Below are 71,010 nucleotides of genomic sequence, written 5' to 3' on the forward strand. Positions count from 1 at the left end.
GACTAAATTCCCAGCATCAGGACAAGATACCTTTCCCTGTTGGGATGGGATCCATCACATGGAGATTTCAACAAATTCCCCATATAGACAGAAACCCTGAGAACTTCATCCTAGGTCAACATCCATCCCAACATCAGTCCCTATCCAAACCAAGATCAGGAGGATGTACTCACATCCACATCATTTGCTCATTCAAAAATACTTCCTAAAGTTTCCTGATGGTACAGATACTGTCTCTGATGAACAGGATGAACATGTTTCCTGACTTCACGGAAAGAAAAATCCACCAGAGAAGTCAGGCAGTAAACAAATAAAGAGCTAAGTAGACAAATAATAAAGTGTAAAAAGTGCCACAAAATAACCATTCAGAAGACCATGTGGGAGAGTCATGGGGTGACCTGTCATTTGATGAGATGGTCCACATCAGCTCCTCTGCACATTGACATTTGGGCTGGGGAGGAGAAGCCATCCCTGTGGAAAGAAAACAGAGAATGCAAAGGTCCTGGGCATGTTTTAGGCCCTGACAGGAGGCAGAAGCCAGAGGAGAGACAGAGGGGAGGGTATGGCCAGAAGGGACTTAGGTTTTGCTTTCAGTGGGATGTGGAAACTTGGAGGGTTTAAGCCAGAGACTGACATGATCATATTTGCATTTTCCCCTGGTCACTCAGCTGGGCTGGGGACTGGGGGGGTGGGGGGTATTAAGAACAGAAGCTGAGAAGCGCTTCAGGAGTCTGGTGTCTGTTCCAAGTCCAGGATCTCAGGTTTATGCCCTCCCAGCACCAACTGGTGCTTAACTGAGTCCTTCCCAGCAAAGCCTTGGGGAACTTGGGAGCTTTGGGGGTCCTACACACTCTCTCCTCAGCCAGGTCACTCTGGCCCTGCCTGGACCATCCATCTTCTTCCTCTGCTCTCCTTTCCACAGGATTGCCTAGAAGGGCTCCTCCCCAAGATGGGTGACTTCCCAGTCCAGGCCTCAGCAGAAGAACCAGCCCTGGGGAAGCCAGGGGCTCCCACAAAGACAGTGGGAGGTCAATTCACATGGTGGTGAGAAGCCCCAGTCTGAGGAGAGAGCCTGGGTACCTGGAGCCCCAATTCTGAAAGAAGAGCCACAGCTCCCACTCACTCCCAACCGTGGGAACCCCCTGTCCCTTCCAGATCCCATCATCCTCCTCTGCAGAGGGCCTACCTCCTAAAAGAATCTAATGCCACTGTGCCCTCCGCCAGCACAGTGCTGGCACACGGGAGGAGAGAGGAAGGACTGCAGCAGGGCCCACACTGGGTGGGGACAGAGCTGGCCACCTGACTCCACCCCCAGGCTCAGTACACCCCACCCACCCTGCTCAGGTGTCCAGCAAGATTCTGGTTGGCAGTGATCTTTGTATTTGGAGAAGGAAAGAAGGGGCTGGGCCCTCCTGGGGCTTCCCTCTCCCTCTCTGCTTCAGTCTCTGCCTTCTCACCCACCTTCTCTCCCAATCTCTGTCTCTCCCTCCTTCCCTGCCTCTCTCTCTCCCTGAGTCATTTGCAGAGCGGAGATGGCCTAGCCCATCTGGGAGCGAGAGCGCTGCCCGGTGACGGAGGCGCAGGTAATAGCCGAGTGGAGGAGAGAGACGTGGAAATTTATGACATTGAAAATGACTGAGAGAGAGAGTGTGTGTGTGAGTGTGGGAGAAGGAGAGGGCAGGAGGGGCGGGAAAGGGAGAGGGAGGGAGCACACACAGCTTTCTCATAGCACTGGAGGCCCTACCCACTCCTAGGGAGCCCAACCTTGTAGAGGAGAGAGGACTTGGGGGAGGGGAAGGGGGCTGCCAAAGACAAAGGCAGACAGACAGACAGATGGTAGCAGAGACAAGGCAAATGAGTGGAGGAGAAGGAAAGGAGCAGGTGAGATCAGTCAACTGAGCAAGCAGGAGCCAAGGCCTGAACCACTGCTGGGGAGGTGTCCAGAGCTTCTGGCTGGCTCTGCTGCCTGCTTGTCCCTGCCTACTCCTCCTTCAGGAGCTCTGGGTGACCCCATGCATATGGTAGCATGGAGCCTGGAATCTGAACTGGAGATTTTCTAAGGGACAAAGCCCAAAACAGGCCAGACATGCTTCAGTTACACAACCAAGTGGGGACTGAATCCAGGACTCCTTCCAGGTGTTGGGGTGCGGGGAGGCAGACCTAGATGGACTAGATCTTGTAACCATCCCCCAAGAGCTCTTCCCTTTGAACCACAGGAGACAGAGGAATAGGCTGAAAGACCTCTTCACATCCTTTTGTTAGAGAACCTATTCCTTAAGATGCTGAGCTCATAATTTTCTGTGCCTCAGTCACCAACAGATGCCCCCAGGATGCTGTTGCTGGAGATAGGAATAATTAAACATCCATCAGAGAAGTGAACCCCCACCCCAGTGGTGGCCACCCCAGACCCAGCCTATTATACTCTCGCCCTTCTTGTCCCCTTTCTGCTAACTCTTGGTTCTTATACTGCTGAGTCCCCTCCTAGTCACATACCTTCACCCAGGACTCCATTCTTGCTCATACGCCCTCCCTCTCTGAACCTCAGTTTTCTCATCTCTAAAGTGGGAACAAAAACACCATCTATACCTATCATCCAGGAGCTACTGAAGCAATGCCAGGACTTGGGAATAGACCTAGAGCTTGAGATTCTTCTCCTCGGGTCATCTGAACCCTGAAGGAACCTTCAGTAGTTAGATAGTGGGTGAAAGTGGAGGAGACAGGGCTCCCGGTATCCCCAGATATACACACACACTTCCTGAGGAAACAGGTATTATCAGATACTCAAAAGGTAGAACCCTCCATGCCTCCAGCAGGCTGAGGACCCAGACAGGTGGGGTTTTACCCCAGGCATGCAGCTGAGGAGGTCTAAGCCAGGCTTGAGCCATGCACCAGGCCCCTTGTCCCACCGGATGTGACAGGACAGGCACCTTATGGCTCTTAGAGACCTGGCCCCAACCCTCAGGAGCCTGGAGCTTGACTTAACAAGTATCCAAGTTTCCCCAACTAAAAAGGCCACTTCCTCACTCCACAGCTCTGCCCCCTTCTTTCTACCAGCCTTCCAAGGGGGCCCCATCCACACCTGCATCCTGCTGTCCTACTCTGGTTCTTCCTTCCTTCCTTCCTTCCTTCCTTCCTTCCTTCCTTCCTTCCTTCCTTTGTACTGGGAGCTGAATCCAGGGGTACTTTACCATCGAGTAAATCTCCAATTTACTCAATTTTATTCAAAGTTTACAATTTTTTGAGACAGGGTCTGGCTAAGTGACCGAGGTTGGCCTGGAACTTGCAATTCTCCTACCTCCACCTCCTGAGTAACTGGGGTTACAGGCCTGTGTCACCACCCAATTTGTCCCACTGGAAGGCTTCCTTAGATTAGTCTCTCCAAGTCCAGCACATCTGAAGAATTGGATACTGTGACGATTGAAAGCACCATATTTAGGGCCAGATAAACCCAAAATCACAGCTCTGTGTCTTGGGTGGGTGACTTTGGGCTCTTCATGGAGTGTCTCTGAACCTTATTTCCTCATCCTCATCTGGAAAATAGGGCTATGAATGCCTGTCTCCAGGATTTGGGTGAAGATATGTGGAGTCAGGTATGGAGAGTGACTGGTACAGAAGAGGTACTTGACACATGCCAAGTGGCATCAGGCCCCTCTGGTGTCACACTGAACTGTCTTAGCTTTCAGCTGCACCTAGAGGGATGAAGTTGAGAGCTGAGGGCAAGGAGAGGAAGGAAAGCAACAGCTGTTTCAGGAGGATCCCATGCACTTAAAAGAGACGAAGCCAGAGCTACAGTAGGAGAGACTCAAGTTAGCCCTAAGAGGGACTTCCCATTCTGAGACCCTGGAAAAAGTCACATTTCAACACCACCCCACACCTCAGGTTCAGTCTGTTCTCATCCTAGAGGCAGCTCAGAAGTAGCAGCAGTTACCCTGTCTGGGGAGCAGTGGGGGAGGTGAAGAGTTCACTAGGCTCAGGGGCTGTGGGCCGCAGGCCTCCCACCCAGCCCTGGTGCTCTGGCCTGGCCCATTGTGGCTGCATAAAAGGTGACGGATGGTTAATAGGGGAGATAACGGGATTCATAAGGGAAATTTATCGGTCACTCAGGTGGTATAAATATGTTTATAGCGGACCAAGGGGAAATGAAGAAGCCCCAATAAATCACTGTGAAGCCACCAGCTACTAATAGACGAGCGGTCACGGGAACCCCAGCATTGGTGCTTGCAGACACCCCCTCTGGCTGCCCGCTAATGGCATGGCGGGGCTGCAGACTCATCAGGCTGGACGCCAGACCCACACCATAGCAGGAACAGGACTCCAGGGGCCATCCCTGCTGGACCTGGGCTGCCCTGCTTGCTTGTGACCGCCCTACCCCCAGCCCTGCTGTGGATCTGGACTCAGTCTAGATTGGAAGGGCTGAGAGAACTGAGCAGGGGACACATAGGCCCAAGCTAGGAAGCTCCAGCTAGGAAGCTCTGTGGTGCAGAGTGACTTAGAGGCTCTGGAGTCAGAGCTGGCTTCAAAACTTGATGCTGCCACTTTCCAATATCGGCATCTTTTTGGAATTTCCTCATCTGCAAAGTGACTTAGCAACCTCCAAAAGCTGTAGTTTGAAATAGAGTCAGCTGGGCCAGTGGGACATATTTGCCATTTCAGCAACTCAGGAGGCTGAGGCAGGAGGATTGCAACTTCAAGACCAGCCTCCACAACTTAGTGACACTGTGTCTCAAAACAAAAATGTAAAACAGCTGGGCATATAGCTCAGTGGTAAAGTGCCCAAAAACAGAAAAGTAGAGTGATAATCCACTATCACAGTGCTTGGGGACTTGTAAGCTTCAGTAAATGACAGCCATTCTTATTCTTACCTTAGGTAGGGCCTCTCCCTTTAAGGAAAGTCCTATGCAGGCATGTGCACTTTCATGGAAAATGGGCAGCATCCTGTCTACTTGATAGATGAGGAAACTGAGGCTCAGAAATTAAGAGGCTTGCCTGAGGTTACACACTAGAAGGCTCCATTTGAATTCCATCCCAGATTCTTCTCCCATCCCCTTCTAGGACCTCTGCTCCTTCCTTGAAGTTTCTGGGGGCTCCCTATCCCCTTTCTCTGTAGAGGCCTAGGAAGGGAGCCTGAAGCATTTGGGGCAAGGCCATGGGGGCTCTAGCAGTGACTACTAGTGCTGATGATACTGGTCTCAGCACTCCAGATACCTACCTCCCTTGCCCCTGCTACTTCCCTTGCCTTGCTGCATACCAAAGGCTGGTCAGTTCCTAGGTCCTCACCCCAGCACTGTGCTTGCCTGAAACCTTCCTTCCATCTGATCTGTATGGGAGGTCAACTCTGGACCTACCCACCCTGCCATCTTGTTCACAGCCAAAGACTGTCTAGGCCGAAGTCCTCTCTAGCCCAGTTCAGTTCTTCCTTCCTTCCTTCCTTCGTTCCAGACTCTCTTCAAAGGAGTATTTAGCAAGATGGAGAAGGCCCCACATCCTGATGATGCCCACTGCCTGGTGGAGGAGTCAGGTCTGGATTGTAGAATAGAATCGCAGTGTGTGCTGCCACTAAGGCAGGCGCAGAATCTAGGGAGACCCAGAATCAAAGAATGAGTGGCTTGGGTGGCTGTGGAACAGCAGCGGGGATAGTGGCAGACAGAACTTCTTAAGCCCATTACAGGGTTGGTTTTGCCATTTCTCTCTCAATGTTGAGGACCATAAATACGCTCCCACATCTGGCTCCATCTTCACCTTGTCCCTGTTCCTCACACCTCCTTCCTTTCTTCCTGGTCATTCCTCACTTCCACACTGGACAAAAGGGCAGCCTCCTCTCCAGTTTGCTCCCAGGATGACCCGGCACCTCTGCAAACTACTGCCCTCTGGCCTTCCGGCCCAATTCCCTCCAGAGCCCCAGATCTGGCCCCAAACCCCCGGTCTAGGGGCTTCCCTTCCCAGAGCCGGGGTCCTTACTCAGACACCTAACGAGAGGGCCAGGACTTGGAGGTCCTGAGGACCTCACCTCTCACCCCTACTCTAGGGACAGAAGCCAGCAGCTGCCTGTGCCCTCCTCCCGTTGCCCGTCAGTCCCTCCTTCCTGGCCCACTTTCTGTCTCCCTGCTCCGCGGCCTCTGGCTCCCTATCCCTCCGTCCCTCTCCGCGTCGCACTCTCCCTCCCGGTCTCGGGCTCGGTTCCTCCGACTCTCTCCCTCCCGAAGCGCGCTCCCCAGCCGGGCGGGGGAAATCGCTCCGTAAATAGGCGGATGGCCCCGGGCGCTCCGGGCGCAGACACTCGTTTTTAGAGCCGGTAATTGACTCCTTTCAGTTGATAATTCATGGCTTGCATATGCGCTTTAATGCCGGCGCCCGGGGAGGCGCGGCGGGCGGGGCTGCCCGTGCACACAGCGAGCGGCGGCGTGGCGGGAGCGAGCCGGGCTCTGGCCGCGGCCGGTCGGGGCCCGCGGACCAAAGGGCGCCGCGGCCCGGGGTCCTGCACGGCGCGCGCGGGAGAATGCGGGGGCCAGAGAAAGGCCGCACTGTCTCTGGGTGGACGGGCGCAGCCTTCTAACTGAATGGGAGAGGAGACGCGCGGGCACTGTCGCCCCGCAGCCAAGGGGGAAACTGAGGCCTGGAAAGGCAGTTGTTCTCACCCAACATCACAGCGCAGAAACAAGATCGGACCCCAAGGGACCCCCACCCAAAGGGTCCCAGGGAGGGGCCGCAGGCTCGGCCTTTGTAGAACCGGGAATTTTCCTGTTTCTGAGCTAAATTCTTCCGCAGAAGTGACCCACCCTGTTGCTCTCTCACAAGTTCCCACACCAGGGGCCGACTCTCCCCAGTGAATTCCGAGCACAGTCCCCAGCAACTGGGGAGGCGAAGCCCAAGTCTCTTCCAACTGCACCTTCACTTTTGGTGGGTCTGCCTCCTCCCGAATCTGTGGCACGTGTGATCTTTAGTCCCATCTTACAGAAGAAACTTGGAGGATCTGGGAGACCTGCTCAAGGTCGCAGAGGGCAGAGCCAGACCTGGACCTCCCTGTGCCCAAGTCCTCTCTGATGAAAGAAAAAGGAGTGGGAAGGGAAGGAGATGATGCCCTGTTCCAGGGGTTCCCATATGCACCCACACACGGACCTTAGATGCCCCCAGAGCAAGGAACTGTGAAAGTGCATGGCTTGCACCTTCACACAGAGGAGGGAGTGACTTCAGATAAAGATGGTGTTGGTTTGTAGTGAGTCAGGAGCTAGAGGTTAGGTGTCAGGACTGGAGGTGGTGGGGAGGAGGGAGGTTGTAGATCCCAGACTTCAGCTGAAGAGCTACTAGAGAAAACCCAACCTAAACAGAAGTCTGACCCAGGACAGGACTTCCCATTTACTCAGCCCCCTGAACTGGTATCTGCCACCCTCCTTCCCTAGATTAATTTCAGTCAGAAAGAGAACTCCATTCCCCTGCCCCACTTTTTTTTTTTTTTTTTTTTTTTTTTTTAAACCAGGGATTGAACCCAGGGCCACTTACCACTGAGTCACATCCCCAGCCCTTTAAAAATAATAATAATAATAAAAAAGTATATATATCTCACTAAGTAGCTTCGGGCCTCCCTAAATTGCTGAGGCTGTCCTCAAACTTGCCATCCTCCTGCCTCAGCCTCGGGAGTCGCTGGTGTTACGGGCCTGCGCCATTAGACAGGCCACCCCTACATCTTAAATCGGCATATATTTAACCAAAACCAAAGGACCTGGCTTATTCTTGCACCTCCTTCTCTGTCCCTCCACTGACTAGTTTCCCCCATCTATGCAACGGAGTTGGAGAATCTGAATGGGAGGCCAAAATGACTGATCTGAGAGCAGAAAGTCTGGCTGTCTGGGCTGTGTGTAGCTCAATGCTGCCCCCTGGTGGCATACTATTGCAGCCTGAAGTGGGACGCAGGGAAAGCAGGCTGGGGTAGAGAAACCCTCAATCTCCAACCTTCTCCAAGCCCTTTCGACCTCCAGCTGGTGGGACAGGGAGAAGAAAACACAAGCCCTGCTAACCGTCTCTGAGGGGAAAACATGAGACCCTTTCTCCAGCAGAGATCTCAGACTCGGTGGTAGAGCTGGAGAGGTGGAGTGATAGCCCTGTCCTATCTGCACCCCAAATGATTGGGAGTCAGGGATGTCTCTCTGGTGTGAGTTCTGGGGTCTTCTTTTTAAATCTTCAAAGACTTTTTTTCCCCTTTTTTTGCCCCAGGGATTGAACCCAGGGCTACTTAACCACTGAGCCACATGCCCAGTCCTTTTTTATATTTTATTTAGAGAAAGGGTCTCTCTCAGTTTCTTGGGTCTTGCTACATTGTCGAGGCTGACTTTGTACTCACAATCCTCCTGCCTCAGCCTCCCAAATCGCTGGGATTGCAGGCGTGCACCACTGTGCCTAGTTAATTAAGGTCTTTTTCTACCTGAAATCCCACCATTTGTGTTCAGAGGAGTTAAGATGGATGGATGGAAGTTAAGGTGGAAGGAAGGAAGGAAGATGGATGGATTTCATTCCTTTGCACTGACGTAATATCTCCAGAAGGCCTCTGCTATCAAACACTTGGAGGAGTAAGCCCATTCATTTTTCTAGTTGGCCAGAAGTAGGGTTGCAAAGAGGAATGGGACAGGGGAAGAGGAAGTTCTGATAGGATAGGAAGTTATAAGAGTGCAGAAAAAAGCAAGGGCATGGGCAAGTTGAGGGAATCAAGAAAGGCTTCCTGGAGGAAGTGGCATTTGTTACAAACTTGAAGGACAGAGAAGACATTAAGGATGTTCAGTTAGAGGGAACAGGATTATCAGAGGTGCAGAGGCAGAAGGGGGAATGTGTACTTGTGATGGCAAGAAGGCTCCAGCTAGGTGTGGTCACACATGCCTGTAATCCCAGAGACATGGGAGGCTGTGGCAGGAGGATTGCAAGTTCAAGGCCAGCCTCAGTAACTTTGTGAGACCCAATCTCAAAACTAAAAGGTCTGGGGATGCAACTCAGTGGTAAAGCACCCCTGGGTTCAGTCCCCAGTACAAAAAAAATGTGTGGTTGTGGCTCAGTGGTAGAGCACTTGCCTGGAATGTGTGAAGCACTGGGTTCAATCCCCAACACCACGTAAAATAAATAAATAAGTATATTGTGTCCATCTACAACTAAAAAAATTTTTTTCAAAGGCTCTAGTTTAAGGCAATGGAGGGAGACATTGCTGTACTGGAGACATGGAAAAGGAGGCTTAGAGGGCTATGAGGATTCTGGGAGGTGCTGAATGTCAGGCCAAGTGGGAAAAACTCTGGACTGGAAGCCAGAGGTCTGGGTGCTAACCCATGGTGCTCCGAGTGGGTCCCACTCCCGTGGCTTTGCTCTCAGGAATCTTTTCCAGGCACCACTGGGAGCCACGACAAGGTATCCATCAGGGTAGTGCCCAGGAATGGAAACTCATAGAATGGTCGGACTGGCAGCTACCATAGGCCTTATCAAATCTAATCCTCTCAATTTGCAGATGAGAAAACTGAGGCCAAGAGGGGAAATGACTTTCCAGCAATGCACAGCAAGCCAGTGGCAGAGCCGGGACTTGGGACACAGGTCTCCATTCTCTCAGCTTTGGGTTCTTTCCCCTCTGCTACAGTCTAAGGTGGCATCTGGGGGAATGAACTGGAGGAGAGTCACTGGGGGCAGAAGGCCACCAGGCCAGGGATCATGAGGCCAGACAGCAGAAAATGTTTATTGCGCTCCTTACCCTGCTCCCTATCTTGGACTAATCCGAGGAGTTCATGCACTGTGCACCCACACAGGGGTACCACCGAGAAAATCCACCTGATAGAGTTGCATGAGGAGGAGGCATGAGGCCCATATGGTATCCAGGAGAGGAAACAGGTATCAGAGCAGATAAGGTGAGGATCGAGGAAAAGAAGTGGCCTTGGGTCCCCTCTGATTCTCGACCACAGTCTCCACCCTCTTCATGAACTAGAGTCACTGCTCCTCTTCTCACAGCCACCAGACTGTGCACAGCCACCAGAAGTCCCCTGATCTATCACAGCCTGTGGGAAAGAGGATGAAGGAGCTCAGGCCCCTTGCCCCAGCCCTCTTCACCTCCCCTGCTGTGCTGGACCCTTGTACCAGGAGCTGGCCTAGGCAATACCTTAATGCAAACAGCTCATCCCTAATCTATACTCAGGTAAAGATGTCCTGGGTCTTGGAGTTCTAGGCTTCCTCAGCTGTCAGTGAAACCTGAAAAGGCTGGACTAATGTTGTCTATAGCTCTCCAGGGTTAAGGTATAAAACTTTCTCCCTGTTCAGAATGCTGACTATAATGATAAAATGCAAGACTGAGCACCTCCCACAATGTTTATGGCTTGAGAAAGAAGAATATGCAAATCCCTGATCCCAAATCTGGTTACATTTTCACAGGAAAAGTATTGCCTTGACCCCAAGCACAGGCCCAAGAACATAGGGGCTGAACCTGAGTCCCTGCAATGAAATTCAAACATACTTGTAGGAATTCAAACATATTTTCATTGTTTTATGGTGATAATAGCATATAAGCCCTTAATTGCCTTTACCTCAGGAACCAGATCACCCAGTTTCAAGTCCTAGCTACTCCACTTCAACTGGGTGTGTGACTTTGGTACAGTCCCCTAATGAAGGCACACAGAGTGCCTCTATTTCCTCATTTCCTCATTTGTAAAACCTCTCAGGACAGTTATGGAATGTTATTATATATAATATTATATAAAATATTATATATATATATATGTATGTATAGAAAGAGAGAGAGAGGGAAAAAGAAAAAATCCCTTTTGAGCAGTTCCTAGGACAGAATAAGAACCCAAGACCATTAGATAGTGTTATTACTTGGACTAAATCAATTTCCAGAATAAATAAGTCACTTAATGTCTGACTCAGGCACTTGCATATTTTTCAGTCTTTCTCTCTCACCAAAGTCAGGGTTGTTATTTTAGATCCTACAGTTAAATATGCCCGTGGTAATATTCCCTTTTATGAACCATCTCTGAATTAGTATTAGAGGCGTTTCTTGAGCATTTCCTGTATACAAGGCCTTATGCTAATTGATTCATTCTCTTTTTATTTTACTTATTTATTTTTATTTTTATTTTTTTGGTACCAAGGATTGAACCCTAGAGCACTTAACTACTGAGCCACATCCCCAGCCCTTTTTATTTATTCTTATTCTTTATTTTGAGACAGGGTCTCACTAGGTTGCTCACAGCCTTGCTAAATTGCTGAGGCTGGCTTCAAACCTGTGATCCTCCTGTCTTAGCCTTCTGAGCCACTGGGATTACAGGCATATGCCATCATACCCAACTCTCCCTCTCTCTTTATAGAATTAATCTTAAGCACAGTCTTGCAAGGTAGATGTTTTGATTCCCATTTTCCTGGTTAAAAAAAAAAAGATCCAGGAAGGAACACTGTAAGCTCCTAACCAGGAGCTTGTGCTCCACCCTGCCTTTGGGATCCACTTTCTTTCCAAATGCCAAGAAGACATTGGTTTTGCAGTTTTCTCCCATGACATGGATAGGGCTGACACAGAGTTCAAATGGTGTGTCTTCAAGGACAGAATGAAACTGCAGTGGAAAGACAAAGGGTAAAAACTGGGACACCAGAAATGACCAGTCCCACCCCTACCCAACCCTGTAGATCCCAGATGAGACTGAGGTGTGAATCAGTCTTGGTTTATGCCCCTGGGGAGGGACAAGAAGAAGGAAATTGATCTCAGGGAAATTTTTATCAGTATGATTTCCACTGCATCCATAGTAGAAGGCCAGTTCTTTCTCACCCATTAGCATCATGGTGGTGATAGGCACCACTCCAATGGGGAAGTTCAGGATGCTGTACAGGCTCAGGTAGCAGGCACTTTCTGCAGCAAGATGCAGGTATGACCAGGAAGTCAGCACAGGGAAGACTCAGGCCGCCCCCTGAAGATCATCATCAGAACTGCAGGCCTCCAGGCTTAGAACTGTGTGTGGTGCCAGGCAGAAGTGGTGTGACCATGGCCATGCACACACGGCATGGAAAGAGGGATTGACATTGTGCAAGATGTACTCGATGCCAGGCACTGCGCTGGTCTCTTTCCATTGCTGCTTCCTTGACTCCTCTCCACCCCTGTGAGGTGGGGATTACTATTCCCTGTGTGCAAACGAGGAAACAGATGCCAGCAGGTTAGGTGGCTTTTTCAAGGCTACACAGCTAGTGATGGCTAGCCCCCGTGTCCTCCTGTGCACAGAACTTCCAGATGGGAGTGGGTGCAACTCAGAGTTGAAAAGACAGACCCTTTGCAGCAGCTCCCAGTGTGCGGGGAGAGCTAGGTACGGTCAGCCACTGTGGGAGGACCCAGGAGGACATTTTCTTAAGGTCAGGAGACAAGTCCAGGTTGGGGCTGGAACTGAGTTTCATCCAACATTGAGCAGCCCCTCTGAGACCAGCACCTGTGCACCTGACCCAGGAAAGCCCCAAACACTCCTGTTCTCAGCCAGCATTTCAGGGGAGCCACACAGGAAACACCTTTTGAAGCGGGGGCAGCAGAGAGCATATAGGAATAAGTGAATATGCTAAGTGAAAGAAGTCAGACACAAAGCCTCATACTTTTTTATTCCATTTATATGAAATTATACAAAATTATGTATGGTAACAGAAAGCAGATCAGTGGTTAATAGGCTTAGGCATAGAGTGAACTACAAAGGAATATGAGGCATATGTGGGATGATGGAAATATATATTTTACAAATTCTAAAAATATATTCTATATTTTTATCATGGTGGTAGTTATACAGACATATATGTTTGTCAAAATTCTTCATATTACTTAAAATAATTAGCCATTACATGCCCGTAATCTCAGCTACTGGGGAGGCTGAGGCAGGAGGATCACAAATTTAAGTCCAGCCTCAGTGACTTAGTGAGACCCTGTCTCAAAATAAAAATAAAAATAGGCTGGGGAGGGTATAACTCAGTGGTGGTGGAGAATCCCTAGGTTTAGTAACCAGTTTCTCTCTCTCTCTCTCTCTTTCTCTCTCTGTCTCTCTCTCTCTCTCTCTCAATCTCTCTCTCTCTCTCTTTCTCTCTCTGTCTCTCTCTCTCTCTCTCTCTCTCTCTCACACACACACACACACACACACACACACACACACACTAAGTGAATGAATCTGGGCACAGTGGCACACACCTGTAGTTCTAGTGACTCCGGAGGCTGAAGTAGGAGGATTGCAAATTCAAGGTCAGCCTAAGTAATTTAGTTAGAGCCTATCTCAAAAATTTTAAAAAGGGGCTGAGGGTGCAGCTCAGTGGCCTTTATATTCAATCCCCAATACCACACCAAGGCCACAGAGACTGTGCAAAGACTCAGGAATCTGAACTCCCCCAATCTCAATCCCATTACCAGCAGTCTCTCATCTGATGTCAGGGCAGGACAGCTTATACAGAAGGTAGGGTTCGGAGTGGGCACCAGCAGCACGTCCAGCTCCAGAGACCTCCTCTTGGCCATCAACTCTTGCTGATATTACTCCAGGGACATTAAGGGCAATGGGGGATAGCCTCGACGCTATTTGCCAGATGAGGTTAGATGCCGTCCTGGTTAAGCACCATCAAGAATTCTCAGGCTATGAGCTACAGATGCCTGGGGAGAAGGGGCATCTCAGCCTGCAAGATGACTTAGGAATAATGTGTCATCCTGGCTTCAGGGAGATGGACTAGATTAACTTCTTAGCCTCCCCTGAAGGCCAGGCCAGAACTCTGCCCCATCTTGTCACTCAGGGCAGCACCCAGGTCTCTGTTGCCCCACCTTCACCTCCAGCAGCCCTTACGGCTCTTCCCAGGCACATTATCACCTGCACTGCTGTGTGCTCTCCCACAGTTTCCTGGTTATCCTGGAGAATGAGGAAGACTCTGAGAAGTTAAAGATCAGCATGGAAGGATCTCTCTCTTTTTTTTTTTTTTTTTTTTTTTGGCAGTGCTGGGGATCGAACCCAGGGCCTTGCAAGCACTCTACCGACTGAGCTATCTCCCCAGTCCTGGAAGGATCTCTTTTTATATGAATAGGGAAATTATTACTGAGTGAAAACCTAAATAAACCCTCTACCTCTAATTCACTTTTTTTTTCTTTTTGTAGTGCTGGGGATTGAACCCAGGACCTTGTGCTTGTGAGGCAAGCACTCTACCTACTGAGCTATATCCCAGTCCCCTGTTTGCTCTTAATTAAATTAAATTCACTGATTTTGGACGTCACATGGCCAGGCAACACATTGTCAGTCTCCACTAGCTTTGTTGTAGACAGCACCTTTGACATGTGGGTTATGATGATAGTGGTAGCCTCAGTTATTTTTCAGGGTTGCGAAGGCTACTTTTGATGAAAATACTGACTCTTCATTTTGGCCTGCAGATTTCCAACGGGTGACTGGAACGAGATAAAAAGTCTTGGCATCTCTGCCTTCAGATTGTGTCTATCTCCTTTGCTATCTTAACCTTTCGGTCAGATTCTGCTCAGCTTAGCATGTTGACATGTTGGTCATCTGAGAAATGTTTTGTCCAGAACTATAATACAGGGTTAACTTGGCCTAGACTTGCCTAGTCTCTCTCTCCCCTACTTCAAGGTTAAAAACACTTACCAGCCACTACAATCAGAAACGTTGGACATAGAAGGGAGCAAAAAGAGGTGGCACATAAGTTCCTGAAAGGTCTCTACCTACTCCCAGGAAGAACATGGATATTCCCTCCCTTTAGGAGACTATCTCCCTACCCATCCTGTATCTGTAACCCTGCAATTCCCTGGCATTGAAAAGTTGATTTGCAAGCAAAATTCCTGTTTCTCTACTCTTTGGCTATTGAATAAGCTCTTTCTTCTCTTGTTACTCTGTCTCTTGAGTCACTGGCCTTATCAAGAAGGAAAATCAAACCTTTCTTCTTCTTTTTTTTTAAATTTTGGTACTGAGAAGTAAACTCAGTGTTTAACCACTGAATCACATCTCTAGCCACCACCCACCTCCCCTTTTTTTTTTTTTTTAATTATGAGACAAAGTCTCTCTAAGTTACCTAGGGCATCACTAAGCTGCTGAAGCTGTCCTGGAAATTGTGATCCTTCTGCCGCAGTCTCCTAAATTGCTGGGATTACCATGTGTGCCACCAACGCCCAGCTAACTTTTCATATAACATGACACCTAAATGCAAGGTCTGGCTTTATTGCAGGCTGCAAATCAGCTACAGTGGGCTGCAATGGACTGGGAATAACCCTGGGTCTTGCCCTCCACTGCCTAGGGTTTCCAAGATTATATTCCCTCTGTTTAACCTGCCCCCCTAACAGCAGCCATAGGGACTCAAGCTCCCCCAAAAGCCACAGTTCCTTTCCCAAGTCTGGGAGGCACCTAGTTAGCCCTTAGGCCACTCTAGCCCAATTCCAACGAGCACCTCAAGCCCAACCTCAGAGACCAAGTCAAACAGAACAGCCAAGCCCAAGCCAGAATCCTCTCCCAGACTCACCTCTCACCTAAGTCTAACCCCATCCCAATTCCAATCTTCCTCCCAGGCCTGAATCCAAACTTATCTTTACTCCCAACCTCAACCCCAACTCAAACCAACTCAACCCCAGTCAAAACCTAGCCTCCACATTTACCTCTTTCCACCTAACCCCAATTCTACTCTTCACTAGATCCAAACTCCCAGCCCTAAACTAGCCCCAATCCCAGCACCAGTCAAAGTCTAAACTTGGAGCTGGGGTTGTAATTCAGTGGGTAGAGCTCTTTCGTAGCATTGTCAGGCCCTAGGTTCAATCCCCAGTACCACAAGGGGAAAAAAAAGTCTAAATTATAGTGTGTCAAGCATGATTCCAAAACCATAATTAAGCCAGGTACAGTGGTACACACCTGTGGTCCCTGCTACTCAGGAAGTTCAAGCGGAAGGATTGCTTGAGCCCAGGAATTCAAGGCGAGCTTGGAAAACATAATAAGAATCCTGTGCAAAAAAAAAAGACTGCAAAGTCTAAATAGCCTTTCTCCCAGTGGACATCAATTCTAACCACCTTTCTCTCTCTTAATTCCCACCACCCCATGGACAATCTTTGTGGGCAGGAGCTGGACCCTAGGAGACTCACTACTTCAGAAATCTCTTCAAAATTCTGGCTGCCTCAGGATCCTAGAGGTGGAAGAGAAAAGCCAATCTGGCTGAGACGGGGTTCAGTTAGGGCGGCTCTGTTCAGCACTTGGACAAGAGTCCTCTGCTCCCCACAAGCCCCGCCCCTTCACTGAGCCTAGGGTACCCCTAAGATCTCACAGGCTCCACCCCTCCCTCTCTCTGAAATGCCCGGGCTCAAGCTCAGTTCCTCTCTGAAGCTCCCTCCCCCTGAAAGTTGCTCTCTCTTTTGGCCTCCGTCTCCCTACCTCCTTTATTTCGTCTTTGCCTCCTTGAACCTCTCTCTGAGCCACCTCCAGTCTCTGGGACTCCTCCTCGCTGACCCTGACCCGTTCCCTTTCTGAGCCCCTTCTCTTCTCTATACCCCTCCTCTCTGAGCACCTTAGCTGTCTGAATGAATCCCCCTCCTCTCTTTCAGGGCCCACACGCACAAGAACTTCAGAATCCAGGCCACAAAGCACTTGAGTGTTTTTGGTGGGTGTAACTGGTTGATCGCCCCTTTCATGCCGGGGTCCACAGTGTCCCCCTCTCTGGGGAACCACAGTCACATAACCACCATCAGCCATTGGCTTGCCCACACACCCACCTAACTCCCCTTCATAGATAAGTCATGGAGTGGGGTCAGACGGGGCCTGGGTGGTGATTTGCTGCATAGGATCACACTGTTAGCCAGAGGCATACCAGCCCAGTGCCCCACTTCTCCTCTTTAGGCTCAAATTTTCTCTGGTTCCCTCCCCACCCTGTTCCACCATGCCCCAGGCCTGGGTCCCGGAGACCTACAGCTTCCGCAGAAAGATGCCCTCCCCCATTAGCAGACAGACCCCCCCCAAGTACAGGTGTTTGATGACACATTCCAAGGTGATGACCTGGAGACACAGATGCTAGTCAGGACCTAGAGCTTCACCCACTCTGTCCTGTTTTCTCTCTGCCTTCCCCAGAACTAAAGAGGAGATGCCACATCACCTGTTCATCTCTGTCCACCTCAGTTCCTCACAGCAGGGCACAGGAGGCCCATGTGGCCAGCCCCTCTCTCCTTCCACACCTACTTCCTTACCCCAGCACGACAGAGGAGATAGTAGTAGGGGATCCCCCTTTGTGCATGCTTCACTGTGATCCAGCCAGTGCGCCAGGTGCTTTACATGTGGGAGCCCATTTAATCTTCAGGGCCACACCAGGTGGCAGAAAACTGAGGCTCAGGGAGATTAAGAGGCTAGTCCAAGATCACAGAGTAGGTGTGTGATTGACCCGCAATTCTCAAAGGGGAGAAGGGCCAGGACAAGCCATGGCAGGGTGGGGCAAAGGAGGCGGGGTGGGATTGGGATAGACATCCTTATAGCCATCCGAAGGAGGCCACAGAGACCAAGGCTAAAGGAATTAAAAGAGTAAGTCCCTAAAGTCTCCAGCACTGAGCAGAGAAAGACTTGCTGTCCTTGCTGGGGCTCAACTTGTCCTACCTCCATCTCCAGGAAACTGACTGGTACACAGCGATCTTAGCAGCCCAACTCAGATCCTTCTTTCCCCTTTCTCTCCAGAGGTGACCTACTCTGGCATCTCCTTACTGGTCTACCCCCAGCCTCTTTGGTGGGTTAGGTGAGCCTACTTGGTGTCCTACATCCTTGGGCAGCCTGCTGCTGAGCTTCTTGGCTCTGACCACATTAGGAGATAGCTGGATGTAGCCATCAGATCCCTAGTAGCCAATGTGAAGGGATTGGTTACTGGAGAACCCCTGGGGGCATAAAAGGCTGGGTAGGGCTTAAAGGAGAGACTGAGCTGGGGACAAGGTGCCCTCACTCTCCAGGAGCTTGTTTTGTAGCACAGGTCCTTGATCTAAAGTCATCCTCACCTAGCAGGGACTCCACAGGGACTCCCCAAGAATGCTTGGGAGCCTCCCTGTACTCTCTGGGTGCCAGGTGCTCTGAGGAAGAATAAGAAATGGATGGGGAGATGCTGGGGGAGGGAGTGAGTAGGTAGGTAGATGGTGGATAGATTCACAAGCAGGAGGGTGGATAGATGGATAAGACAGCAGATGGGTGGGTGGGCAGAGGGTTGAATGTGTAAGTGGGCGGGTGGATGGATGAATGATTAGAGTTGAGTGGGTGGGCAGGTGAGTAAACAGATGACTAGACATCTCTTATGCTAAGGAACAGTCAGGAGAGGATGAGGATGGAGAGACTAATAGGGACAGATAATGATCATAGTTTGGTAACGCTAGGACAGGTGTAGGGAATCATAAACAGATACTGGCTGAGGCCAGCCTCAGCAATTTAGCAAAGCTCTAAGCAACTTAGTGAGACTCCATCTTAAAAAATAAAAAGGGCTGGGGATGTAGCTCAGAGGTATATCCCTCAAATGCTACCTCCTCCAGGAACTCAGTGCTTCGCTTGCCCTGCCTCTGAAAGTCTGAATTCTACCTAGTCTTTTTTTCCCCTCCTTGCAGTGCTAGAGATAGAATCAGGGCCTTGCGCATACTAGGCAAGTGCTCTACCGCTGAGCTACATCCCCATGCTTCGAATAAGTCTCTGTTGAAGAAAATTTCAGCCTCATCTTGTGAGTTTCCACAAGCTTTGATCCTCTCTTTGATCCCTGATCACTTTCTAATTAATTCATTTGGGTGTCTAAAAGCACAGCAGAGCGTAGGGCTAAGGTCTTGTGCTGTGTCCACTACAGGGGTGCAGTGTGGGTACTCAGAGTGAATTTGAAATATGGTAGATGCATGCAAAGCTTGGAAAGATTGATGGGAATTTGGATGAACAGATGGGTGAATAGATGAGTAGAAGGCTGGAAAATGAATGGATGGATGAATGGATGGATAGATCAAAGGAAGAATGTATGTAAGTTTTTCAAGGATTGGAATATTTGCTCATTTTTTTCCCCTGATGTGTTCCAGGTAGCTAGTAGTGTCTGACACAGAATAAGTACTCAATAAAACTTTGTTAAATAAATTAAATAGTGGATTAATGGTGAAATTGATGGACAGAGACTGAAATGATGACTGTATGGATGGTTGAATGGATAATGAATAGATAGGTAGATAAATGGATGGATTAATGAAAGAGTAAGGGAAAGTGTAGGTGGATGGATAGCTGTATAAATGAATTGATTAATGAGCTGATATATTAATGAGCGAGCACCTGTACAATAAACTGATATATTAATGTACTGCCACCTATACAAAACATGGTCTGTTTAGCTATGGCTAAGGCAGGAGTTATTTGAAGTCCTTCTGTCTTCACCCACTTTCCCTCCTGCAGAGGTAAGTGGATGGAAATTGATGGACAGAACAGGCCCCTCTAGTCCCCCACCACCTACTTCCTCTAGGCTAGGTCGAGCCTAACCCCCCCATCAATGAGTACTTGAGGCAGAATCCTGTGGTCCGGAGACCCCCAAAAAACTCTCTGGATATGGAAACTGCCACCTGCATCATACCATGCCCAGGATGGAAGCCCTTTCTGCCAGCAGAAATCCCTCATTCCCCCAGGAGCCCCGAGATGTCTTCTTTAAATTCAGGTGATTCAGGATCTCGTCATACATAGGGTTGCTGCAGTCGAAGCTGAGGGAAGCAGGAGAAAAGGGCTGGAGGTGAATGCTTTCCTGGGGTTGACCCCATGCCTCCTCATCTGAAGGACAGCCACCCTCAGGAGTCAACCCCAGGGCTTCTTTGACTCCAAGAACAACTTCCTGGGACGGAGACTTCTGGTCTCCCTTCCAGCGAGGGTGAGGGACTGCTGGTACTGCAGGAAAGAAGGTCAGACAGCAATTCTGACTCCCAAAATAAGGACCAACAAGCCACAAGCTCTGCTGTCCAGTTCCTTTCAAAAACCCAGGTACACTAAAGGCTGTGGAGGAGAGGGAATAGGGGTTGAGAAGAACAATTAGAAGAAACGCTGAAATAGGAATAGAGACACAGCTTTACAAAAATAGAGAACCTTAAGGGCCCTCACAGACCAGGGCACCCTGCCACACGTTATAAGTTGGGGAAACTGAAGTATACCCCCAGACCAGGACCCATCATGTTTCTGCCAAACCTATTCTTAAAACTCCCAATTGTTGACCTGCATGTTATCAAAGCAACAAATCTTCAGAACGATCCCGGACCACCCTCCTCACATCCGAGCTCTAATAATATTCAATAGTGAACACACAATCCCATATAAGATATGTTATAACACTTAAATTTGTGCCATGCGCCGTTCCAAGTATTTGACATATAGTAACTCATGTGACTCCTTGCAACAGCTCTAGGAAGTAGGTCATATTATCTTCTGGCTTTACTGCAAAAGAAAACATTGAGATACACAGAACTATTTGCCCCCAAACACACAGCTAGTCAGCGGTAGAGCCCGGATTCCAACCCAGCCAGTCCAGCTCCAGCCCACGTGCGCTGACCAAGGTGGTTCTGCTTCCTTTTCATCTCCCACTCACTCCCAGCCTCCTGCCTGCCCATTCCCTTCCATATCTCTTAGCTCAATGGCCTCCCCACTGGCCTTCCTACCTCTATTCTGTATCCCTCCAACTCAACCTCTTCCCCTTCTGCTTGGTCCTGGGGATTAAAACAGGGATGTTCTACCCCTGAGCTACACCTCCAGTCCTTGTTTTTGTTTTTCAGTCCTTTTTAGTTTTGCTAATTTGCCCAGGCTGACCTCAAACTTGCAATCCTTCTGCCTCAACCTCCCCAGTCTCTGGGATGAGAAGCAAGGTGCTCAACCCCTTCACTACCGCCTGGGCAATCCTTTTAAGATCTTATAAAATCCAAATCTAACAATAGGACCCAGTTGCCCCCAGCATAATATTGCATCACCATCTCATCAGTAGGGCTTACAAAGCTTTGACATTTTGTAAATTTTGAACATGTGTTCATATGTAGGTACACACATATCCCCATTGACGGATTTAGAGTACTTACCATGTGACTAGGAACTATGCCAAGCCCTTGACCTGCAGTGCCACATGATATTCTCACAAAAAAACCTTGACAAAGTACTCTTCTTATAATTTCTATTCCCCAGTGAAGGCAACTGAGACATGGAGATGTTAAGTCTCTGACCCAAGATCAAAAAGACAAGAAAGTCTGCCAGGCATGGTGGCACATGCCTGTAATCCCAGTGACATGGAGGCTGAAGCAAGAGGATCACAAGATTGACACCAACCTCAGCAATTTAGTCATACCCTCAGCAATGTAATGAGACCCTGTTTCAAAATTCTTTAAAAAATTAAAGGACTGAGGATGTAGCCTAGTGGTAAAGTGGATGGAGTTCAATAACCAGTACCTCAAAAAAAATTTTTAGTAAATTAATGTATTATTAATATTTCCAAAGGGTTGTTAAATGTTTAACATCATAAAAGTTATCAACCCTCAGAATGACCAGGTTCTATCTGAGGTGACCTTAGTCTCTTGGCCAGCAGCCTCTACCTATGAGCAGATTGCCTCATTAGTCCAGAGGTCCCTACTAGGAATACTAACTTCTAAGTGTTCTCAGAAATATGGCCTTGTCTCAGACTTTTCCCTCCTTTGTACTGCCTTTCTTTTTCTTTTCTTTTCTTTCTTTCTTTTTTTTTTTTTTTTTTTTTTTTGGAGGGGGGGCTACTATGGATTGAACCCAGGCATGCTTAACCACTGAGTCACATCCCCAGCCCTTTTTATTTTGAGACAGAGTCTCCCTAAATTGCTAGGGCCTCTCCAAATTGCTGAGGCTGGCTTTGAACTTGTGATCCTCCTGCCTCAGCCTCCTGAGCCACTGGGATTACAGATGTGAGCCACCAGGCCTAGCTCTTCCTTTTTTTAGAAAACTCCTACACAGGGTTTGATGTGGTGGCACACACTGTAATCCCAGAAACCCAGGAGGCTGAGGCAGGAGGATCACAAGTTCAATGCCAGCCTCAACAACTTAGCCAGGCCTTAAGCAACTTAGCAAGACCCTGTCTCAAAATAAAAATAAAAAGTGCTGGGATGTGACTCTATGATTGAAATCCTTTATTTAATCCCTAGTACCAAAAACAAAACAAAACAAAACTGAGAAAAAGAAAGAAAGAAAGAGAAAAGGAAGGAAGGAAGGAAGGAAGGAAGGAAGGAAGGAAGGAAGGAAGGAAGGAAGGAAGGAAGGAAGGAAAGAAAGAAAGAAGAAAGGAGGGAGAGAGGGAGGGAGGAAGGGAGGAAGAGAGGAAGGAAGGAGGGAAGGAAGGAAGGAGGGAAGGAAGGAAGGAAGGAAGGAAGGAAGGGAGGAAGGGAGGGAGGAAGGGAGGAAGGGAGGAAGGGAGGAAGGGAGGAAGGGAGGAAGGGAGGAAGGGAGGAAGGGAGGAAGGGAGGAAGGGAGGAAGGGAGGAAGGGAGGAAGGGAGGAAGGGAGGAAGGGAGGAAGGGAGGAAGGGAGGAAGGGAGGAAGGGAGGAAGGAAGGAAGGAAGGAAGGAAGGAAGGAAGGAAGGAAGGAAACTCCTACCCAAAACCAAGTGTGGTGGCACATATGGTTTGTACGACTCTTTTTCCACCATACCACACCCAGACTGGGAACTTCTTTAAGACAAGTCTGGGTCAGACATCAGATTCACCTTTTTGTAGGTCTCACTGTGTTGCCCAGGTTAGTCTCAAATTCCTGACCTCATGCAATCCTCCTGCCTCAGCCTCCCGAGTAACTGGGTATACAGGTGCACACCAGTGTAACTAGTTCAGACTCCTTTTTACAATGAACCTGTCCCAGAGTCCTGCCCAAGAAAAGATTCAGAGAAGCCTCCTGTGAAGTTTTACTAAATTGAACTAAGTTAGATTTGTTTGACTGAAACCTGTGAGGGTTTGACCAATGTCTTAGCCTTTCACCTCCGCTGGCACATAAAGATGGATACCTGAGGTCTTGAGGATGACCAGACTGGGAAGGTACCCAGGGTAGACCTGTATACCTTTCTTGGGGTGAGAATAAGGTGCTAAGAGACAAGAAGCCTATAGTCATGAGGCCAGGAACACCACGGCGCCCTCAACCCAAACTAACCAGACACCCAGACATAGACACCCCCACTGGGTATCTAGCCTGAGAAATGTTCACCCCAAATGTCTGCATGTACACCAACCAGATGCCCAGATACACAGAGAGCCTGCTGTCTCCAGGTGCCAGCCACACAGCCACACAGGCACATATCCAGCCACACATTCAGATCCACACCAGCCACAGATGTCAAAATGCACAAACTCCTCCAGCATCTGTGTACATCTCCACACACACCCAGACAGGCACTCACAGGAAACACCAACAGGGGGCACAGGCAAGCAGGCCTCCATTCACAGTAAAGGAACCTAAGCCCACCACTGCCCACAGATGGGGCCTCCACACACACACACAAGAATCCTCTCCATCATGCTGATTCACCGCAGCAACCCCATCAGGCCAGGCTGCCTCCTCATCAACCAGGGAGGGGCAGCTGCTCTCTGGGGGCGGATTGATTTATCCAACTAATTAGCCCCAATTAATATTAATACACATTCTCAGCAACTGCAGCAGCTCGAGCAGAGAAGCTGCCCGTTGGGGCCATCAATCACCATCCAGGGGACGGCAGAGGATGCTCAGGAACTCCAGAGCACTGGGGCTGCACCTCGGGCACTACCCCCACCTCCACCCCAGGACTCCCAGAGGAAGTCTGCTGCCATTGACCAAAGCTGGGGACCCCCAAATATTATGAGCCCTCCTCTCCTCCAGTAGCTGGAGAGCCCAAAACCCAGAGAGGGAGGAGCTGTCACATCCTCCAGGTCACACAGCAAATCTTAGGTTCAATCTGTTTGTCTCCCTGTTCCTCCTTCCTACACTTCTCTCAACCACCCCAGCGGGGAGTTTGCTGATACACCCATGGCTCAGCTAATCCAGCCCAGCCAGTCACATGACTATCTCAGTGCCTTGGAAGACTTACCTGGTGCTCAGCAAACATTTTCAGAGCTGAGTGGCGCAGGGGTGGAGGGGGAATGTACACACTAGGTTCCTGTCTCAGTGAGGTTTGGGTGTGCTCAGAGGCTGAAAGAGAGGTCTGGCCTCCTGCCTCCAGTAGCTTCCTCTGACTTTGTTTATTTTTTTAATTTCAACAACTACCCCAGGTGAGCATGTTACTGAGCCATGTACTGAGAACAGAGAAAACACACTATTCCTGACCTCCAGGAACTACAAGGACACGGATAGAGGAGGAGATGACAAGGACAAAAAGCAACAGGGGAGACCAGGCTCCCTAACTTCTAAAGTGGACTTCTGTCCTGAGAAGGGATCCACCTATTGGGATTGAGGGCCAAGGTTCCTGGGCTAGGAGCCTCAGGGACTGATGGCTACGCATCTGCTACCTGAGAGGGTGGCCAGGGTGGCCCTCTACTGCAGGGCCACCACCTCCAAGCTTCTAGACCCTGGGAATCTTGTTCCTGGCTGGGGTATGCTAACAGCACAGCAGTTCCCTACAGGGCTAGCAGGAGGATCATCTCCAGGGAACAAGACAGCCAAGCTACCTCAAGCATCATGGGGCCTGTGTGGACAAATCTGCAGCTTCCTCAAAAACACCTACTGCTTGTTTATTAGTTACACTGTCAGAGCTCCCACCTACACCTAGGGCATTACCTGTCCATTGGAACTCCCTTCCAGTGGGGAGATGGAGTCCACGGGTGGGTGGGGAGGAGAGGTGACGGAAAAGCAGAAAAGACATGAGAGATTGGAAGCTGGGCCCACTCCTGGGTGTGGGAGAATCCAACCTCCTCCCAGTCAGTTCTTTTTTCCTGGGGAAGTTCTGGACTTCCTGGGGGCAAAGACCCCCCATTCCTTTGGGCCACACAGAGAAAGAGACTTTTGCCAAGATGAGCCTGAATAGGGTCCCAAGCCTGCAGCTGGGTAGTGACAAGGCTCTGATCTCACCTCCTTCACATCTTGCTCTCAGACACCCCTCCATTACCCTAGTCTGATCTTTCAGGGTTTCAGATTTGATTGCTCCTCTGCTTTCCTGTTTTTCTCAGGATCATTGCCAATCCCCTGTGTTCCACATGAGCAACATGGAAGCAGGCTGAACAGGCTCTGTTTGCCCAGAGTGGACATTCTGAGGAGGTATTTGGGGCTCAGGCCTAGAGGAAAGGAAGGAATACCTGAGGGAGCAGTCAGAGATCTTGGGGACCATCCCGCATTCATCCAGGTGAGAGGACGCAAAGGAGTGAGGCAGCTGTGATCCTGGAATCCCAGCCTCCCTTGCCTGCTGGATCTCCCTTCCAGTGGGGAGACAGAGCCTGTGGTAGGTGGGGAGCAGAAGTGGAAGAGGAAAGACACGGGAGACTGGGAGCAGGAGAGCAGGGGAATTTGGAGACCCTCTCATCCTCAGAAGTACCAGGGCAGTGTCTGTCTCAAAGACTGGCATGGCCAATCCCAAGTGAGTCTTGCCAGTCACTGTGACCAGGGGAATGGCAACTCTACCTTGAAGACTGGGAAGTCAGGAGGAGCAGCAGATTTGGTGAGAAGGAACTGAGTTTGTGTTTGTTAATGCTGAGTCTGAGGCCCTAAGAGTCATGTAGGAACAGTTGACAGGTGACTCATTGATCACAGCCCCAGGTGTAACCCTGAGTCATCTGCCCTCCAACACTGACTCCATCTCTGAGGCACCTGTGGAGCCCTCCTCTGTCCTTTGGCCACTCTTCTCCCCCACCCTGCTCCACCCTCACTGAACACTGGCTGCCCCAATATCCTCAGCTCCTTGGGCTGTGTGGCACACCCCAGGGCACCCTGGGTCTTGCTACCTCACATATTCTTGGGTGGCACCACCTAGTACATTACCCCATTTGGTTTCTCCATCATGCTTATCTTATTCAGTTGTATGCTTATTTCCTTCTTCCCACCTAAACAGTAAGTTCCACAGGAGCAAGGACCTTAGCAGTCTTTTGCAAAGTGCCTGGCACAAGATAGGTGCTTGATGACAATTCTTCAGTGAGGGAATAATGGCCTTATCTTTCCCTCCTCAGCGAATCTCTGCTAGTTCCTTCCCAGCAGCATTGGGCATGCTAATTTTTTTATGTTAGGGGGAAATAAAGGATTCTCTCAGACCTACATCCAAAACATCTACTGCCCCTCCTTTCCTCCCTGTCCCAGCGGAGTTCTCGAGTTCTCCACACTTGCTGCCTTTGTCCATCCCCTTCTACTCCCTCCTCCATCCAATCCAGTTAGGTTTCAGCAAAGATCACCCAGAGAACTCCTCTGAGCTGCAGCAGCAGCATTTGAAACCATTGGCTCCACCCTTCTTGAAATACACTTTTCTTTTGTCTCATGTGACAATGTGGTTCTCAATGTCACCTCCTCCAGGAAGCATTAGGACACACATTCCAGGTCAGATAAGGTCCCTCTTGGTGTTGCTCTTATAACACCTCGGGCATCTGCTTTATTGCATTTTTAACAAGTATTTTTGTGTGATTATGCAATTGATGTCTGCCTGCTGGTAGAATAAAAGCTCCATTCAGGAAGGGACTATTTCTGATTGGTAACTCTGATGCCCTGTGGGAAGAATCCAATACCGTCACTGGATGGATGAGGGAGGGAGGGGTTTGTGGGATGGGGAAGTGGGTGGATGAGGATCTTCGGACCAGGAGAAAGCTCTAGGCTAGATATAGACTGGAAATTATTTGTCCCTACAGACAATAATCCAAATCCTGGAAGTAAATAAAATAAATGCAAAAATAAGTCAAGGGTCAGGGACTGACTAGAAAATTCCCTATTGAGAATGAGAAAAGGAAATAGTTTGGAGTAGCCAAAATGGGTTCACTAATAACAAGCCTTCACTGGGTATCCACTGGGTACCAGGCACAGTGCTGGGTGCTGCCAAACTCCACACAGCCTGGACCCCAAGTGACCTCACTTCCCTAAGGTGCCCAGGGTCACTACTCCAAACCTATGTGTGGGAAATTTGGGAAGGTCTAGTCAAATCAGCCAGCTAGAGAAATACGAAATGAACACAAATCTGGTTGGGATGCTCACAACTGTTTATTTATTTTTGGTACCAGGGATTGAACCCTGGGGTACTCAACCACTGAGTCACATCCCCAGCCCTATTTTGTATTTTATTTAAAGACAGGGTCTCACCGAGTTGCTTAGCACCTCACTTTTGCTGAGGCTGACTTTGAACTCATGATCCTCCTGCCTCAGCCTCCAGAGCTGGTGGGATTCCCATGGCACCCGGCTGGGAAACTCACAACTTGATTATGTCTGCCTCTAAAGCATACAGCATCAGCAAACACAATATGTGGATGTTGCTTCTGTCTTCAAAGAGTTTGTGTCACCTAGCACAGAGACAGGTACCCAGAGCATGCTTAATGCCTGTTCTTGTGACTGTACAAATGAGGAAAGTACACAAAATTTGGAGTGGATCATGCAGTTTTCAAGTCTTCTCTGTACCCCTTGGTGATTGGCTTTGGACAAATCAGCAACCCTCTCTGAACTTCAGTTTTCCCATGTACAAAATGGAAGTACCCAATTTTCACAAATGAGGCAGTGGGTTATCAACTCCAGTCTAACAGTTGGATTCTATTATTAAGACACAGCCCCTGCTTGGTGGGGAGAGGGCACTGGTGATTGAATCCAGGGGCTCTACCATTCAGCTACATCCCCAATCCTTTATTTATTTTGAGAGACTCTTGCTAAACAGTCCAGGCTGACCTCAAATTTGCAGTCCTCCTGCCTCAGCCTCTTGAGTAGCCAGGATTACAGGCATGTGCCACTGTGCCCTGCTTACAAGGCAGCACTCTCAACACAACCTGGTGGAGCTGTGAGGGACAATCACCTGACCCTGAATGAGTAGGCAGTGAAGAGCAGAGAACATTCCAGGCAAGTAAGCAAGGGGCATGGAGTTGAGAGATACACATGGTGCCCACGGTGCCCACAGTTGCCCTCAGGCTGAGTGGCCAGGATGCAGCACTTGGGAAACCAAGGAGCTGAGGTCATTACTATGCCAGAGGCAGATCAGGTCAAGTGTGACCTTGTGGGTCACAGCAAGGGGTCTACACTTGGCACAAGTGATACTAAATCAGATTTGAGTTTAGGAAGGTCCCCTACTGCCATGTGAAGGACAGAGACAACCAGCCTGGAGGCGAGGTCTGTCAGGCAGTGGACACATGAGAACGGGAAAGGCAGCAGCCTCGCACCAAGGTCGTGAGCCCAGCAGATGGTGGTCAGGAAGGAAAGGAAGGAGCCACTTGCACTTACTCCTCTGACCATGCGCTCACTGTGCCTCAGCATCATGGGACACCAGAAAGGGCCCATGTAGGCGCTGACAGAGGATTACCCAGGTTTTAATTCCAACCCCCCATTCCTAGCTAGAAAAATGGTACCCTGGGCTAGGTTCATAATCCTTTTTTCGAAATGGTGGCAAAAATGCTCTTAAAACAGTTAATAGGAGAATTAAATGACATGACTCTAAGTGACCAGAGGTGGGTGACTCATAGTAGCTACTCGGTAAATATTGTTCAGATGCCTGTCCTCCTTTTCACCTGATAAAATGTCACCTTATTACTCCATGTATTAAATATTCATGGATCTTTGTTAGCATACCTGCCTTCCTTCCTTCAAGAAATATCCTCCAGAATGTAAGCTCCAAGAGGTCAGGAGCCAGGTCTGTCTCATCCATCACTGCAGTCCCATCACCAATACAGTACTGGCCCCTGAGTAGATGCTCACTTAATTTCACAGAATCAATTGAGCACCTTCTCAGCACTCTTTATGCCAAGAATGTAGTCATGAACAAGAAAAAGTACTGTTGTTTTAGTGGAGGAGACGAAAGCCCATAAATGATTTCAGAGTGACAATGCACTAAAAAAACATACAAAGGGTGACATACTGGAAGACAGGGCATGTCATTTTACAAGCTGGCGATCAGGGAAGATGACTTTGAATATTCCAGACAGAGGGAACAGCTAACACAAAAGCTCTGAGGCAGGGACCAGCTTCAGATGGTCAAGAAACCTAAGGTGCTTGTGTGGTCAGAGCACAGGTGATAAGAGAAAGACACCCCCAAGACTGGAGAGGTGGACAAGAGCACCTCTTGCAAAGCCACATGCTCTGTAAGACACAGGAGAGACTAGATTTTATTCTAGGCTGGATGGGAAGTCACTGGAAGGACTTTAGCAGGGAGACTTCATCTGATTTACACTTCTAAAGAATCACTTGGGGCTACCGGTAACTACCGCATGAATACACTGGGAGACAGGTGAGGATGGAAGCAGGGAGTCCTGGGGGCTAAGAAGTTAATTGCAGCGCTCAGGTGAGAGGCAGGTGGCTTGCACAAGAGCACAGTGGTAGAAAAGTAGCATGGGATACTCATGTGCTCAGTGACCATGTCCCTTTTCCCCTGGCAGCACGGAGGCCCTGCTCTTGTCTATCCTTCCTCCCAGCCGGATCACCAGGGGAGCAGATGGGCTTGTCATGTTCAGCTGCCCCAGAAGCCCGAAGAGCCTCTCAAGTATGGCAGCCAGGCTTGGTTCAGGTGGGTCTCCAGCTCCGTTCAGCAGAAGGCTGGGTGTGGCTATGCTGAGGCTCTAGGGGCTAAATCAACGAGCCCGGTGAAAGAAGGATAAAGGAGCAGCGCAGTGCGGCCACTCTGCAGCCCTGTGTCTGAAAGCACAATGACATCAGCAACAGAAAGGGAAATGGGCAGGAAGAGGAAGCTGGGGCAGATGGCAGATGGTTCTATGGAATGACAGACAAAGCTGCAGCAGCGGCAAAGAAATCAGGGCAAAGTTGGCTGGGTTGTTGAGTCAGCTCCAAGGTGTGGGGCCACATGTCTGCCCAAGATTGGCCCCTCCCAGGCAGGCGCAGCATTGGTGGGCAGTGCAGGTGCCACCAGGCCTGCAACTTGGCAGGTTTCCAGACAGACAGAAAAATCAGGAGGGAGAAGGAAGTCTTGGGAAGGCAAGAGAAATTACCTAATGCTCCAAAAAGAGTGTGAAACAGGTTGGCAGTGGGGAAGGGAGGGGACTGTCCTTCCCTGAGGGCTCAGGTCCCAAAACTTCAGTCAGAGGAGAGTCAGACTATGGTCTAAGTCAGGGAATTCTACTGGGGAGGGGGCGTGTCAAAGACTAGTCACCCCCACTCTCATACTCCACCTGTAGTGCAGTCCAGTAAGAGGTCAGCTGGCAGACAGGACAGGGCTGAGACTCTGAGCTGGACAGCTCACCTCTGCCCCACTGTCACTTCTCAGACAGCCTCTCTATCCCAGGTAGCTTCTGGGGCCTCAGGACCCTTTCCCCAGATTAGGGATCATGGAGCAGCATCCTCATTCTTTCCAGGCCTTGCCACTCCAAACTACTCTCCTACTGAACCTACATGACCCTCTGCGTGCCCCCATCCCCTTGAGAAAGAATTCAAGTTCCTGACCTGGCCACCCATGTTCACCTTGATCTGGCCTCAATCCAAGCCTTGGCCAGCCCTGCAAGTGTTCTCTACCAGACTGCCTTATCTCCAGGTTGCTCACCCTACCAGTGGACTCCTCTGCCCAACAGCCCCTGTCAGGGCTCTCTGCTTCCATTCAATTCCCTGAAGCCCAATTCAGGTGCTTCTTCTGTGCTAGTCACAGAGGACAAAGAAGTAGCAGTGGGGTCACTGCTGTCAAGGAGAGCCCATGTGCTCAGGAAGGCAGACCTACTACAGAAGCCACCCACTCCAACAGAGCAGACCAGGAAGAAACAGCTCATACCCTCCAGTGCCCAGAAGAAAGACAGAAGGCCTCCTGGAGAAAGAGGGACCTCAAAGGACTGAGTGGTGGAAGAACAGAAAGGGCATGTCACAGAGAGGAAAGTAGGAAGGAAGACTAAGGGCTGTGTCCAACAAAGCTTGAGAGCAAGAGAGGAAGAGTCTGGGTGAAAGGCCTAGGACATGAGCCTGTTCTGTGGGTAATGGATGCCAGGGGAGGTTTTGGAGCAGGAGAGTGACAAGGTTCCAGAAGGTCAAGTCAACCCTGCTCTTAATGGGCTCCAATGCCCAGCACCCTAACAATGATGCCCAAAAAGTGCACAAAAGAGAAGTTACTTTTGCCTGTTGACAGGCCTTGGGCCATGTCACACTTGCTAGCTGCCACATGGGGTGTGGAATCACGGTGGAGAGGAGACCAGAGGGGAGAGAGGTCTGCACTTCTGCAGGGGGCCAGGGGAGGAGACATTGGAAGCCTCTGCCCTGTGCTGAACACTTCCTCACAGGGTGACAGTGTGCCCTGACTAGATTGGGCCACAGAGCACATGGGTCTCAGGTCCTCTGGAGCTGGGCAGGCAGGCAGCCTCAGGACGGTCGCTTTTCAGGCGTCATCAGCCGCTCCACCTCCCGCATGAACCGCAGACACATCTCTTCCTGCCAGGGCAGAGCCACGCACTGCACAGCCACAGGCAGCCCCACGCTATTCTTCATGGCCTGCAGGGAACACAGGCATCAGGATGGACAGTGAGGCAGGATCACTCCCCAGGCCAAGAAGCCTGTGCCCCACTGGAGAGGAGAGGCAGGAAGCCAGGCCTGCTCAGCCATGGGGCTTGCTTAAAAATGGCTCTGAGGCTTCCCACTTCAGCAGGAGAGCTGGGGCAGGGCAGTGAACTGAGGGCAGGGGAAGGCCTCACCTTCTTCAGCACCTTGTCCCAGATATCCCCAAAGTAGCCCTTGTAATGTTCCATCTGGGCTTCATCCTCAGCAGTCACCGTGGTGACAGGCACCACCCCAGCAGGAAAGTCCAGGCAGTTGTAGAGCACAGTATAGCTGACGGCCCCTGGAACACATCACAGTGGCTGCAACAGGCCCCGGGACTGGCAGAGCCAACTGTTCTTTCTGGGCCATGGTGAAATAGCACCTGGCTTCCACAGTCAGGGAAAGGCCCTCTCCCAGGACAGAGGTTTGGGTGACAAAGCCCAAGAGCCCTGCAAGATCCACAGATGCTTGTCCTGTGCCTTTGTCCAGGTAGTTTCCCTGCTTGGAACATCATTCCTGTTTTTTTGCTTAGCTATATCCCACCTAGAGTCAAATACCACTTCCCACATTAGACTCTAATTAAAGATCCCCACCTTGAATAGTGCTAATGACGGAGCCCATTCCCTCCCAGAGCAACCCACATGACTCCCATCTCTCCAATCAGTCAGCCTATGAGTCCCCCAAGAGTGGAGTGCTCCCCCAGGGTGGGGTCTTCCCCCGGGGCTCCTCCATCTCCTCTATTTCCCAGTAGCTCCACAGGGCTCAGGGATGAACTCATAGAAGAGAAGGAGCAGGTGGGGGTGTGAGGGGAGCAGGTGGGACAGCAGGCCTCACCTGTGGCCCTGCCTGGGGCATTCAAGTTCAGAGCAGGACCCAGCATGGGAGTCAGCAGAACATCCAGGTCCAGTGTTTTCCACTGAGCAATCACAGAGTTGCGGTACACCTGGGAATGCCAGCACATCGGGGAGGGCATTCAGACCAGGACCGTTCAATGCAGGGAGGGGAGCTGGGGGCGGGTCTGGTCCCAGCACCTGTGACTGGATCTGAGCTGAGCCAGGAGGAGGTCCTACGGGCAGGCAGCACAGCTTCTCAGGAACACTGTGGTTCTACTTCCACCTCCTGCCTAAACTATAGACACAATGCTTCCTGCCAAAATGGAGCCATGCCCTGCATAGTCACAGGCAGCTAGCTCCAAGGGGCAAAGAAGCCTCTAGGACAAGAGTCCCATGCTGACCCAGCTGCACGGGCCCTGGGCAGATGAGCATCAGAGAGCAGGGCCCAAGTTGCAGGATGGAGGTCGGGGTGGGGATGACAGGTCTCTCTAAGAGACCAGTGGGAACAGTGGCTAGAAGATGCTGCTGGCAGGTGCCCTGAACAACTCCACCCTCCCCTCCACCCTCCTGTAGTGTAGGGGCTCAGGTCTCACCTCGATCTTATGCTGCAGTTCCCAGAGCTTTCCTGCAGACCTGGGCAGAGGGAGTGAGGTCACCAGCCATCATAGCCACAGCCAGGAGGATTAGTAATTGCAGACACCCAACTCTCAACACTTCCAGATCTCACTCCTTCACAGTCACTCAACCTGAGAGGAGCTCTGAGAGGGCAGAAGTTCAAAGCCCCACTGTCCAGATGAGAAATCCAGGCCCCAGAGGGACTTAGGTGGGATCACTTAGTGACTCCACAGCAGAGCCAGCACTAGACCAGTACTGACTCCTTGCTACCTGCAGGACCCTGGAAAGGCCAGGGCTGTCAAAGGTCCTGAGTGGTGGAGGTGAGAGGAGTGAGTCCATAGGATGCCAGGGCTGGACACTGGATCACTTATGCCCTGTTTTCCCAATCTGAGCCACTAAGGGCAGATGGGAACCCATGCACCCAGTTCATTTCAGATCTCTAACAGCATTTCACTTGGTTCCCCAGTGTCCAGCACCTGGCCAGGGCCAAGTCCTTCTGGTCCTTTTCCCTGCCCCAGTCAGGCCAGCCTTCTCTCTTCCACTTCTCCCATTCTATTCCCTCCTTGCCTTTGCTCTCCAGCCAGATTCGGACCTAGGGCCACACAGGTTACCCGCTCCCTCCCTACTCAATTCCATCCCAGAAGCCACTTCCGGCTGTGTGAAACCACCTGGACTTAGGTCTGGGTTGGGGAGTAGGGGCAGACATCTAGCATGGAAATATTCTCACCGAGGCCTCATGCTGCTGAGAAAGGCTGCCAGCCGAGGAAGCTGCACAGGAACAGATACAGGATCAATGGCTCAGCTTGGAGCCATGAGCTGGCCACCATGCCTCCTCCTCCATGCCTCCCCCAAGGCCCAGGTCATACCCTTCAGGCAAGCAGATTGGCAGGGGATGTGGAGGAGAGCAGTCGGGGGTACATAGTTGCAGCTATGCCTGCCCAAAAAGGCCAGGAGAGGCTGGGAAGAGCCACAGGCCAGGGGGCATCACAGGATGGGGGACCCTAGAACCTCCCTTGTCCCCTAGCCCCTCGCACTTTTTGTGTCCTCACCAAAGGCTTCAGCAGGAAGGCCAGCAGTCCTTTAAGCCAGCTGGGCAGCTTCAGAACTAAGATCAGGTCCCCCAAGCAGGGGTCCACAAAATCACCTTTGCTGGGAGATAAAAGGCACAGTCTAGGAGCTCCCATCCTGGTATCCCTCCTGGCTTACTCCTCACTGACCTGTTCTCTATCCTCTCCCCCTCTCTCCTCATCAGACTCCAGTAATTAGTGGTCTCCAATCCCTTCATCTGTCTCCTTCTAACCCATGCTTACCTATATTCCCACCCTCCTACCATAATCCTGCCCTGGCCTCTAATCTTCCCCAGACAGGGAAGACCCCTGCCCACCTCCTACCCCACAGCCAGCTCTGCTCAGGTGCAAGCTACAGATGCACAAGCCCACCTCTCCTCAGGCTGCTACCTTTCTGAACCCTCCCTGGCAAGGTATCTCCAGAATCAACTTGCACAGCTGGAGGGACAGCAAGGTCCCTCCCCAGAGACTCAGACCTTCTTTGTGTGCAGCTGAGTCGGGTCTTACTCTTCCTGGGCTGAGCATTTTTCTGATTCCACCATAGACCCTAAAGCCCAGTAGTACTCACAAGTTCTGGAGGAAGCTGTGGCCACCATCACTGAACAGCCCACCTGTTGACAGGGTTTCCAGGGCATAGGGTATGTTGCTTGGCAAGAAGGGAACCAGCTGCAGGAATTGAGAGGTTTAAGGCCCCAGACTTAACAACCCTGGGCTCCCATGACCCCGCCTGCTGCCCCAGGGACCCTAAGGAGGGACTGGACCCATGCTGCCACATGGTAGCTCTCACAAGAGCCACAAATGAAGTCTTATTAGCCCATGAAAACTCCCTGTAAAAATGTCCCTCATGAGAGAATTCTGGAGTCATACATAGTTTTGTCAGATGAGCAGACCAAAACCCAACCATTTCAGAGCCCCAGGAACCTCTGGACAGCTGTGCACCTTGTCCAAGATTGAGGAACTCCCAGCCACCCTACCGCCAAAAAAAAAAAAAAAAAAAGAAAGAAACAAACAAACAAATGCAGGGCTCACACACTACCCAGCACTGGCTGAGTTCTCATGCACTTCTCACTCCAATAATCCCGGCCTGTCCCTACATAGATTCCACAGGGTGACCGCTCTTATCCCCAATAATTATTAAAATCAAGAGGTTGAGGACCTGGGAGGGAATGGCCATGGGTATCAGGAAGACTCCTTTGCAGGAAAGGAGAAGCCAGGACTTGGGGTTCCTACAGTCATACCGTGTGGCCAGCAGCCTCAAGGCTCTGCTTGGTCTCCAGCAGGGCCCGCTTCATGGCCGGGCTGGGCATGGTATAGTTGTCAGTCTCATAGTACCCCACGCGTAGGGGCCGGGAGCTGGTGTACACCTGGGAGCAAACACAGGGGGCAACGTCAGGCAGGAGCAGGACAGAAGAGGATAGCCTGTGAATTGGGGTTGAAGCTCAGTGATGTGAGTGTTTGCCTCATGTGCATGAGGCCCTGGGTTCAGTCCTAAGCAATACATACAAATAAAAATGAAAATTTAAAAAGAATTAAAAAAAAAAAAAAAAAAAAAGAGGACAGCCTGAGCAGAGTTCCTAGAAACCAGGGAAGCTACTCAGTCCAACACAGCTGCAAGGCTATAGCCTGGATCCCTCTGGCACTGTTTCCCCTGAAAACAGATCATCAGCAAGGCCAGTCCCTTCCACATATGACCCTTTCATAAAACATCTTCACAATGACTTGGTGGTGGGCAGAACAGGGATGAGGATTCCCACTGGGCATATGAGGAAATTGAGGCTTGTGGTCTACCTAGAGTCTGAGGCCAAGAGGGGCTGGGACTTGCCTAAAGTCACCCAATGGAGAGATGAGGTTAGGCCTATATCCAGGCATTCTGTCTTCTGAGCTGACGTTCTCCACTACCTGTCCTGGTTCCCATGACAAAAACTGTTCCAAAATCGATGAAGGACCTCTTCCCCTCCCCTCCCCTCCCCTCCTTTTCTTTGTGTGTGTGTGTGTGTGTGTTTCTCTCTCTTTTGATTCTGGGGATTGAATCAAGGGGCATTCTACCACTGAGCTATATCCCCAGCCTTTTAATTTTATTTTTTTATTTTGACAGAATCTCACTAAGTTACCCCAGCTGGCCTCAAACTTTTGATGCTACTGTTTCTGCCTCCTGAGTTGCTGGGTTTGCAGGAATGTGTCATCGAGCCCAGCATTTTATTGATCCTTGAACAGTCTTCATCACTCTTCATTAGAAAGCATCAAATGACATATACACCCAAGGATTCTGAAACTCTCACCTCAAGGTCCTCAGTTTGCTGTGACTCTCCTCAATGATTAGATCATGATCCTTACCTAATCACAGTCATCCTCCATGTTGAAAGACCTACCTAAGCCAGACACCGCACCCTGCCCTCTGGGGAGGTGGGCTTCCCCCACCTCAGAAAGTAATGAGCTCAGCTTTGATCAATGGGGCTGTCTTGGTGATATCCTGGGGAGCTGACATTCCACACTGCCCACAGCTTGCTCAGTCTATGTGCCAAGCATCCTACTTTCTGGGGAGATGGACAGGAGTATTGTAAGTAAGGCTGCTATTTACTGAGAGTCAAATTCAGCCTAAGCACAGGAGTTCGCCGGCTGAGAAGTAGGTCCTGACTCTAGTCCTCTGACACTAGCAGAGGTTGTATTTGAGGGTTTCCAAATGCAGACAAGGGCACCACCTGGTGTCCACTTATGGAGTAGCAGTCGACCCTGGCCGCAGACTGGGGGGCGGGGTGGGGGGCGGGGCGTTTCCTGGGACAAGGTCTGGCAGGCCTGCCTACACAGCCTGGTTCAGAAGTACACCCCCTTGCCCGCCTTACACCCCACCCGGCTCACCTCCTCCCTGAAGGGCAGCGGAGGCACAGTGGGGTCCAAGCGGAACATATCTTCACACAGCAGGGCTCGCAGGCATAGCGCCAGGCTCTCCACATCCCGGGCCATGGGGCCGACTGAGAGCTGCACTGTGGGGCAGGGAGGGGAGGCAGAGGGGTCATCCGGTCCCAAAAAGCTTTAGGGCTGGAAAGTAGGGGTTGGGCCAGGGCTCAAGAGTGTGAGCAAGACAAGGTCAGAACTCAAACTTAGAGGGCCTGGTAGCCAGACACTGCCCCCAGAGAAGCAGGGACAGAGATGGATCAGGTTGACCCCCACCCTCCTCCAGGGACTGAGGGAACCAGACCTCACCTGCCACCTGTCCATAGACACAGCCCTTCAGACCACTCTTGCTGGATAAGAAACACAAATATTGGAAATAGGAAATGGCCACCTTTGCCCACCCTCCAGCCCAAGTAGCATCTCAAAACTCTGAGCACTGGAAACTAAGAACCATGTATGAGGTTAGGTGAGGGTAATGCTTCCTCCCAGGAAAACCCTGGTGAATGAATCCTTGCCTGGAGCCCAGAGATGTTGGAAGTTAGGCCAAGGTCACACAGCAAGGGGCCCAGAAGTTTCCTATACCCACCATACCTGAGGCGGTTCCCAGTAGGTTTGAGGCCACAGATTCCACAGAAGGCAGAAGGAAAGCGGATGCTGCCCCCAATGTCAGTGCCTAAGCCCAGGGGAGAGCCTCCAGACCCAATGAGGGCCCCCTCACCCCCTGAGGAGCCACCTGAGCTCTTGGAGGACTTCCACGGGTTCAGGGTCTTCCCAAAGAGGGGGTTACTGCAGTCATAGCTGGAGGAGACAGGAACAGGTCAGCCTGAGTCATGCTGGCACCAGTGCCCCTGTCCACCCTGCCTCACCTTACTGAGGCCCAGCCCTGAGACCCAACCTGAACATGGACTGGGGGATGTTGGTGTGCACAAAGGGCACGGCACCCTGCAGCTTCAGCACCTGCACCACCACACAGTCACACTCGGCTGGCACTCCCTCGTTCAAGCTCAAGCCCAGCGTAGAGTCCTGTCCCTGGAGAAAGCATGAGCACCAAGAGGACAATGCAGTTGAGTTAGGGACCCTTCTGCAGCCCAGGGTCCCATCCACCACTGTCATACTGGCTGAGGCGGGGTACACCCATAATCCTCTCTCAAGGCCTCTGGACTTGATTATTTCCTCTGAGGGGCCCAAATGACCCAGGACACAGTACTGGCTGCAGAGACAAAGGGAGAGCAGACATCAGGGTAGAGTGTACCTTGTAACTGAAGCACTCCTTGAGGCTCACCGGGACGCCATAGAGCAGGCCACGCCGTGGGGCCTGGGACAACTGAGTCTCACAGTCAGCCAAGTAGGCAGTGACACAGTTGATCCCTTTGTTCACTTCCCAGGCCTGGAAAGGAGGGAAATGGACACCAGATAAAGTGAAAGGGGATGGGTTTTTTTGTTTTTGTTTTAACTGTGGTAAAATGTGCACCATATAAAATTGGTGTTTTCAAAAACACCTAGGGAAAGAGTAACCAGCAACGTGGACCAGAGCCAGGAGCACAGAAGATGACCTAGCACCCACCAACCACCTTGCTGGGGACATTTGACCCCAGCCTCATCCTATCTCCAGTTTTCAACTTCATGACCCAAAAAGAGAAAAGAGAGGGGATGGGGGAGAACCCTAGGGCCAGGACACTTGAGGGAGCAAAATACAGTCCTCAGATGCTCTCCAGCAAAGGATGAGCTGGGAGAAAGATGACCACTGGCCTCTGTCCCCACTCCTCCAAGCTAGTCTCTGCCCAGTGAGGCAGATGGGGACCAGACAGGGGCAGACCTCCATGTCAGGTCACCTGAGAGTCAACTGAGAAGCTGGGCTAGACTCAGTCCCCAGCCCCCTGGAGCCCAACGCTGCCTCCTCTGCTCCATGCCTGGCCCGCACCTGGCCTGGTCCAGCCTCCTCTTTCCCAGGGCCTCTTGTTTCTGACAATCAAGGCACACAGAAGTGACTGATTGCTGTGAAGGATGATGACAGAAAGGAATGACACACTGACCATGGAGGCCAAAGCCCCCAACCGCAACCTCAGGGCCCAGGAGGAAAGGCCAAGGGAGGGCCCTATGCAGCCTTCAGTGCCTCCTCTGGTTCCTGTGAGACCCCTGGGGAAAAGGGGAGGTAGTGCTGCCACACCCAGGACTGTGCAACATCTGTCCCCAGGCCACCCAAGGCAGGAAGGGAGGAGCCCATCATTTGTAACCAAAACACTCTCTTTTGGTGTCCAGGAAGTGAGAACCTTTCAGGCACCTTGTTAGGGAAAAAGCATCACCATCTACTGAAACTCTGTCAGTGACACCTGCCACCTGTACTCTCTCACCCTCTCTCAGCTGCAGTACCTGTCATATGCAACCGTCGCTTAACACTCAGGCCACCTGCTTAGTGGTCACACTATCACACTCATAATGCACAGTTTGTTCTTCCTTTCTTTTTGTGCATATTTCTTGAGTTCTTCCTGTGTGTTCAATACTAAGGTTCAAAGACAAATAAGGCAAGTTCTGTCCACAAAGAGCCCACGTGGGCACGGAAAAGGAAGAAGGCAGGACTGCTGTGGACAGCATGCAGAGGGCTGGCTGGGCAGAGGGCAGGGAAGCCTCCTGCTCCAGTCCTGAAGGATCAGCCAAGGAGCCTGTGGCCCTGAGAGGGGCAAAGCAGAGGGAATGACAGTGGAGAGCATGGCAGGTCCTAAGCTCTGATGCCCCAAGCTCCTGACCACCAAGGACTGCAGAGTGAGAGGGCATCTGGCCAGGAGGTGCTGCCGTGGTGAAGGCCAGGGGTGGCTGAAGAAGGAATGAAGACAAGGGGAGGAACTGAGAGAAACAGAAGATGGAGCAGACCAGACTTGGTGACCAATGGGGTGGAGGCGTAAGGGACAGAAAAGTCTGGGCTGAAAGCCAGGTTTCTAGCTAAAACAACATGTTCAGTGTCTCCCTCTCTCTCCCTCCGTCTTTCTCTCTTCCCCTCCCTCTCTCTTTCACACACACACACACACACACACACACACACACACAGCACTCTGGACTCTTCCCTCCCTGGTAGTCCCTGGCACTGTGGTCCCACTGTCACTCTCAGCAGGAAGATTCCAGGCCAGGTTTTACTCACAGCCTTTACAGAGAAAGGGAGGAGGAGGGAGCAGACCATCCTGGCTACCTGACAGTAGCCTTACCTTTCCCAAGTAGGTGAAGAGCGCAGCCTCAGGGGACAGCTCCCCACTGTGTAACTTCTGCACCAGCTGAGGCAGGGGCAGGGCCAGCAATGCCTCTGAGTCCAGGTCGGGGTTCTGTGAAGGACACACTCAGATCAGTCCCCTACTCCCCAAAGGGCCCTGAGCCTGCAGCATATTCCTGTGGTCCATGCCCCCACATACCCACGCAGCTCACTCCCACATGCCAATCCACAACAGACATGCCTAAACACAGCTCTGACACCAGGGACAAGACCTGGCCTGGGCAAGCCCTTGCCACCTTTGGACAGTACAGATCCTCCTTCAGAAGGCTGTTGGAGGGCAAGCCCAGAGGAGACCTGCCCATGCTGATGCCTGCACTATTGCAACTAATCACCATCATGCGACTACCAACAAAACCCATGGGTTTTGTTTTTGTTTGAGACAGTGTCTCACTAAATTGCCAAGAGTGGCCTTAAACTTGCTGTCCTCCTGCCTCAACCCCCTGAATAGCTAGAATTACAGGAGTATGCTACCACACCTGGCTGTGTTCCATGTTTGATTAAAGGTTACTACCACTAGTCGGGCATAGTGGCTCATGTCTATAATCCCAGCCAGGCATGGTGGCTGAGGCAGATGGACTGCAAGTTCAAAGCCAGCCTCAGCAACTTAGTGAGGCTCTAAGCAACTTAGCAAGACTCTGTTTCAAAATAAAATACAAAAACCAGCTGGGGTCGTGACGTGGTGGTTAAGCACCCCTGGCTTCAATCTCAGGTACCAAAAAAAATAAAAGTTACTACCACTCCCATTGTGCAGATAAAGAAACAGGCTCAGAGAGAAAGTACCTAGCCTAGGACCATAAAGGTAAGTGGCTGTACTTTGCCTACTCAGCACAAGCTGCCGGGGCTGTCCACCTGCACCTGATCACCCAACCCCTGCCAGGGAGGGCAAGAACAAGACTCCAGGGTGGCTGGAAACTACACCTGAAAGGGAGGATTTATACATTCATTTCAGCAGCTCTATGACCCAGCACCATGCTAGGCCTGGGGATTAGGCAGTGAATGAAAAGCCATGCCTGCATGAGTTTACACAAGGCAGGGATGAAGAGCAGGGAATTAATAGGTAAACAAATAAGAATTCAACCTGGAGATAAAGAAAATAAAACAGGGTGTAGTGAAGGACAGCACCTGGGCAGAAGGGACTGCTCTCCAAGGTTCCAGGCCTCTGGGGTCAGCCCTTCCTTAAACACCCTCCTCCTTCCATCCTCAAGGGTATTAGACCAATTAGCAGGCACTGAGTCGGCCCCACTGTTCACCCAGTCCCCTACTGTTTCTGTCAAGGTCACCAGAGACCTCCTAGACTTTTACTCCACATCTCCTTGAGGCATCCACGTCAATGCTTCCTGAAGATGGCTACTTCATTTCCCTGGTTTCCCTCCTGCCTCTTCACTACTTCCTCTGTCGTTCATTCATTTAGTCAGTCAACAAATGTATTCTGAGCACCAACTATGTGCAAAGGACTATGTGAAGGGCTATGAATTTAGAAGTAACCAGGAAGACCCAGCAAATAAACAGGTCATGGCAAGTGTGAGACAGCAGATCAACAAGCACTGTGGGAGAAATGAGAGGAGTGACTTAGACCGGCTGGGCCGGCCCATCTGAAGAGGTGACACTCCAGCCGTGATCTGGAGGATGAGAAGGAGCCAGGCTCAAGGAGAAATACAAGCTCCTGGAGGCCTCTCCAGGGTTTGTCTTCCCTCTCATATGCTAAGAGAAGGCCTCCCTGGCTACCACTCCACCTCCACAAATGCCCCCGACTCCCTCCAGGTCCTCTGCCTGCCCCTCAGCCTCGGGATCCTCCACTCAGTCCGATCCCAGTGAGCCTGAACCACTTCAGGGGGCTACTCTTGTCCCAACCCACCATGTCCTTCCCTCTGAGCTCATCACCTCCCCCACTTTCAGCAGGGCTCCTCCTCCTCACTGTACCCTGTACCCTCACTCAGGCAAATACACCATCATCCATTCCGGTGATGAGAACCCAGTCATTCCAGCGCCTCCCTCTCTCTCCTACCTAATGCAACCAGTCACCAAGCACTCTAAGTAGCTCTGGAAAATGGCTACCTCTCTATCCCTCCACCCAGACTCTCACCCACATTCATCTTTTTCTCCTGAGTCACACAGAGAACCTAACTGTTGCCCTGCCCAAGCCCTGTCCCTCTGGCCCGCCTTTCCTTCTAGGGCCAGACAAGTGCCAAAAACCCAACCTGGTCTTGCCCCTCCCCTTAAAATTCCTATCATGTCACACACCAAGATCCAGCTCACGTTCCAAAAGGAGCTTCCAAGCCATGGTCCTGTCAGAATCCTCTGTACCCCACACTCACCACACCTTCAGAACAGAACACCTTCCACCCCATCCACCATACCTAATGTCCTCAGGAGTCCTTCCCTGAGCATTCGCCCACCACTGGTCCACCCCACACAGCCCTGCTACCAAAAAGGAAGCTGTTCTTAATAGTTCCTAATGAATTTTTACAGGGGGGAAAATGTTTATGAAAAACATGAAACACATATTCACATTTATTCTTTTTTTTTGTTTAATGGATACACTTACTCGATATGCATTTTGGCGGGGTCGGTGGACAGTACCAGGGATTGAACCCAGAGGCCCTTAACCACTGAGTTACATCCCCAGTCCTGTGTATTTTTTATTTTGAGACAGGGTCTTACTAAGTTGCTTAGGGCTTCACTAAGTTGCTGAGGCTCCCCTGGAACTTTCAATTCTCCTGCCTTAGCCTTCCAGGCTGCTGGGATTACAGGTGTGCACCACTATGCCCAGCCTTGGTATGCTTTTTAATACAGAACACTAGAGTAGGAAAAAGTGGGTCACTGATCTCTACCCAAATACACCATCCCTGTTGAGTTGTTGTTTGTTTGTTTTAAGGCACATAAAATGAAAAGTGAGCATTCGCCCACCCCTGGTCCACCCCACACAGGCCTGCTACCAAAAAGGAAGCTGTTCTTAATAGTTCCTAATGAATTTTTACAGGGGGGAAAATGTTTATGAAAAACCTGAAACACATATTCACATTTATTCTTTTTTTGCACAAAGTGATCACATTATACAGAGTACTATATCCTACCTCTCCCATCTGACAATGGAAACAGAAAATGTGAGGTTTTTCTGACTATAATGGTTTTTAAAAAAAATTACCTAAAAGTATGGGAAAGAAAGTCAAAGTCAGCAGAGAGCCCACCACCCTGGGATAATTGCCACCTGCTGTCTGCTGGCTGTCTCCATCAAATGCCCATAGAGACAGCCTATAAGTTATCAGCAACACCATCCCCCATTCTCAGCATGCATTTTAATTCTTTCCTATGTTTCTTCCTGTTGACAGTTGATGTTACAGTTGCTAACAGCTATTTTTAAGTCTTCAACTAATATCAGGCAGCTAAGACACTATTTCACGAGACACCAAAGTAAGCCAGCACCTCCAGAAGGCCATTCTGAACATGGAGGAAATGATTTTGTATAGAGAATGAAGGGAGGTATTCTGATGACCTTACTGTGTGGTCACCCTGCATGGTAACTTTTCAAGAGGGGGCTACCATACCTATCCGTTAAGCACTGCCCTTCTTCCGTTTCATTGTCTCCTGAACCACCTATTGTCCTAATTTTGGGTCTTCTGGATTGTCTTCCCTGTCACTTTTCTTTTCCCTCATGGTTTTTATTGCTTTTGTTCTATTTCAAGATATTTCCTAAATAAATAAATTAATTTAATTAAAAAGAGAAAGGGCTGGGATAAGGATTTTTAAAAAAATGGTATCCCCTCCATTTGATCATGTAGATGATTGCCACTAATCTCAATGGTAATCACGCTCTCCTTTGACTCACCTACTGAATTATTTCAAAGTTCTGTGTAAGGTAGACTTGGAGAAAGTCAGGAGATGGAACCAGTTGTAGGATCCAGTTGAAGGCAGTGGCATTCATAGGACCAGTGGGTCTCTGCTAAGTGGTGGGTACATGAGTCGGAAAAAGTATTCATGGTGCACCAAAAGCATGTGGGCGAAGACACAGAGGTAGACACAGTATCCTGTGGTGCCTGAACCAGCCTCAGCATTGGTCTCTCTTTGGTCTAGAAAGCCTATCAAAACTCAGGGATCAGGTGGGGAAAATGGGTGAATGGTTGTTTTGAGTAAACCTCCTATGGTCAACAGAGTTATCAAAAACACAACTTTCTCTAGAGTTGCTCTGAAGAGGTGAACCGTTTTGTGATGATTCAGAGATACTTAGCACTGCCCCCACCCCCAATCATACGTACATCCAGCGTGTGTCCTCCTTGGTCCACAGCTAGCTTTGTCCAGTATCTATCAGGGACACTATACTACAAACTGCTGTGTGCTCCCAGGGTTGCCTGGATTCTGCTTTTCCAGGTGGCCCTTTGCTCTTTGGAGCTGGATTAAGAAAGTCCCAGAAGAAAGACTGCTGGACAGCCTCTGGTCTTGCCTCCCTCATCTAGGGACCCAGAGCCTAGAAGAAGGGCACCACAGGGTGGGCAGGGTAAGGAGCTGGTCCTAAGGCTAGTCCCTATCCCAAGGCCTACAAAGTTAATACCTTCAAGATCCACCCCTTAGCCAGTTAAGTGGTGCACACCTGTAGTTCCAGCTACTCTAAGGCAGAAGGATCACTGAGGCCACAGAGTTCAAGATTAGCCTGGGCAACATAGTGAGACTCCATAGTGAGATTACAGCGGCCTATAATCCCAATAGCTTGGGAGACTGAGGCAGGAAGATCACAAGTTCAAAGCCAGCTTCAATAATTTAACAAAGCCCTCAATTTGGTGAGACCATTTCAAAATATAATACAAAAATACCTGGAGATGTAGCTCACTGATAAAGCACCCCTGGGTTCAATCCCCAGTACCAAAAAAAAAAAAAAAAAAAATCTTTACTGATTGCTGAAAACCTCAGAGGCTCCCAGTTAGTTCTCCCTTTGCTTTCTGATCATTAGAAACCCAAAAGGTAATTTTCCCTCTTGAAAGAGCCAAGCTTTGGTGTTTGAGGCTAGGTCTCCTGCTCCAGGAAGGGTATGGAAACAGCTCTTTGTATTTCAGAGCCAAAATGTCTGTCCTGGAAGATTCCATTCTTTTAAAAAATGATGCTGGGGGGCTGGGGAAATAGCTCAGTCGGTAGAGTGCTTGCCTTGTAAGCACAAGGCCCTGGGTTCGACCCCCAGCAACCCCCACCCCCCAAAAAAAATTATGCTGGGAACTGAAATGCAGGAACAGTCATCCTTCTACCACCCCCCACCCCTGCCAGTCAAATGCAGTCCTTGTGACTCTCAGGATTTCTTTCTGCCCACAGGAATTGTGGGCAGATTCCTGCACCTGCTCCCCACACTGAGTTGAGAGCTGGTGGAACTCAGCTGGCTTCACAGAAGGACAGGAGTGGGGCAGCCAAGCGTGGTCCAGGATGAACCAGGGATCATCATGAGGATCCTTGAGAGGAGCATCTCTGAGCTCAACCAAAGAAGGGGCTGAGTAATAAAGAACTCCCTGATCAGGTAGTGACCAGTTTGGATTGAACACCAGGGTCTTTCCAATGTGGGAGAAGAGAACCCTAAGAACTGACTGATGGAGGACTTCTCAGTCAGTTTGATGAGTGAAGTTTGGAACCAGATATATTTTTATTTCAGTAACTAAATATGGTCATGTACAACTAATTAGAACAAATAAAAAATAAACAAAAAATAAAAATAAATATGTTCTGGCCTCAGGGATGATGTGAAGTAAATTCAAATAATTACAGTCAGCCAAAACTTCACCCACATTCAGGACTACACCCTAGTATCCAAAGCCCAGTTACCCTAATCTCTCTCCTGCTCCTCACCACTGCAGTGAGCTGGAGAGTACACCTGAGCACCTAGGTTCTAGTTCCGGCTCTGCCCCAACTCAAAAGTCACTTGCTGTAACTGACCACCTGCTAAGTGCAATGACTCCCTCTCTGCCTCCCATCTACATACGTCCTCCTGACTCCTGCTGTCCCCATCACCTGGGAGACCCCACAAACACCTGAGGCAAGTTTCCCTTCCCTCAGCATGTGAGAACATCTCCCCAGAGTTCAGCATTTTGGTTTCTAAGTGCCGCCAGTGTTTCATGTACCTGGAGGGAAAGTCCCTCTTCTTGTCGCCATTCCCCCTCCCCCAGTGTGCACCTTCCCTACAGTCAAATACACATACACTGAGATGATCCTGAAGTAGCACAGGAAGAAGCAAAGCTTATTGACAGGTCATCCGGGGAAGGCTGGAACTAAACCTGCTCTTGGAAAGGGATGTCAGCGGTTGGACAGCCTGAACGGCAGGAGCTGGGAAGATTTCCATTCTAGCTTTATCAATAACTCATTGTGCACTTGGGTAAGTCTCTTTCTGGCTTCCTCTAAAGATCTTCATGCACAAATTAACAAACTTGAACCTTAAACTCTCCGGATGCCTGGGCCAAGACCCCGTGGTTGCATAGTCTAAACACTGACATACTACTGGTACTCACTCTAGTGTTCTAGCATTCAAATAGTCCCTAGTCAAAATTCCTCGGCACGGAGCAAAGCTCCTCTTTGACCCAGTGTGGCGATGGCCCTACATGACCTGACCTGTCCCTTTCGTTTCTTTGCTCCACCTCCCCAGCCCCACCTGGCTCAGAAAGAGTGAGAATGCATTAGGGTGAAGAGGAGGTCCATAAAGTCACACACCTGCCCTGCCCGCCCGCGCGTCCTCCGCGCGTCCAGGAGGCTGAAAGTGCTACCGGGGCTACCCCCGTGCCATATCCACCCCCGCCCCGGCCTTGGCGGTCACCTGGAGCCGGAAGCGCTGCGCCGCCTTGTCCATGTTCTCCAGGCCCGCTCGCTGCCTCTGTCGCGCCCGGGCCGCCGCGCCCCGCGCCGACCGGCGTCCTGACCAGCGCAGGGCCACGGCCGCAGCCACGAAGCAGCAGACCAGGGCAGCCCCGGAGGCTCCAGACAGCGCGGTCCACAATTCGTCCGGCACCATGATCTCCCGCCGCGGACTGCTGCTGAGGGCGACAGATGAGAAATCAGCCTGGGCAGCCGGGCTGCTCCTCCACAAAACCCGGCCTGGATCGTCCGGGATTCCGCGCCCGCCGGAGGGAGGGGCGGGGCGCGAGCCCGCTGGGGAGCGCGCCTTGACCGAGGCTGGCGGCGCGCAAGGGTCAAGGTCAAACCTGGCCGCCGGCTGGGATCGCTCCGGGTGTCCTTGCACTTCGGGCCAGGCTGAGCTGCCCGGCGAGGACATCCGCTCCACGTGGGCGCCCTCGGAAGCAGCAGCATAGCAGCAGTTTGTCATCGCAGCCTGCGACCAGGCCTCCATCGTGAGCTCTCCAGAGCTCGGGCTCCCGGAGAGGCGACCCAGCCGGAGCACCCAGTGGAACAGGCTGTCCAAGAGGACAGAGCAGCAACAGACTGGAGTTTGGGGCCTCATCAACTTCCATAAACTCTTCAGCCGCCTCTTTCCTGGGAATGAAGTGTGGAGGCCTTGCACCACAGGGCGTCCGCTTCTCCCCAACTTGGGTTTCTGTGGTGCCCACTCGCTGCCCGCCCCTTCCCCTACCTCTGGACCTCGTTTCTCTAGCCCCAGGCTCTTCTTCATGGCCCAAACTGTCGGTCGTTTGTACTTTTCCCGGACCACTTACTGCAGACTCTTCTCCTCAGGATTACCCTGTTCCAGGCCTGGGCCCTCCTGTACTTCACACCCAGTAAACAGAAGGAATGCCCCACCAGGAGTCGAGCCTGGTGTCTTGGAGGGCATACATTACGCACACATCCTCATTCCTGCCGGCGCCTTTCTCACCAGACTTCTTGTGCTTTATCTCATTTGTCCTCCCAACAGCCCATGGGAAAGGCACTTTTATTCTCATTTTACTGGTGAGGTAGCTGAGGACAAGATATAACTTCTGTGGGTCACACTTGTGACCGAGTGGAAATTCTCATCCAACGCTCTTAACCATCAAGCGGTATACCACTGCTGCCCCTAAAAGTGAATCACTTGTGGGATGACTGACATACAGGAAAGAGCTCTGTGGCTGGAAACACTGATGAGGCGGCTCTTGGTTGTCTTTACTTCTCTGAATCTGTGTCTTTATCTATAAAAGGAGGATGATTATAAAAACTACCTTACACGATTGTTAGGGGTCTATGAGGTTCTTTCACAAGGATGCCTAGTGCATAGTAGGGCCTCCATAAATGTTTTTCTTCTCTCTCTCTTTTATTTTTTTTTTTTTGTGTGTGTGGTACTGAGGATTGAATCCAGGAGTGTTCTACCACTGATCCACAACCCCAGCCCTTTTTATTTTTTGAGACAGGGTCTTGCTAATTTGCTTAGGGCCTTGTTGTTACTGAGGCTGGCCTTGAATTTACCTCAGCCTCTCTAACTGGGATTATAAGCACACACCACTGAGGCCTGTGTTGTTTCTTAAAAAAAAAAAAAAAAAAAAAAAAAAAAAAAAGTGGGCTGGGGAGATAGCTCAGTCGGTAGAGTGTTTGCCTTATAAGCTCAAGGCCCTGGGTTTGATCCCCAGCACCCCCCCCCCAAAAAAAAAGTTTATTACACTTGACTTGAAGGGAAAACTATCTAGCACTCTATTTTTTGGGTACTGGGGACAGAACCCAGGGATGTTTTACCTCTGAGCTATATTCCCAGCCCTTTTTGTTTTTTATTTTGAGACAGAGCCTCTCTAAATTGCTGAAAGTCGGTGTAAGTTGCTGAGGCTGGCCTTGAATTTGTGATGCCTTGCCTCAGCCTCTCGATTTGCTGGGACTACAGGCATGTGCCACCATGCCCAACACTATATTTTTTTAAGAGCAGCTTATCCCTACTTAAAGACAGATTGTCCTGCACAAAAACAGTCATGAAAATATTTTTGGTTTTACAATGATAACTAAAAAGCATTACACTTCTCCATTTGCATGAGGGATATAAGAATTTTTATTTTTTTATTTTTATTTTTTGTTGTGGTTATTGTTAAAACTGCAAAGAAAAATAACTTTTTGGAATATAAGGATGAGAGCTGATTTAGCATTCCACTAAAGGGGAAAGGGGGTATTTTCACAGAACCACTATTTCCTCCTACCCATCCCTTCTCCATGTGGTATTCATCAAAACACACCATTAAACCAGGCATGGGGTTGGGGAGATAGCTCAGTTGGTAAAGTGCTTGCCTTGCAAGCACAGGGCCCCAGGTTCAATCCCCAGCACCGCAAAAAAACCAAAAAACAAAACAGGCATGGTGGCACATGACTGTAATCCCAGCAACTCCAGAGCCTGAGGCGAGACGCTCTCTCAAAAAGTAAAAGGGCTGGGCTTGTGGTTCAGTGGTAGAGCACTTGCCCGGCATGTGTGAGGCACTGAGTTCAATCCTCAGCACCACATAAAAATAAATAAATAAAATAAAGGTATTGTGTCCACGTACAACTAAAAAATATTCTTTAAAAGAAAAAAGAATATTATTTAAAAATAAATTATAAAAGGACTGGGGGTGAGTTTGGTGATAGAGGACCCCTGGGTTCCATCCCAAGTACCACAGGGGGAAAAAAATACCATTGACCATTTAGTTTAAATATATATATATTTTTTATTATATATATATTATATTTATTATATATATATATATTATATTATATATATAATTATACCTATACACACATACCAGTTACTAGTTACTTTATCTAAAATAAAGAAATGGGGCCAGGAGCAGTGGCACACACCTTTAATCCCAGTGACAAAAGGCTGAGACAAAAGGATTTCGAGTTCAAAGTCAGCCTCAGTAATTTATCGAGGTCCTAAGATCCTATCTCAAAATAAAATATGAAAAGGGCTGGGGAGGTTGCTTATTGGTTAAACACCCCTGGTTCAATCCCCAACACCAAAAAAAATAAATTAATAAAAATGGGAAAGGATAAAATGAAAGACTATATAATACTTCAGGGGTCAGGAGGAAGTGGAACCAAATTGCTTTTTCTGAGGGTATATGCTTGATCCATAAGAGCTAGGCCCTGGAGGAAAGCAGCAGACTCCCTTCTTAGTAGATAGCCTCCTGTCTGTTGCTGGAACACATCAATTGCATCTCCACTCTCCATTTCCAACCTGCAGACCTATCCATTTCATTGATGACTGTACATCAGATCAGACTCTGATCTGCCTCATTGACAATCCTGTCATTCACAATGGGCCTTCACTGGTTTACTCACTGGTGTGTGCTTCTTAATCTTAAATTGCACCACAGAACCATCCTGCCCTACCACTTTCTGATTAATATGATCACTGTTCTCAATCTTGACTCTTTCCTTGGGTTTTCATTGGCCGTGGTGAGCACAGGAGTCTCTTGAGCTGTCACTTCATAGAAGAGGTAGCATGTCCACCCAAAAGGAGCACACGAGCAGCACTAGAAGCATCCCATACATGTTCACTGAGTGAAAGTCCCCTCTGTGCAAGCTCTGAATGTTTCTGAACAGAATCATTTGTTTGTTTGTTTGTATGTTTTCTGATACTGAGGACTGAACCCAGGGCCCTGTACATTCTAGGCAAGAGTTCTACCACTGAATGTTTTTGAAAGAATGCTGACCTGATGACCTTGAGTCAGGGTCTTGGGCATATTCTAGAGAGGACCAAAGACTTGTGTTTCTAAACCTTAGGTCCAGAGTAAATGCTTCTGAGTTTCTACTCAGCACTGATGGCTGATTATAATTTTTTTTTCCCCAGTATTGGGGATTTAACCCAAGGATACTCTACCACTGAATCACATCCCCAGCCACCCCCCACAATTTTTGTTTGTTCGTTTGTTTGTTTTGAGACAGAGTATAACTAAGTTGTCAAGACTGGCCTCAAACTTGTGATCCTCCTGCTTCAGTCTCCTGAGTTGCTAGAATTACAGGCTTGCATCACATCATGCCTGGCTTGATTATAAATTTCAAATCCCTGAACTTTAATTTCTCTAGAAGAGGGAAACTGACAAATGCAGATGATGGAAACCTCAATCCAGAGTGAGCCTCCCGAGCTCACCTCACCCCATCTCCTGACTGAAAGAACAGAATTCTGTCCCCTAATACACCCTTCACTGGGTGACCTTGAGTAAGTAACTCAATTTTCCCTTTTGTGAAATAAAAAGCATTTTTCTAGATCCTCTCTCCGTCTCATGAAGGGGAAAATAAGATTACAGTTGTAGGGAAACTCTGGCCATTTCTGAGGCTTAATTGCCAAGTTTGTAATTTGTGAGTAGGGCCAAGATTTCCTAATTTAGGGACTTCATTTACAAAGCATTCACTTGTGTTTGCTGTAATAATGGCTTCCCTAAGCGTAAGCTCCCTGGGGCCATATTAAATCGGATTTACTTTACAAAGGATCAGGGGGTAGGAGTGGTTTGCAGGCCCATAGAGCAAGTACTTGAGCAACTGTCTCGTGTTCAACTTGTGGTGGGTGGCCACTGCATTCCTGTAGAGACATCCTGGGACATTTCACCTTTTCACATCCTGTGGTTTGATTAGACAGACATCATGGACCCCTGCTACAAAATAATAGTTCTCCTTTCTGTGAACTGGGGAAACTGAAGCAAATCAGACTTTTAAAAAAAAAAAAAAAAAAAAAAAACTGCCTTGCGGATCTTGAGATCTGATTGGGAAGAAGAAAAGTGTTTATAGACCAAGAAACAAAATAAAAGATGGATTTGGTGGAAAATGCAGAGATCATACTGCATAACCCAAAGAACCTTGAATTCTGGCCCTTGGGCTGAACAGCTTTCAGGGAAGTCAGCACGGTGGTGTGGAGCTTGACTCAGAGCTGGACTACTCAGTAATCCATCCTCGTACGACTTTCTGCTCCTCAGCTTCCTTACCTATAAAATGAAGATAATTTCACTACCTCAAATACTCTAGTACTGTTGTGGAAATGACAAGATGGCACTTGTCTTAGCCTTCATGGAGAAAGGCTAAGAGAGGGAAGGGGAACTGACCCCTTCCTCAGGCACTGGACTCTTACCATGTTTCTGTAATTTCATTTTACAACCAGATCTGGTTTTGCCATCACAGTACTAGCGTAAGAACCAAATGAGTTAATACATGTAGCACAGCCAGATCAGGCCTAGCAATCCATGTATGTTAATCATCAGTAGTGATATTATTGTTAATATTTATAACTAGAAAAATAGAGACCTGTAGAGAGGGATTTTTCTGGCCCAAGAAGCCTGAGCTCAGGAACCAGAGCCTGAATTCAAACCCTAATTCTACCACTTACTCTTTCAGTCATATTAACCTCTTGTGCCTTAGTTTTCTTACCTGCAAAATGGGGATAAAACTAGTGAGTATCTCACAGTTGTAAACATTTAACAAGATAATTCAAAAAAGAACTTAGAGTCAAAGAGCTTTTTGTTTTGTTTTGTTTTTGCAGTGCAGGAATCAAACCCAGGGGCACTTGCCCATGTTAGGCAAGTATTCTATCACAGCTCCAGGAAAGAATTTAGAACAGTACCTCACCCATTGTAAGGGCTCAATAAATGTTAACTCACTTTATTTTAAGCAGAGATGTGATGCAATCGTACCAGTGTTTTGGGAAGGCAGTGTGGAGGAGGGTTGGGAGATGCAAGCTGGAGGCTGAGGCTCTGGAATGGAAGAGTAGGAACCTGCCAAGATTCAGTGGGGGAGATTTCCAGGTTTTACCTGTGTTATCAGGAAGGCATCTGTGACATTAGGCCACACCACACCATTCTGGGAGCCCAAACAGCATGCACCTACACTCAGGTGTTCATGCAAGGAAGAGTTAGTCTGACCTGCAGTGGTTCAAGCCAACCCTGGTGGGTTCCCTGAGCAGGACCAGGGTCCTCCATGGTTAGCCACTGACCTTGAGCAAGTCATCCTATGTGTCTTCTACTATCAAGTGAAAAAACAGGTAATACCTGTCCAAGTTCCCTTGGAGGTGGGGGTGGGGCTGTCCAGGGGAAGGAGAGCTTGCAGAAGGGAAGGCAGCTGCTCAGATTGCAGAGGATTTTGAAGCTTTGCTCTGGGGGTGGGAGCTGTAACTGTTCTTCTTCTCCCTTTTCGTTCACTTCTGTGAGCCTTCCCTAGGGACCTACTAGAGGGGAGGCATAGGGAGGGACACAGTCCTCTCCCAGCTACATGATTTGCATGTATGTGCCCTCCAAAGGGCCTACAATGAAACCTAATTATCAAGGTGATGGCATTAGAAGGTGGGACTTTGGGGGAAGGTGATTAGGTCATGAGATAAGGGCCTCAGGAATGGGGTGCTAGGACTGAGCGCTAGCTCCAAGGTAGAGCACTCCTCTAAACACACGGGAGGCTCTGGGTTGATTCCTGGCATCGCAAGGGGGCGGGAGTTTTGAGGGAAGTGGCAGCTGCTCTTTATGCCCTTTTGCTCTTCCACTCTTCAACCATGTGAGAATAGCACCTGCCCTTTTTGCCACGTGAGAACACAGCAACAAAGTCCTCCCTTAGCAATAAAGAACAGACTGAATCTGCCAGCACCTTGATCTTAGTCTTCCTAGTCTCTAGAGCTATAAGACATAAACTTTCATTTTTTTTTTTTTTGTTTTTAATTGTCAATGGACCTTTATTTTATTTATTTATTTAGGGTACTGGGGATTGAACTCAGGGGTACTCGACCACTGAGCCCCATCCCCAGCCCTATTTTGTATTTTATTTAGAGATGGTCTCACTGAGTTACTTAGCGCCTTGCTATTGCTGAGGCTGGTTTTGGGAACAAGCAATCCTCCTACCTCAACCTCCCGAGCTGCTGGGATTACAGGCATGTGCCACCATGCCTGGCTTACTTATTTATTTATATGTGGTGCTGAGAATTGAACCCAGTGCCTCACACATGCTAGGCAAGTGCTCTACCACTAAGCTACAACCCCAGCCCTAAACTTTGATGCTTTATAAATTACCCAGTCTCAGATGTTTTGCTGCAGCAGCAGAAACAGAAACTCACAACCCCACATGTGAGGTAGTATACCAGACTCAGAAGCACTGTCATCTGTGGGGTGCTTAAAATTTATAAAGCACTGGTTGGGTCTTTATTTTATTTTTTTTATTTATTTTTTTTGTGGTGCTGGGGATTTGAACCCAGGGCCTTGTGCTTGTGAGACAAGCACTCTACCAACTGAGCTTTCGCCCCAGCCCTGGTTGGGTTTTTAGATACAGTTGTCTGGGGCCCCCTATGACCCTTCTATGGTAAAGTGATTGCATAAATGACACCAATAGTCCACCCTCTTTGTATTTTGTATATTTTGTATATTTGTACTCTTTGCAAATTAACTTTATAGCTCCCACTGCTCAGGCCCTTACACAGGTGAGAAAGTCACCATGGAGCTACATGACTACAAATACATGTTTGAGCCTCACCAAGCCTAGCTAAGCTTATTAGAGCCACCAACCAACTCACAAACCCAGAGAATAATAAATCCTGTTTAAACATTTGGTTGGATTGTTACAAAGCAATAGCTAACTAATACATCTACTACTTCCCATTGCTCAGATGAGTACCCGAGGCCCACAGAAAACCAATGACTTGCTCCACATCACATAACCTGTAGGGAGCCCAACTGTGAGTCAAATCTGGATATTCCATCCTCAATCCGTGCTGCCTCTATGTCTGCCGTGGACATAGACAACAAGACTTTACAACTATTATGAAAAATTCCTAGTCATTAACTTCAAAAACCATCAGCCACACCTCACCTTAAATCTCTATTTCTCAGCCTGTCTTAACCCATGTCTTCTTTGGATGTGCATGAAATGTTATGCTTGCTCCCTCCTATAATTCATTTGAAACTGTAGGGCTGTTTTCTTTACCATTCTGTACCTTGGTTTCCTCAACTACAAAACAGGAATATTTTGTACTACCTTCTCAGCTGCCATGAGAATTAAATGATGGCAATTAAATTAACATTAGTGAAGTACTCAGAATAGTGACTGACATACACCAAAGCCTGTATCATTGAATAAAATAGTATGATTTAAAATGAACCATTGCAACGGCAATTGAATTAGGGAAACATTGTTATCACGAGAGTTACAAGTTTTTCACTTTGATCTGGTGACATCAGTTTGAGTGTTGAGTCAGCTTGTCGGCTTGTCATAAACTCTTCTCTTCAAGATAGCTTGGGAGACAACATCTTGTGGGTGGCAAACCAGTTTTTGAAAACCAAGCATTCAGAGAAGCACTGATGGGATATTATTACACATTTATGTCATATACAGAGAATCCATTCTTGGTAGGTTGTGTGTAAATCAAGTACTAATATAAATCCTTGTTATTTGAAAAACTCCTCTGGGGAATTGTTCTGCAAAATGAAGATTGCTTTTATAAACAAATCAGTATTCCTTGAGGGATGTTTAAAAAGTTGACTAGAAATGCATTGAATTGCTTTGGTATCTAAAATAATTCTCCCATACCCAAGATTCCCTCAAGGCACTCTGGTCCCTCTCTCCCTTTCCGGAATCCTCCCACGGTTTCCAGGCTGCTTGCCACTGAAACTCAGTACAACTCAAAAGGCCTCAAGTACACAAAGTAAAAATAAAAAAGATTTTAATAATTAAAAGAAAAAGGGCCCCAAGTGATCTCCTGCCTCCTTTCATTTGGCCTCTTGCCCTTGTTTCTACAGGTGTAAGATCTGCCTGCAATTCCTGTCTCTACCTAGTAGTTTGGAGAAGTTATCCTCAGTGACTCCAATGTCATGACTCTGATGTCTGAATATGCAGTTGCTAAACCTGCAGGCTCTCTGCATTCTGCCCTATCTGGCAATAACATGCTTGCAACTTCCTTCATAAACAGGGACATTTAAGAGAGACACAGCCCACAGTTCTAACAGAAACCCACTGTGTGTTTTGTGTGTTGGAGGAACATGCATCTCTGGTTAAAAACTCAGTGTCTGTTGGCTCTGGCAGGCTGACAGGTATGAAGGAAGGCTCTGACACACTTCTCAGCCTTCCTCAAATGCTTTTCACTCTAGGATTATTCTGTGCCTCTGAACACACTGTTCCCTTGACCTCTAATTCCTGATGTTCCTCCATATTCTTCCTTCAACCACTGCCACCCACCAATACACACCACCTGGCAAACTTTTCACTCATCATTCAAGACCCAGTTCAGAGGCCTCAGATTCCAGATGGTAGATGAAGCACTTGCATTTACTGTCTTCATCAGTAAAACAGAAAAACACATCTTTAAAAGAAAAACAGAAAAGCCAGGAGCAATGGCACATGCCCATAATCCCAGCTACTTGGTGCTAGGCATGGTGACACATACCTGTAATCCCAGTGATGAGAGGCTGAGGTAGGAGGATATCAAGTTTGAGGCTGGACTCAGCAACTTAACGAGATCCTGTCCCAAAATAAAAAATAAGAAGGACGGGATGTAACTCATGGTAAAGTACCTCTGGGTTCACATCCTACTCAGAAAGAAGTACAGGCGGGGCAATACCAAAGTAGGAAAAAGAAGAAAAGGAGAAGTCTAAGACACCAGAGGGAACCAAGGCATTCTCCAGAGGAGCCCTGGAGAAGGTTCAAGTAGGAATGGGCCATGAGGATAGTCATGGGATTGTACAGAGTACAGCTTAGACCTGCTGCCATTTAGGGGCCTTTCTCTGCCCTCTTTGATAAATAACATTAACAGTACTGGTTCAAGCCTAGAGAAATACTCTCTAAAGTACCCCAGTCCGGGAAGGGCAACTACTGAATGCGTTGGCGCTTGAGAAGAGCAGAACAGAGAGGAATTGAGTGACTCTAGTCCCATGGGATGAAGAGAGAGAAAAATAATAATAAACCAGAAAAAAGGAGAGTGTGGTATTGTAGGAGTTGTAGGAGTCCCTGCCTACATGCTCAATTTGGTCACACTCCTGCTCACGACCAATCAGCTCTTTGAATCAGGAGAAATAACTCCTTGGAGGCAGACCAGCCCAACCCACACTGCCCTACATTGGCTAATGCTTCGCTCCCTTATCATTCATTCATCCTTCAGGTGCAAAGGGTTGAGTTCAACATACTCCTTGGTTCCCAGTACACTGTCATTACTGATGTGTTCGAGCCTCTCTCTTACATCTATTCCTTTTATCTTTGCTCCCTAAACTCATTCCTTCTTCATCTACAAGTAACTCTTAAAAATTTGTTTAGGGGCTGGGGAGATAGCTCAGTCAGTAGGGTGCTTGCCTTGCAAGCACAAGGCCCTTGGTTTGATCCCCAGCACAGCAAAAAAAATATGTTTAATGCTGCCTTATTTAATGTGCTCTCAAAGTATGTTGTTTTATATGCATGTTTTATAGCTTTATTCATATATAATTGGTATACAAAAAACCTACACATATACGGAATGTACAATATCCATCATGTCCAAATTTCCTCTTGGCCTGGTGTAATCCATCCCTCCTTAATGGCTCCCCTCCTTGGGCAGTCACTAAACTGCTCTCTGTCACTATAAATTGGTTGCACTTTTAGGGCTGGGGATGAAACTCAGACGTAGAGTGCTTGCCTAGCATATAAGAGGCCCTAGGGTCAATCTCTACTCACAGTGCTACATAATAATAATAATAGTAGTAAATAAATAATTTTGGTTGCATTTCCTAGAATTTTATGCAAATGGAATCATTTATCTTTTTTTGAGGGGGAGTCTAGTTTCTTTCTCTCAGCATAATTATTTAAAGATTCATTTATGTAGCTGTATTTGTGGCTCAGTGATAGAACACTTGCCTAGCATGTGTGAGGCACTGGGTTCAATACTAAGCACCACATATAAATAGATAAAATAAAGGTACTGTGTCCATTGAAACTAAAAAAAGTTAAAAAGTTTCATTCATGCTGTTTCTGAACAGCAGTCTAATGGATACCATTATGTGTATAACAAAATTTGTCTGTTCACCTATTAATGGGCATTTCCAGTATGGGGTATTATAAATCAAGCTGTACAAGTCTATGTGTAATTTTTTTCTTTCTTTTCTTTTCCTTTGGTTTGTTTTTGGTCCTGGGGATTGAACCCAGAGGTACTTTACCACTGAGCTACATTCCCATATCTAAAGCTTTTTCTCAGCAAAGGAAACAATCAATAATGTGAACAGTGGGAGAAAATCTTTACCACATGCACTTCAGATAGAGCACTAATCTCTAGAACTTATAAAGAAATTGAAAATTTAACACCAAAAATACAAATAACCCCATCAATAAATGGGCTAAGGAACTGAGCAGGCACTTCACAGAAAATACACAATTGATCAACAAATAAAAGAAAAAATGTTCAACATCTCTAGTAATTAGAGAAATGCAAATCAAAACTACCTGAAGATTTCACTCTCTCCAATTAGAATGGCTATTATCAACAATACAAGCAATAGGTGCTGGCAAGGATGTGGGGAAAAAGGTACATTGCTGGTGGGGTTGCAAATTGGTGCAGCCACTCTGGAAAGTAGGATGGAGATTCCTTAGAAAACTTGGAATGGACCCACCATTTGACCCAGCTATCCCACTCCTCAGTTTATACCCAAAGGACTTAAAATCAGCATATTACAGTGACACAGACACATCAATGTTTTTATTTTTTATTTTGAGACAGGGTGTCAATTTGTTGCTTAGTGCTTCGCTAAGTTGCTGAGGCTGGCTTTGAACTTGCCATCCTCCTACCTCAGCCTCCCAAACCACTGGGATTACATGTGTGTCCCACCTACTCAGCTCAGTAAAATATTTTGAACCTAGGTAGGCTTGGTGGCTGAACATCTGAAATCCCAAGGACGCAGGAGGATGGCAAGTTTCAGGCCAGCCCAGCAACTTAGTGAGGCTCTCAGCAACTTACTTAGCAAGACCTCTGTCTCAAAATAAAAAATAAAAGGGTCTGGAAATGTGGCCGAGTGGCAAAGCACCCCTGGGGTCTTCATTTTCCATATCTAATAGGTTCATTCTCCAGGACAGAAAGAGAGGGAGGGAAAAAAGGAGGAAGGGAGGGAGGGAAAAGAAGAAAACACTCTAGGAGGTGCTGGGGCAAAATGAAAACAGAGCTCAAGCAAGAGGATAATTTGGAGTCCAAGAAAGAGAAGTGCCTGAGTATGATCCAGAAGTAATGAAAATGAAAAATAAATGAAAAGAAGACCACTTATCACATGACACTTGGAAAAATCTCCTTTGAGTTTCAAATGCGGTAACATCAGGTTACATTTCCATCTCAGTGCAGCTATGCTCCTTGGCTCTACGGTGTCGGTATTACCGGTTCTGCCACTCACAAACCATCCAACCTCAGCCTAGTTAATCTGTTTCTTCTTCTTCTTCTTCTTTTTATTTATTTATTTTTTAATTTATTTTTATTGTAAACAAATGGGATCTTTTTCCTCTTCTGAAAAATAAGTGTAACAGTACCTACCTCAAAAGGTTAAGATGATTAAATTAATTGATCTACATAAAACTCTTGGAGCATAGTAAATCCTCAATAAATATTAACTGTGGATATTATATTTATATATTGATATAATAATAATATATTGACTTTTGATTTTCAGAATCAATATATAACAAGCAGAGAAGAAATATGTAGACCTGCAAACTAATGCAAAAATAAGAATATAACTAAATAGCCAGGTGTGATGGTATACCCCTTTATAAGCCCAGTGACTCTGGAGGCTGAGGCAGAAGGATTGCAAATTAAAGACCAGCCTCTGCAAATTAGCATGACCCTCTGCAATTTAGCAAGACCCTGTATCATAATAAAAAATAAAAAGGGTTGTGGATTTGGCTTAATAATAAAGTGTCCCTGGGTTTAATCTCCAGTAACCAACACCCCACCCACACACAAACACCAAAAAAAAAAAAAAAAAAAAAAAAAAAAAAGAATAACAAATGTTGGCAAGGATGTGGAGAAAGGGCTCTTATACACTGGTGGGAATGTAAATTAATACAATCATCATGAAAAACAATTTAGTTTCCTCTAAAAACTAGAAATAGAACTGCATTTGATACAGCAATCCCATTGTTGGTATAAATACATCTAAAAGAAATTAAATAAGAATGTCAAAAAGATACCTGTAGTCTTGTGTTTATTGCAGCACTATTCCAAGATGTGGACTCAATCAAGGTGGATAAATAAAGAAATTATGGGACTGGGGTTGTGGCTTAGTGGCAAAGTGCTTGCCTACCACGTGTGAGGCACTGGGTTTGATCCAAGAAAGAAAGAAAAGAAAAGAAAGAAAGAAAGAAAGAAAGAAAGAAAGAAAGAAAGAAAGAAAGAAAGAAAGAAAGAAAGAAAGAAAGAAAGAAAGAGGAAGGAAGGAAGGAAGGAAGGAAGGAAGGAAGGAAGGAAGGAAGGAAGGAAGGAAGGAAGGAAGGAAGAAGTTATGCTACACAAACACAATGGAATGTTATAAAAAGAATGAAATCTTATCACTTGCAGCAACATGGATAGAACTGGAAGAGACATTATGGTACATGTTCTTATGTGTAGAACCTAAAAAATCTGATCTCCCAGAAGTAAAACAAATATTCATTACCAGAGGATGGGAGGGGGATTGGAGACAGGATGGTTAATGGGTTCAGAGTATAGTTGGACATGAGGAATAACTTATAATGTTGTTTAGAACAATATAGTAAATATGGTTGACAACAACTAATGGTATATTTCAAAATAGCTAGTAAACTTTCAAAGCAGCATTTTGAATGCTCCAAGTACAGAGAAATGATAAATATTTGAGTCGATAGATATACCAAGTTACCCTACTCTGATTATTAGACTGTATATATGTATTGAAATATTATACACTGTGCCCCCATCAATATATACAATTATTATGTGTCAATTAAAAGTTAAAAAGAATTTTTAAAAAAGAATACAACTAGAAATTGGAATTTGTGGAAGGCAGAAGGGAAAATATGTTAACTAATGGCTTTGATTTTTGGAGAGGAAAGTTGATAGCATCTCTAGTTGATATATTCAAGATAATTGAAGTACATTCCTGAAAGTCTTAATATAAATAGGTATTATTTATTGGGTTCATAATATATGCTAGCCACTATTGATTTTTTGTTTGTTTGTTTTGTTTTGTTTTGTTTTGTACCAGGGATTGAACCCAAAGGCACTTAACCACTGAGCCACATCTCCAATCCTTTTTATTTTGAAACAGGGTCTCACTAAGGTGCTTAGGTTCTCACTAAATTGCTAAGGCTGGCGTGAATTTGTGATCCTCCTGCCTCAGCCTTGCAAGCCACTGGATTATAGGTATGTGCCACAACGCACAGCTCCCAGCCACTATTATAAAAACTTTACATATATAAACACATTTAATTCCACTAGGTATATGCAATTTTATTTCTTTGACTGCTGGAGATCAAACCAAGGCTTGCATGTTAGGCAAGTGCTCTACCACTGAGCTACACCCCAGCCCTAGTAAGTGCAACTTTTATCTCCATTTATAGACCATTCTCTAGAAAAAATAAAATAATAACATAATTCACAAAACATTAGGAAGGGGAGACAGGAGAAAAAATGGGAGGTGACATCTGTGAAATTTTTACTATTCATAGGAGTCATCAGATACTGGCTAAACTTATTAAATCAAAAAATACAAAATAAGAAAGATTTTAAGTTGATTATTTGAAATTATGATAAACATCAACAACAGTTAAAATAGAAATTATAAATTAAAAGAGAATTGTAAATGTGTAGTTGGATTCATAGAGTTCAACTATTATAATATCATAGCTACTTCATTATTGGGGATTTATTTGTCCTTCCTGTCTCAGCTGAAATACTCCCTCCCTTACATTCCTAAAGCTCCCTGTGCTTTCCTGCCAACAACAAAAATTAATCTTTTGAACACAATTTCAGATGAGCTGAAGTTTGGCCTGCTTTGAAGTCATTCTAATATACAGTGAGGTGGGACGCTGATCCTATAGATTGTTTCTTGGAACAGATCTTGGCTGAATGGGCCACCTCTAGATGTAAATGTATCTTAAAAAATGATGTTTTACAGTAATAATCTGGTCTCTGAATGGCTTTCTGAATTACTGTATGATCTTGCAGTTGGGAGTTGGTCTGTCAGAGACAAAAGCTAAGTTGGAGGCAAAAAGGTGCTCCCTCCAATGTGTGAATATAGCAGGACAACAAAAGAGGATTAAAAATTTTTTCTTTTTCTTTTCAATCTGGTGCTGACAGTCTGAATACTACTTCTCAGCCTGGCCCCAGGCAGCTGCAGATTGATTATCCTGATGTGGGTCAGGAACACCAATCCTGAGATAAAGGAGAAAGGAAAAGTTAAAAATTAAAAAAATCCCAGGAAAGCTGCCTGGTCTGTAGAGAAATGAGCAAAGAGGACGTAGCCTCTACCCTGCTTTCCAGCACACTTTGCCTGGAGAAATAAAATTGGAGTTTGAGAACAGGGCTCAGTTTGCTGCTTCTGCAGATAAATGAAATCTATGTGAGCTATAGACCTCACTGATTTTCTTTCTGGGTTCTTGTCTCATGGATTCAAAGAATGAAATCCACAGATGGTGGCAGAGGACAAAAGTAGAAGAAATAAAATTAGTTTTAAATGAAAAGAAAAAAGGTGGAACTCCCTGTGATTTAAGGAAAAAACTGGTGGAAAGCTTTTCCACTTGAATATACTAGTTCAGGGACTTAGGCTTCTGGATAAATGCATCAGAGTCTAGGCTAAACAGACATTAACAGTGTTAAGGCTAATTGTTGGAATCTATGCTGTAGAGCTGTTAAAAAGCTACCAAGGCTGTTGGCTTGGCCTCTGACTTTCTATTTGGCTGTGTGCTTTTAATGAGGACTTAAGGAATCTGAATTTTTTGTAACCTCCATTTGGTTCCACCTTCATTTCCATTTTCCTGCCACTCTGGGACTAAGGAGTGGATTGGAATGTTTAACCTCAGAGGGTTGCCTTTACATTAAAAAAAAAAAAAAAAAAAAAAAAACCTTATCTGGGGCCCACTTCACTCATTGTCTGACAATTAACTAGCCTGTCTTAATGGGGATAGAAGTTGCCAGCCACAAAGAATGGGACAATGGGTTCCAGTATTATTTAATTATAACCTGGGAACAAAATAGTCTCTCCTTTTTAAGATCTGCCTTATTTGGCCAAGGGATACTTCTGGGTGCAACTCTGCCTGGTTGCCCACAAAGCTAAAATACAAAGACCTCCCTGAGTCCCCATGAATTCAAGCACAGGTATTTTGGCCCTGCTGATTTCTAAAGAGGCCCTTAACAGTCTCTGGGTGGTCAATGTGATCTTCATTAGACAGAGTGCCCTAGATACGTAGGTATATAAAGAGAGAGTCTCTGGGTACAATTGACAGTGGGGAGCTCACTTAGAGTTGGTGACTTTATGATGATGATAAGGGAGACTGGTCAAATAATAAACTGTGTTCCAACCCCTTGAATGCAAACTAGGAAAAAAAAAAAAAAAAAAAAAAAAGAAGATGTAAGGCACAGTTTTTTAAATATAGCAGACTTTCTAATTCCTCTCCTGGGATAAAATTTGTTGAGGAAATTAATTACTCACCCCAAATTAACAACTTCATTTGCAATCACCTTCCAGGAAAAGAAAACAGAACCTGCTCTGCTGGAGGTCTACTAGAAGCCAGTAAGGCCATTAGGCCAAAGGGACCCTGAGAAAGATGGTCAATTTTATCTTTTTTTTTTTTTTTTTTTTTTTTTGTCAATGTTATCTTAACCAAGATTTGTTTTACAAGGAAATAACTTGCCCAGAAAATAATAATAATAATAATAATAATAATAATAATAATAACAACCCCTTAAGAGGCATTCATTCTCTTCTGAACAGTTGTTTAAATTATACAATGAGTCAGCTTTGCCAGATATCCTACTCTGCCTCTTCTGCCTGTTAAAAAACCTCACACTGATAAGTGCCAATTTGTGCAAGACTTGAGAGTTATAAAATATTGAAGTGTGATGTCCATTACTTTTAGGATTTTTCTTGTCAGAGAAACGGATAACTTAAGGTCTTGACCAGGCTTGATTTTCATAAATAACCTAAATATATGTGATTAGAGAGACATATATATCTGAAACTAAATGTTTGTCTGAGGCTTATCTAAACGTTCTGTAAAAGTTTATAAAATGAAAGCTCATTTCAGTTTAAGCAATAAATGCTATCTTTTATACATTGCTTCTGTCATAAAAGGGTAACACTTCCATTTAAAAAACTGACTTTTATCTGTCTGCTTTGACTTAGTCTAATTCTGATTAACACTGTTCCCTAAATGTATAAGAGATTTAAGGCCATCCTTGATTTTTGTTTGTACTGCTAAGCTGTGGTGATATCTGTGAATTCTAAGTTTTACTGTAAAAATTAAACCTAGTTAATATAAAGACAACTGTGTAACAGTGACACTATTAGTTTTTTATATATTAAGTACACTCATGTTCTTTTAATACATAAATTTTAAAATATAAAGCTTGGAAGAGCACTTTAACAAACTGGTGTTCTCCAAACTAAAGTTATCTGAAATGGTAATTTTAAATCTTAAAAAAATAATAAGTTATATTGGAATTTTTATATCATTTATGTTCTGTAACTCGACCTGTTATCAATAAGATGTATGTAAAATTTTACGTTACTTTTTACACTGGGGTAGAAATTTAAATGTATTTTTAAAAGATAATGAGAGCCTGATCTACTTAAAGATGGATATTGTAAAACATGAAAACATTTTGCAACTTTCCTCCCCAAAAAAGAGTTAAAAGCTCTCTTAACTTTTCTTTGATTCATGTTTCATGTAATGTTATATTGTTATTTGTAAAGAGCCCCACCTCACCTGAGAAGCTCTACCTCCCACCTTACTCCATGTTAAAATGGCTCCAAAATAGGATAGACTTCGACTCATTTAAAGTTGTGTTCAAAAGATTGATTTTTGTTGTAAAGATTATTGTGATCTCAAAATAAACAGGAGATATAATATAGCTAAGTAAGGTTTGGAATTATTTAAAAAATTATGTTTCTTGGACCATAGCTATTATGGAAACTAAATGTTTTTGTTATTGTTAATTTCATTTTGTATTTTCCTTATAAACTTTAACTATTATCTGTTAGTGCCTTACAGAAGTGTAACTTCTAATATAACAATCAATCTGAGTTAATTTGAGATAATAGGTCATCATCTACAGAGGACAGACAGGATGTAAGGCTAACTCCCAGTACTAATACAGACCCACAATTAAATAGAAGGGATAAATAACTGTAAAATTATAGATATTAAAGTTATAACCTGTTACTTCCTCTTTAAGACTGGTAAAACTGACTTTCTGGGTGTTTAAAACACAAAACTTGGAGACCAAAGTCAAGAAAGTAAAAGGGCCAAGAAAAAGCAGCCAATATTTGGCCATTGCCCTCTAAGTTCAGTGAGTACCCAGAGAATGACAGGAGGGACCCCTCTAAGGACTCTGAAACTCCAGTGAGTCACCTGATCTGCCAATCAGGAAGACCGAGAGGACTCCAGAGAACAGAAAGCCAACTGGTGGTACACATTCTACAAAGAGGGTCACTGGAGACAGAAATGTCCCTGATGCTTCCAAGAGAAGCCATGTATGGTCATCAAGACCCTGACCTGACCCATCCTGGCACATGGCACCACTGGTAGAAAAAAGGCAAATGAGCCAGGAGGCTTCACACATGTCCCCAAGAGGAATCTCAGGAATCTCAGCTGACTCTTAAAAATAGATAAGAACAAGGTCAGTTTTGACCAGCTTGGTTTTAAACACTTGGTAGGAGAGAATAGCCTGAGCACAGTCCTACATGGACAACTAAAAGGAAAAAAATGTTGTTGTTGTTGTCTTAAATATAATTTAAGATGTACACTTGTGTCAGCCTTACCAAAAATAAGTAACACTGGAGTTCTTGTGGTAGTGCCTAATATTTAATTATCACAAAGGACTGTAGAGACACAAATTTGTCTTGTTTCAGAAACTGGCTGAAATACTAATTGCTTTTGTATTAATTGTTCACAAAAAAAGTAATGCTTTTACTGTTGTTTATTGTTGTCCGAGCATACACCTTGCCCTATGTATACCTTGTTCAGTCACCTGCCAACTGCCACCATGGACCTCTGGACTACTATGATGCTGAAAACCCCTAACTGTCCATGCCCCACCTGACAGAAAACAAGGACTTTGGTCACTGCCCCTCAACTTCGCCCTCTCTCACCAGGAAGCAGCTTGGAGATTTTTCCATAAAAATGGAATGTAGAAATTGACTGTGGGGAAATGTAAGAGTGGTCTACTTTGCCTTTTGAATATAGCTCTGAGGTTTAGTTTTAAAAGAGACAAGTTTTCCTTTTTCTCTTCTCCCTCTCCGGCTCCCTAACCTGGGAAACAAGATTACCCTGAGCTCTCTGTGCTCCACAGGAAGGAGATATCTGCCAGAGGATCTAGGAAGTAAATATCTACCAAATTAAGAGGTAAATGTTAACACACATCAGGGTACCCTGGGACCCCTGGAACCCTGTCAGGGTGCGGCTGGAATGTAGCCTTTAAAGAGCACCTTTAAAAGCTCCCTGTTCCTCCTGAAGAGCAGAATCATAACCTTGGGACAGGAGTCCCCTATGTTTCTCCTTTGCTAACAAAACAATAAAACTTCTTTTTCCTTTTTCCAAAACTGTATCCTCATTATTAAATTGGCATTAGGGACAAGGACCAAGTTTTTAGCAACAAAAGCAGAGTGCAAAAAAACCTTTAGAGTTGGATAAAATATCTGATCAGAAAAACACATTAACCTAGGCATGCCAGACCAAAATCATGAGCTCAAAAAAATAGAATTTTTTTTTAAAAAACAAGAGACCTAGGAAAATATTGATATGGCCATTAATTATTTTAGTAAAGTAGCATGAATGAGTGAGAAAGAAGGGGTGGGGAGAAAGAGAGAGAGAGAGGGAGAGGGAGAGAGAGAGAGAGAGAGAGAGAGAGAGAGAGAAAGAGAGAGAGAGAGAGAGCCCTGAGATCATCTTTCTCCCTGTGCTGAAGCCAAGGAGAAATTAAATGGACTTTTTTTTTTTTTTTTTTTTTTCAGTCTTAGGTCTCCTACTGAGCCTTCCTTTTGCATTCCAATGCAAGCTTCCGCTGCATTGCCTGGCCAGGGAGATTGCTGCCTAGGGCTTTTTAACCCTTTTTTCCCTGGTTGGTAATCAGGCCAGGTTTGAATGCAGAAAATTATGAAACATTATCTCCAGTTATTTTTGAGGAATGAGATATTCCTTATTGTCACACTCTTTATTAAGACATGCCATTGGCTGTTGGGCTGGTCAGAGTTAAGGGAGGACATTTATCAGCAACTGTGCCCTTAAAAGCTCTTCAGAAGGGGAATATTTGCCTGCTGCTTGGCCACTCACCATCCTGTAACTTGAGGCTCCTGGGATGTATTATCTGAGATGATGGGGGCAATGGAATTTGGGTCCTCTCGTTCCAGCAACTCAGTGCATGGGACTTGGAAAGCTGACTGCACCACAGAGAGGGGTATTTTTCCCTGGGCACAGTCCACCTTCTAGTGTCCCCATTGCTCATATTTGGGACAGGTCTTGGTGGGGGGCCTTGGGTTAGGGCATGCTTTTGCCCAATGTCCAGTCCACCCACATAGGAAACAGGGTCCAGGAGATGTATTAGAGGGGCTGGTGGGGTCATGAGCAGCAGTGATTTTTTTCTTTTCTTTTCTTTCTTTTTTTTTTTGGTACCAGGGATTGAACTCAGGGGCATTTGACCACTGAGCCACATCCCCAGTCCTTTTTTGTATTTTATTTAGAGACAGAGTCTCACTGAGTTGCTTAGGGCCTCATTAATTTGCTGGCTGGCTTTGAACTCCCAATGCCCCTGCTTCAGCCTCCCAAATCTCTGGAATTACAGGCATGTGCCAGCAGTGGTTTTTTTACGCCTACAGAAGGTTGAGGCTAGGAGTTGATGCTATTCTTTTTCCTGTTTGTCTTTGTCTTCCCTGTTGTTAAAGGTCTTGAAGGCAGTATCTAGAAATTGCTTCTGAAATTTCTAGAAATTGTTCCCTTCTCTGTTTAATTATTTTTTAATTATTTAGTTGTAGATGGACCCAATACCTTTATTTTATTTATGTTTATGTGGTGCTGAGGATCAAACCCAGTGCCTTACACAAGCTAAGCCAGCACTCTACCAAAGAGCCACAATCACAGTCCACTGTTTAAATTTTTTATGGGTATCAGGTGCAGACCTGCTGATAAATTGGACTGGGAGAAAGAGGTATCAGCAGGAGTATGAAGGTGTAGAGTGGTATATTTGGTAATTGAGTGAAGGAACAAGGAAGCTTGGCAGCAGGGAACCTCAGACAATTTTGCCAATTGGTAATAGGTAATTTTTAAAATTTGGAGAATTTTCTTTTACAGGGGAGGGTACCTGGGATTGAACTCAAGGGCACTTGGCCTCTGAGCCACATCCCCAGTCCTATTTTTTTTTTTTTTTAAATTTTATTTAGAGACAGGGTCTCACTGAGTTGCTTTAGCTCCTTGTCATTGCTAATGACTGGCTTTGAACTCTCAATCCTCCTGTGTCAACCTCCCAAGCTGCTGGCATTACAGGTGTGTGCCACCGTACTTGGCAAATTTTGGATTTTTTTTTTTTTTTGGGGGGGTGCTGGGGATCAAACCCAGGGCCTTGCTTACAAGGCAAGCACTCTACCAACTGAGCTATCTCCCCAGCCCCCTGGAGAATTTCTTGACCAAAGGTTTCATACTTGGTCCTTTGGTGCAGATTATCTAATTTGTATTGTGGTCAAATTAATAAGACTTTGAATTTCAAGGTCCATTTTGGAATAGAGCATCATAAAATTAATAGAGAGACAGCCCAAGGGGTGTCTTTGGGGACTGACTGGTAGTTCCCATATTTGGAGAGGTTTGATGGAGATGACAGCTGAGGGCAAAGTGTCCTCTGCACTCCTAAGCCACTGGTGTGCCAGTCACCAGACTGGACTTTTTCCAGTGGGGGTTGGGGATACATCTTTACTCCAATCTCAGTGCTGAGGGACTCCTAGGGTCCTGGTTAGTCAAAGGGCAGGATATTCACCTGGTAGAAACCAGAAGGACAGAGTCTTACCTCTCTGGAGAGATGAGAAGGTCAGTGGCGGATGCAGAAACAAAATGGCAAGGAAGTCTCTGATCGGTTAAGATTTGTTGGGTGTATAAGGGAAGGGAAGGTTGGAAAGGGGAAGAAGTAGAAATAGGACACCTTCAATGCAAATAAAGGATTTGACATAAATCCTTTTTACTGTCCATATGGAATAAGGCTAAAAGAGTTAATTAAGCAGGTGGTTGAAATTTGGTACCCCTAAGGGCTGTCAAGGTCAGATTTTAGAACTAAGACCTTCCTGCAGCACCAGAGAGTTAAGTTATCTTAGGCCCTCCTTCCGTCCCTCACACCAAACTTCTCCCACATAAAGTGGACAGCAGAGGGTGTTCTACAGGGTGGGGAAACAGCCAGTTTAGGGATTCAGCCATAGCTTATATGAGCAGTGGTTGGGGGGACCCTGACTTTCAGAAAGCCAAGAAGTGCTGGAACACTCAACGGTCACTTTCCAGGACTTGTCAGTCCTTTAATTGACTGCAGGGAAAGGGAATGGGTTATGCAGAAGGACGAAATATTACCTTAATCTTGATTCTCGGTCAGTGAACCGAATGTTAGCACAAAAGGACCAGACCAGACACAGACTTCACGGATCAGTTCAGTACAGCTTTTATTCCGGAACAGAGTAATGCCTCTGATGAACCCATTTTCCTGGTGCAAAATGAGCCACTGGCCAAAGGGAGAGAGGGATTTTAGGCTTATATAGGTTACACTAGGAGGTGCTTCAATTAATGAGCATGTCAGTTTGGACTATCTTACTGGGCCAGATGGAGGGTATAGGATCAGTTTAGGGTGGGTGGGATTAATGCTTTGGCCTCTTCCAGAAACTGTCATTTCAGACTTGATGGATATCTCCTTCCCAGGGCCTGTCTTGTCACTGGGAAAGACAGTGACTCCCTCATTCCTTCTCCCTGGGTCACATTATTTGAGGGTTTGTCTTTTTCCATATTCAACATATGTTGTTGTAAATAATAGAATTTCCTTTTTTTTAAGGCTGAAGAATATTCTATTGGGTAGATATAGCATTTACTTTACCTATTTATCCATTGATGGATACTTATGTTGATTCCATTTCTTGACTATTCAACATACTAATTTCATATTCTTTGGATATATACCCAGTAGTATGATTGTTGGATTGTATGATAGTTCTATTTTTATTTTTATTTATTTATTTAGAGATAGGATCCAAGTTGCTTAGAGTCTGGTTAAATTGCTGAGGTTGGCTTTGAACTTGTGATCCTCCTGTCTCAGCCTCCCCAGTTGTTGGGATTACAGGTTTGCACCACCATGCCTGCACTCTATTTTTTGAGGAAATTTATACTCTTTTCCATAATGGTTGTATTAATATTCATTCCAACCAAAGACATGTAGGGATTCCCTTTTCTCTACATCCTCTACAACAATTATCTTTATTTTTATTTTATTATTTTTTTAGTACTGGGAATTGAACCCAGGGGCGCTTTCCACTGAGCTACATTTCCAGAGCTTTTTTATTTTTTATTTTGAGAACAGGATCTTGCTAAATTGCTGAGGCTGGAGTAGATGGGATTACAGGCGTGAGCCATATCTGGCTTCTTTTGTCTTTTTGAGAACAGCCATGCTAACAGGTATGAAGTGGTTTAATTTGCATTTGTCTGATGATTAGTGGTTTTAAGCATTTTTTCATACCTATTGGCCATTTGTATTCCTTCTTTTGAGAAATGTCTGTTCAAGTTCTTCATCTATTTTTTAAAGTGGGTTATTTGGTTGT

The 71,010-nt window shown here is 47.1% G+C and overlaps 1 protein-coding gene and 1 non-coding gene across 6 annotated transcripts; one reads left to right on the plus strand and one right to left on the minus strand.

The window, feature by feature from the left end:
* Positions 1 to 26,513: 26,513 nt before the first annotated feature.
* On the minus strand, positions 26,514 to 47,872 carry Faah (fatty acid amide hydrolase). Of its 5 annotated transcripts, none has more exons than XM_047566758.1 (16): positions 47,748 to 47,872; positions 46,977 to 47,650; positions 40,137 to 40,250; positions 38,192 to 38,326; positions 37,835 to 37,968; positions 37,531 to 37,737; positions 37,249 to 37,289; positions 36,904 to 37,028; positions 35,286 to 35,411; positions 34,616 to 34,713; positions 34,030 to 34,129; positions 33,708 to 33,748; positions 32,959 to 32,998; positions 32,367 to 32,475; positions 31,688 to 31,833; positions 26,514 to 31,487 (listed from the first exon to the last, which is right to left on the minus strand). In XM_047566758.1, the coding sequence occupies exons 2-16, from the start codon at positions 47,616 to 47,618 to the stop codon at positions 31,359 to 31,361; spliced, it is 2,187 nt and encodes a 728-aa protein (XP_047422714.1). In that variant the 5' UTR covers positions 47,619 to 47,650; positions 47,748 to 47,872; the 3' UTR covers positions 26,514 to 31,358. The 5 variants fall into 5 exon arrangements, with proteins under 5 accessions (XP_047422714.1, XP_047422734.1, XP_047422724.1 ...); XM_047566778.1 differs by lacking the exon at positions 47,748 to 47,872 and having other exon boundaries at positions 46,977 to 47,190; positions 47,362 to 47,746; XM_047566768.1 differs by lacking the exon at positions 47,748 to 47,872 and having other exon boundaries at positions 46,977 to 47,193; positions 47,362 to 47,746.
* Positions 47,873 to 48,649: 777 nt separating this feature from the next.
* Trnai-uau (transfer RNA isoleucine (anticodon UAU)) lies at positions 48,650 to 48,727 on the plus strand. Its single transcript has one exon. It is a non-coding gene; the product is annotated as a tRNA-Ile (tRNA).
* Positions 48,728 to 71,010: the final 22,283 nt, after the last annotated feature.

The sequence above is a fragment of the Sciurus carolinensis genome, chromosome 1 (assembly GCF_902686445.1).
Source record: "Sciurus carolinensis chromosome 1, mSciCar1.2, whole genome shotgun sequence".
NCBI lineage: Eukaryota > Metazoa > Chordata > Mammalia > Rodentia > Sciuridae > Sciurus > Sciurus carolinensis.

What these genes read in the sequence shown, in the direction of transcription:
- Faah (XM_047566758.1), bottom strand. Translation starts at nt 47,618, where the DNA reads ATGAGGCCCCAAACTCCAGTCTGTTGCTGCTCTGTCCTCTTGGACAGC. An exon ending in TTGAGGCTGCTGGCCACACG is followed by an intron (nt 34,714 to 35,285) that starts GTATGACTGTAG and finishes CAATTCCTGCAG; the next exon opens with CTGGTTCCCTTCTTGCCAAG. An exon ending in CCTTCCTGCTGAAGCCTTTG is followed by an intron (nt 33,749 to 34,029) that starts GTGAGGACACAA and finishes GTTCCTGTGCAG; the next exon opens with CTTCCTCGGCTGGCAGCCTT.